This window comes from Mercurialis annua, linkage group LG3 (genome assembly GCF_937616625.2).
Source record: "Mercurialis annua linkage group LG3, ddMerAnnu1.2, whole genome shotgun sequence".
Taxonomy (NCBI): domain Eukaryota; kingdom Viridiplantae; phylum Streptophyta; class Magnoliopsida; order Malpighiales; family Euphorbiaceae; genus Mercurialis; species Mercurialis annua.
The window spans coordinates 67,096,223-67,164,464 of record NC_065572.1 but is presented as its reverse complement, the minus strand read 5'-3'; the positions used below and the strand labels follow the sequence as shown (position 1 = coordinate 67,164,464).

General features: G+C 32.0%; 4 protein-coding genes and 1 non-coding gene across 7 annotated transcripts; 2 read left to right on the top strand and 3 right to left on the bottom strand.

Annotated features, from left to right (window-relative positions):
• The first annotated feature begins 3,121 nt into the window (after positions 1-3,121).
• Positions 3,122-10,435, top strand: LOC126673184 (pentatricopeptide repeat-containing protein At1g74850, chloroplastic). The gene is made up of 4 exons (XM_050367194.2): positions 3,122-5,151; positions 8,456-8,770; positions 8,849-8,956; positions 10,059-10,435. The coding sequence occupies exons 1-4, from the start codon at positions 3,320-3,322 to the stop codon at positions 10,393-10,395; spliced, it is 2,592 nt and encodes an 863-aa protein (XP_050223151.1). The 5' UTR covers positions 3,122-3,319; the 3' UTR covers positions 10,396-10,435.
• A 15,090-nt stretch (positions 10,436-25,525) lies between these two features.
• On the top strand, positions 25,526-27,443 carry LOC126673947 (transcription factor MYB1R1-like). The gene is made up of 3 exons (XM_050368282.2): positions 25,526-25,993; positions 26,080-26,288; positions 26,740-27,443. Exons 1-3 carry the CDS (start codon positions 25,714-25,716, stop codon positions 27,184-27,186), a joined length of 936 nt encoding a protein of 311 aa, XP_050224239.1. The 5' UTR covers positions 25,526-25,713; the 3' UTR covers positions 27,187-27,443.
• A 7,287-nt stretch (positions 27,444-34,730) lies between these two features.
• Positions 34,731-34,833, bottom strand: LOC126675955 (U6 spliceosomal RNA). The gene has a single exon (XR_007640136.1). It is a non-coding gene; the product is annotated as a U6 spliceosomal RNA (small nuclear RNA).
• Positions 34,834-37,503: 2,670 nt separating this feature from the next.
• LOC126673298 (serine/threonine-protein kinase AtPK2/AtPK19-like) lies at positions 37,504-42,228 on the bottom strand. Of its 2 annotated transcripts, none has more exons than XM_050367386.1 (7): positions 41,590-42,228; positions 40,303-40,385; positions 40,091-40,211; positions 39,779-39,952; positions 39,493-39,600; positions 39,053-39,376; positions 37,504-37,805 (listed from the first exon to the last, which is right to left on the bottom strand). In XM_050367386.1, exons 1-6 carry the CDS (start codon positions 42,226-42,228, stop codon positions 39,092-39,094), a joined length of 1,410 nt encoding a protein of 469 aa, XP_050223343.1. In that variant the 3' UTR covers positions 37,504-37,805; positions 39,053-39,091. The 2 variants fall into 2 exon arrangements, with proteins under 2 accessions (XP_050223343.1, XP_050223344.1); XM_050367387.1 differs by having other exon boundaries at positions 40,303-40,393; positions 41,598-42,228.
• A 6,776-nt stretch (positions 42,229-49,004) lies between these two features.
• On the bottom strand, positions 49,005-61,155 carry LOC126673234 (transportin MOS14). 2 transcript variants are annotated; one of them, XM_050367305.2, is made up of 27 exons: positions 60,820-61,155; positions 60,038-60,115; positions 59,824-59,886; positions 59,584-59,631; positions 59,347-59,493; positions 58,263-58,394; positions 57,435-57,475; positions 56,711-56,802; positions 56,477-56,604; positions 56,093-56,168; positions 55,715-55,835; positions 55,529-55,628; positions 54,823-54,904; positions 54,356-54,438; positions 54,072-54,188; positions 53,720-53,771; positions 53,376-53,531; positions 52,285-52,408; positions 52,106-52,187; positions 51,938-52,026; positions 51,655-51,729; positions 51,504-51,558; positions 50,991-51,110; positions 50,814-50,906; positions 50,579-50,724; positions 49,747-49,924; positions 49,005-49,652 (listed from the first exon to the last, which is right to left on the bottom strand). In XM_050367305.2, the coding sequence occupies exons 1-27, from the start codon at positions 60,934-60,936 to the stop codon at positions 49,374-49,376; spliced, it is 2,874 nt and encodes a 957-aa protein (XP_050223262.1). In that variant the 5' UTR covers positions 60,937-61,155; the 3' UTR covers positions 49,005-49,373. The 2 variants fall into 2 exon arrangements, with proteins under 2 accessions (XP_050223262.1, XP_050223263.1); XM_050367306.1 differs by lacking the exons at positions 59,347-59,493; positions 59,584-59,631; positions 59,824-59,886; positions 60,038-60,115; positions 60,820-61,155 and adding an exon at positions 58,496-58,576.
• Positions 61,156-68,242: the final 7,087 nt, after the last annotated feature.

Below are 68,242 nucleotides of genomic sequence, written 5' to 3'. Positions count from 1 at the left end.
CTGCTACGACGTAAACGACATGATGAAGAGGTCCAATCATGTGAATCAATGAGGATTAAATAATAAAAAGTAAAATTAAAAGGAATATTATATATTTAATACTCCCTCCATTCTGAATTAGTTGTCGCTTTAGGGAGATTTTTTTGTTCCATAATACTTGTCACTTTAAAATACCAAGAAAGCATTTATTGCTATTTTTCCACATATATCGCTCATTAATTCATTGAAAGAATACAAAAATACAAATAAAGAGTCATACTAATTAATGGTAACAACTTTCAAGAAGGGTAATTTAGTAAAAATACTTATAATTTTAAACATATTTATTGATTTTTTAATTTGTGTGAAAATGGCTAAAACGACAACTATTTCAGAATGGAGGGGATAATTATCAAAGTACATTGAAAATCCACTTATATAAAACCATATAAAAAAACTGAACAATTAGTTTATCTTTAAAAGGAAAAATTGATTAAAAAAACAAGGAAAAAATTAAATTTGAAGATCATCATCCAAAGAGATTTTATTTTTTATTTTTTATATTTTAAATTTTTAAAATTATCAATTTATCATATTCTCTAATTCTAACTTCTATGGTACAGATTTTTAAAATTATAATTTTTTCTCTTAAAATGGTTTAAAACTCCAAAAACTCGTTAATTTTTTTAAATCAACATAGGGACCATTGTATTAGCTCAATAATAAAACAGTCACATCGTAAGATATAAAGTAAACTTATAGATTTAACAAATAAAAATTCGTGTATGCTACAATCATAGACGATTTAGTCGCATATATGCCTTACAACTCTATAGAAAGGTGAACTAAATAAATGCGTCAGAGTGCTTGATTTTTTTTAAAAATCTGCAGTTGTAAATTTGATGTATTGTAAAAATTAGTGAAACCAATATAAATCTACAATAAAACAAGATAAAATCATCACAAGAATATTGAAAAATTCAAGAGGACTTTATAAAACATAATTTATCAAAACATGGAACAATTTATCATCCATAATTATAAGATCTTGATCTACCGGAAAATACTCAAGCAAAAACCAAATACGCCAACTGCAAAAACACATCAAAATTCTAAACACATAAATCTCCATAACATAGTAAAAACAAATACAAAATATACATAAATGGGCAGATAAATGATGATTTTAGTGAAAGACTGGAAATCCTCTTATCTGCTAAATCCTCCTATTAAAGCCCGTCTCACTTAAAAAATTTATTCATCTCTCCCTCTCTCTAAAACCTAGAGAGAGCACCACAAATAATATTTTTGGTTTTTTGAAATCAAATTATCTAAAAATTTAGCTGTGCATCATTTTTTATTATTGAACTAGTTTGTGAAACATTAATTTTATTTTGAGTTTTTTATTAGTTTTCAAAAACCAATTTGTTATAAATTAGAAATTTCAGCTTTTGTAAAAATCTCCATAGTCATGTTGAGTTTTAAAACATCATTCTTATGATTTGTTTAAGTATTAATTAAATTTACAAATTGATTAAATCGAACCACTTTAAAAAAATTGTGTCAATTTTTTTTTCAAACCATAACTTTCTTTATTTTCCATCTAAATAATTTTTAATTTTTTAAACAGTCCATATTCACTCTATGTCAGGTTGCATTTGAATTTTTCTTAAAAAAATAAATACATTAAATTATTTTTAACAATGATTATAAGATCAATATTTTAAAAATTTGCCATTGAAATAAAATTATCTTCATATTATCTACGAGACTTATTTAAATATAGATTACAATCAATTTGATAAAAGAAATTCAGTATATTTTAAATTTATTTAAAAATATTTTTTTTACAATTAAAAAGTATATAGTATTAGAGATGCTCAAACATTATTTATAATAGGAGAATTTTTTAGATACACTCAATTTACCGCTTCAGTCATGGATTGCGCCAACCATCTTAAAACACATCATTGAATGTTTTATCCTCTAATGAACTCTTTAAAATGATCAAAAAAATTAAATTCAAAAATATTAACAATAAATAAATAGTCCAACAAACTCTTTAATTTATATTTATCAGCACGTTTTAAGAGTCAATTTTTTTTCATTTTCAAATCTCATTAATAACGATACTAATTCTTAAAATAAATATATTATTATAAAACAATAAGTCGTTTTCTTATCAACATAAAAAGTAGAAAACCAAGTCGCTCACTCTCTAGCTAAGTGGGGAGTTTTTTTCTGGTAGAAATTGCGTGTTTGACGGAAATGTTCATTTTCCGGTAAATGAGGGTTAATCATCATTGGTTCTAAAAAAAAATGGAGTTCAAAATCCTTTTTGTTTAAATTGAACTTATATTTAATTAAAAATTCAACTTTTTTTGTTGGAAATAATAAAAAAAATTATTAATAAAAAAAATAAAAGTACAATTTAATTCAATAATATAACATCAGTAAAATAACTGAAAAATTAAATTTAATTTTTTCGACTGCGTCGATAGAGCTCTTTCAATGAGTAATTGGCGTTCCGTCCGCTTCATTCGATAGTTATTTTAAATCACAAATCGACTTTTTGGTTTTTTAATGAATACGATTGAGAGAATATTATAAATAAAATTTCTATTGATAACTCTTTAAATCTACGCTCCATATCAAGGAAATAGTAAGACTTATAAAGGGTAAAAACAAAAATTTCATTAAGAAAGTCAAAACATCGAAGAATGAAAAATACTAACATATCTCAAATCTGTTATTATTACCGCAAAGTATATCAAATACGATATTTAAAAAGAAATTAGAGGATGGGTAGATGATTTTGAATCAAAAAATGATCAAAATCGCTTCTCTTAAGGCTAGGGTATATGAAAAAAGGAGAGAGTTTAGAGAGAAGAGTGATAGTTTTTCAAAAGTTTTTGATATCATCATCGATTAAATCAGTTAAATTTGATTTGATTGTGATTATTTTTGAAGATTTTCTTCAGTTTCAAGTTGAAATGAGTTTCTTTTTGTAATTAGCGCCATAGCACTTAATTTTCAGTTAGTTGGCACTTAATTTTCAGTTAATTTAATCGGGTCAAATCTGTAACTAACAACAAGTATCCAAAATATCTAACCCGCCCGCCTAAACCATTTTCAATTTTTATCCACAAAAACTCCACGTGTCTTCATCAAGCTACTTCTCAGTTCTCTCGCACTCTTTCTTCAACCTCTCTCAGTTTTCCTGAGAAAATTTCAATTTTCTCGAGAAAATTTCCACTTTCTATACCTTATCCACCTGCTCCCAAACAATTCCACCAGTACCTTTTAAATTTGTTCAGCTCATGCTATCCAAATTACTAAAATGACCTCACTCTCAATCCCAAACCCTTCACCTCTCTCCACAAAATTCCATAAACCCAAACTCAAATTCAACAACCCCTTCCCATTCCCTAACCGGCGACTCATCTCACTCTCCGGAGACCGGAAAGGATACTCCGGTACAGCAAAAGCACGTTCCAAAACAAAAGAAATCGTACTCGGAAACCCATCCGTCACACTCGAGAAAGGAAAATACAGTTACGACGTGGAAACCCTAATTAACAAGCTAAGCAGTCTACCTCCACGTGGCAGCATAGCACGATGTCTAGAAATCTTCAAAAACAAGCTTTCATTAAACGACTTCGCTTTAGTATTCAAAGAATTCGCTCAACGCGGTGACTGGCAAAGATCACTGCGGCTGTTCAAATATATGCAGCGCCAGATTTGGTGTAAACCTAATGAACATATCTACACTATTATGATTAGTTTGTTAGGTCGTGAACGCCTTCTTGAAAAATCCGCAGAGATTTTCGAGGAAATGCCCAATCAGGGCGTGCCACGGAGTGTTTTCTCCTACACGGCATTGATCAACTCGTACGGCCGTCATGGTAAGTATGAGGTTTCTCTTGAGCTTTTAGAGAGAATGAAGAATGAGAGAGTTAGTCCTAGTATATTAACTTATAATAGTGTGATTAATGCTTGTGCTAGAGGAGGATTGGATTGGGAAGGTTTGTTAAGTTTATTTGCTGAAATGAGACATGAAGGTATGTTACCTGATATAATTACGTATAATACTTTGCTTAATGCTTGTGCTAATAGAGGTCTAGGTGATGAAGCTGAGATGGTTTTTAGGACTATGATTGAAGGGGGTATGGTGCCTGATATAACAACTTATCGGAATTTAGTGGGAACTTTCGGGAAATTGAATAGGTTAGAGAAAGTTAGTGAATTGCTGAAGGAAATGGAGTCTAGTGGTAATTTACCTGATATATCGTCGTATAATGTGTTGTTAGAGGCGTATGCGACTCGGGGAAATATTAAGGATGCAATGGGTGTTTTTAGGCAAATGCAGGAGGCTAGATGTGTGCCTAATGCGGACACGTATAGTATGTTGTTGAATTTGTATGGGAGTCAGGGGAGATATGATGATGTTAGGGAGCTTTTTTTGGAAATGAAAGTTAGTAATACGGAGCCCGATGTTGCTACATATAATATACTCACTGAGGTTTTTGGTGAAGGTGGGTATTTTAAGGAGGTTGTTACGTTGTTTCATGATATGGTGGAGGAGAAAGTTGAGCCTAATATGGGGACTTATGAAGGGTTGATTTATGCTTGTGGTAAAGGAGGGTTGTACGAAGACGCTAAAAAGATTTTACTTCATATGAATGAGAATGGAATAGTGCCAAGTTCAAGGGTGTATACGAGTTTTATTCAAGCATATGGACAAGCTTCTTTGTATGAAGAGGCTCTTGTGATATTTAATACAATGAATGAAATGGGAAGCATGCCGACTGTTGAGACTTATAATTCTCTGATTTACATGTTTGCAAGAGGGGGACTTTATAAAGAACTGGAAGCAATTATGTGGAAAATGAATGAATCTGGGGTTCCACGAAATGAAGACACTTTTAATGGCATGATTGAAGGTTATAGGCAAGGAGGTCAGTATGAAGAAGCCATCAAGACTTATGTTGATATGGAAAAAGAGCGATTTCAGCCAGATGAGCAAACCCTAGAGGCTGTTTTGAGTGTGTACTGCACAGCAGGTCTTGTTGATGAGAGTGAGGAGCAATTTCAGGAAATCAGAGCTACAGGAATACTGCCTAGTGTTATGTGTTACTGTATGATGCTGGCTGTTTATGCAAGAAGTAACAGGTTTGAATTCTTTCACTCTTCTGAAAGTTATTTGAATTGAATTTGTAGTTGACCCTTGCTATATTCCTTGTAGACGTAGGGATATGATATTTAGAGAAAGCCACAAGCAACAAAAGACTATCTTAGTTAGGTTGCTAGAAGGTAAACTTGGCCAATCCTAACGTAAACTGTGGTTACAGATCATGCGTTGGATATCTTTAACATTATCTCCAATGCATGACCCTTTTAAAATTTTGTATAAAAAATTTACATGGTAGGTCAAATGTGTTGGATCATTTTTGTGATCCTAAAAAAGAATCAATATATTGTCCAACAATAATAACTCTCTCGTATTATCACTTAAGATTCAGTATCAGAACCCGCCTCGGGCACTATTCTTCTTGTATGCTATTACAAAGTTGAAAAAGATCAAACAACATTTTTCCACATAAGACAAATTCTACAGGGATTAAAAGCAAATTATCCACAAAAAAGTAAATCAATGCATGTTGGTTGATATTTAATCTGGCAATTAAAATCCATTTTTTAACCTTAATTTATGCTATCAATTACTACCAATATAACATTTAAAAGCTCAAAGAAGAATTGCACTTCTTCAAAAAAGTTAAATAGGCTGCTTAAACCCTCTAAATGGAATCATTGAACTTGAAGATGTCTTTTCTTTTTCTTTCAAATTGTCAGTTTCCATTTTCCCGACTATAGAACATATCCTAGTTCCCAATCAATGCTGTCGTTCTTTTCAATAGTATAAGCATTATTTGTAATAAAACACTTCCCCATTTTCTCTAAGTTTACTCGAATGTCCTGAAACAACTCATTTCCAAGATTTGTCTCCTTGGAAATCATGTATGTCCGCAGCTATCTTAAAATTGTGCCCTTTGCTATGCTTCGGTTTTCTCAAAATATATACTCCCTCCATCCCACAAAGTAGAGTTTGCACAATAATTAAGAAATAGAAGTTAAAGTAGTTATTTTTTATTAACTTCCAATAATGCCCACAATTTAATTATATAGATATTTTAAATTTTATTAATTTATATTATGGAAAAGCTAAATATTTTTTGGAATTGTAATAAAATGTTGAAAAACTAAAATTTGTTATTAATTTTTGTATTGGATAAAGTGATAATGAATGATGATTTATAGAATATAACTAAAGTTGTTGAAATTAATGAAGGATAAAATTGGTATTTCAAGTAATTAATATAGCAACTTTGCCTATATTTGAGGACGCCCAAAATAGAAACTTTGCCTATCTTTGTGGGAGTGAGGGAGTACTAATTCTGAATTCTCTTATAAGACGACTTCTGAAACAAACTCCTCTTATTAATCCAACAGTTTGTTCGGAATTAGTAGCTAGAACTGCTCTAAAGGTAAAACCAGGACTGAGGGGGGCTTGTTTTATGATAAACAAGTGACTCAAAACAATAACCTATGCAATTCTCTGATCAGTTGCATATGTTTGTCATTTTCTTCCGTTTGAACTTCTGATAATGAATCTTTAATTTATTCCGTTGTGCTCGAAGTATGATTTATGCTGTATGCATCTCCAACATTTGGTTGGTAGTGGGTTTAGTGCCTCTTGGAAAATAAAACAAAACATGTAGTTACATAGCTTTGAGCTGGCAATGACTAGTAGATACTAGCATTCTCAATATGGTGGGGCATGAGCTGATAGGTTTGGTTGAATGCAATCTGCTTATTTTATATTCACTGAAATTGTAGGTTTTGCTATAAAAAGCATGTGGAAAAAGTTTTCAAATAGGGCCCATCCGGCTATTGACAGTTGAAAAGTAGGGCACAATGGACGACTTTTTGGATATACTGGTGGTAGTGAAATTAGATTCAGGAACCTGCGTTTCAGGAAAAATAATACCTTTAAGCTACAAGGAAGAATTGAGTGTCAGCATCAAAACCGAACACTAATTTGATGTTGGAAGTTGCGCAAACAAGTTAATCATATATGGAGTTTTAGCAGTTATTCAAAAATCATTTGAAGTTGATGCGTATTTTATGGCATTTGCTATTAGGCTTTCGCCCATTTATTTTATTCTCTTATTTAGTCTTACCGCTAAATTGTTGCCAAGTTCTAGAGAGGTGAAAAGCTCTTAGGGGAACGAGCACACAATAGGTTTAAGCATTCAACCTATAAATATATGGAAATCATACAACCAGTTGTATCAGGTATGCACTTCTTGAGTGTCGTAATAGTTTGATTTTGCTGATTCGGGACCTGCATATAATCTAAGGTTAAGGCACAATTGACCTCCTAGGCTTATGCTAGATGTATGTTATTGCCACTGTAGGCATATACATGAAGGAGTAGACAGGTCCTGTTGTTAACTTTTGATTAATTGCTCTACGACTTTTCCTGCTTCGGCATACAGAATGCTGACATAGTTTATCGTGATAAGCTCATGACACATTCACAAATGTGGCAATAAAAAAAGTGGGTCCATCTGACTATTCAGATTTACCAACAATACTATTACTACGCCGTGGGAAGAAATCATATTCCTGAAAGATTTTGTCTGCCTATTTCCTAGCTCGAGGTTAATGCTATGACTTAAGCATATAGTCGATGCTAGTCATGAAACGAGACATCATATTGGGATGGGTTGAGTTAGTATTAATTTAGAACCTCATTCATTTTATCAGCAACCTGGCTTAGATAACTTTTTTTTTTCTCCCTTAAGATGGCTCAAAGAGTTTCTGTAACGGAGACAAGTCTGCACATAAATGGCTAGATATAGTTGGCTGATGGGATGCGTTTTGATCATTTATAGCTGGATATATCAAATGCTTCCCTAGCTTTTATTGCAAAGGATAGTGGTTAGGTGCTAAAGTCTTTGTACTATAGGATTTCTTATGAGACACTTCAGGAGACTGGGCATTTTTTGGCATTTTAAGAACATAGTACCATTTTAGTAAAGTGGTGCTACACCTAGCAAGTGGTGCTACACCTATCTGTAACACTATTTTGCCACTAGGTTCTGATGACCGCAGGTGTGAACTTGATGGTTCATATGTCTTTCCAGATATGTTTGTCAAAGACTTAGAGCATGGAATTGCATGGTACTTTTTCTATGATATGAACCGATTTTCTGATAATCTGCTTTTGTTCATTGGTCACCGCACAAATCCAATATTATGTGAAAGTTGGCTGTTAAAAATTAAAACATCAATGCAGATGATGTGGCATGCCAACACCAAAAATGTATTGAGTTTTGGCTGTCAGCCGGTGGAACTTCTTAAATCCAACTACTGCTTTATTCTGTTTAACATATTGAGCTCCTTTTTTCAGATGGGATGATGCCTACAGCATGCTTGATGAGATGGTCACAGTTAAGGTCTCAAATGTTCATCAAGTAATTGGACAGATGATTAGAGGAGATTATGATGATGCTTCTAATTGGCAAATGGTGGAGTATGTATTTGACAAACTCAATTCTGAAGGATGTGGTCTGGGAATGAGGTTTTATAACACACTTTTAGAAGCACTCTGGTGGCTGGGTCAGAAAGAAAGGGCAGCAAGAGTGCTTAGTGAAGCCACAAAGCGAGGACTTTTTCCTGAACTTTTTCGTAAAAGCAAACTTGTATGGTCCGTGGATGTGCACAGGTAATATAAGATACTTCCTTATCTAATTTGTTTTCTTCCATGCATCCTGTTCAATTATTTTATGGATGATATCTGTAGGATGTGGGAAGGTGGTGCATATACAGCAATATCTGTTTGGCTCGATAATATGCATGAGATGTTATTGAAGGGAGAGGATCTTCCTAATCTGGCGTCTGTTGTTGTAGTGTAAGTCATTTTCTTTTCTGTACTTTTTATGTTGTTATTTTGTGAGAGTGAATGGCAAGTGGAACACGGCTAGCACAACACCACAGTCACCGACCATCCTGAAAAATTTCCTTCAATAGTAGTGTTAAGTGATACTCTCTCCGTACCAAATTGATTGGTAGTTTAGTACAAATACAAGTATTGAGAAATTTGGTTTATTTAGGTAAATAGAGTTGATTTATAACAAAATACTGTACTTGGCGCTATTTAATTAAGTAGCGACTTTATGTCTTTTAATGACTTGTTTTTTTAATGCATAATTAATGAGGGTAAATATATGACATTTAATCATTTAAGAAATAATCGAGTGTCTACCACTATGGGACAAAGTAACTTAAAAGAGTGGCTATCAATTTGGAACAGTGAAAGTATTATATTGTAAGAATGCTGCTCCTGATTTAGTAAAATTAGCCTATCTAATTACTTATATAGAATATAATGGAATAAAGGGTCATTGTGGTCCTTGAATTTGTGAGTCGGGGTCGATTAACTTACACTTAGCTATTTTAATCAATAAGGACAATACTCTAGTTTAGGTCAATTAACCCTCAAATTGGATCATCGCGGCCCGTGAACCCGATCATTTTGTACAATTTGGGGGTTAATCGACCTAAAATTAGAGAGTATTGTCTATAATCGACTAAAATATCTAAGTGTGAGTTAATTGACTCTGACATACAAGTTCAGAAACAGCGATGACCCTTTGCTCGAATATAATGCACATGTCCCCTTATGGAACAATCTCGACATAGTGTTAAGCCTGCTTATTGATGCCTTAAACCAAACTAGTCGATGTGACCTTTCCTGACCTTTTAGCTTTCTCTTGAGCCTCACATAGTGCGTAGATTGTAGTTGGCTGTTGGTCAATTACATTGTTTATTGTGGCCTTCCTAGTGTATATACTACTCGCATGTTAATTCAAGTTTTTGAATAGGATAGCTTAAATATGTTAGTTGGATATGCATCTTAATGAGAATAAATTTTTTAGACTTGTCAATTGATTGACCTAAAGTCCCGAACTTCTGCTCTAACTAATGGTGACATTTTGTTTTGTGCCTATCAGAAGAGGGCGGATGGAGAAAAGCTCAGCTTCACAAGATCTCCCTCTCGCGAAGGCAGTCTATTCCTTTCTGCAGGATAACGTTTCAGCATCATTTTCTTTTCCTGCGTGGAATAAAGGTCGAATTACCTGCCAGCGGTTTCAGCTCAGGCGTATTCTGCCCGGCTCTGAATCAGTTTCCGATGAAGATAAAAAAGAAAAAATTATTACTTTAAGTAACTCTTCTTTGCACCCTAAGACTAGAACAAGAACAGGTGGTGTTAATAGTAGTTCACATGAAAAATCAAAATCTGAAACAAGAACAAGAACCGGTGCAGAGCTCATGACGAGCTCGGTTTGAGTTGACAATATTACTAATCAGTGCATCTATTTTAGTTAAACATGGTTTATGTCAATTGTTATCTGGCTCCAATCAAATGGGTTTTTTTACTGCAGCTATATCTACTGTTCAAGAAATGTACAGTGGTAAAATTTTCAGTCAAACGAACATTTATTCTGTCAGCTGCAGTTGAAAACAGGTAGCAGAAGAAGAATCTCTAAGAAATGGCAGGAAAAAATCTTTTGATATCTTACTAACTCTTTTGTTGACAGTGGATTCTCAAATTCCAATAGAAGCTTAAAGTTTCAGTTTTGAATCCAGTTTGGTGGCATGGCCGTACGTACTGCTGATTCTTTATTCTGATAATAAAATAGGCTTTTATTATCAACTAAGAGTTGAAATCCCCGATCAACGGAAGTTTCAGCCTAATCATGAAGCACTAACATTCCTGAAATTAGAATAGAAAGGGTATGGAAAAAGAGTCATTCTGGTATTTGAATTTATGAGACAGTTCATATAGATTTTTTATTTTATTTTACAATTTAATCCATAATTCTCCAAAATAAGTAGGAGTGTTATAATGAGTTGGCCGGTCATGTTCGTGTCTTGTTCACCTTATGTTGATACCACGCAAATATGATTCATTTGACTAATTGTGTTAAAAAAATTATTTCTAACATGATACAAATTTAAAATGGATAACATGGCATGACATAATTAACACGTTAAGATAAACAGACAACGCCAATTAACAAAACTAACACAATTAACACAATTCATTTAAACCTATGAAATAATTTGAAACATGTAAAATATGGATATGACCGCAAGTTATAATTTTTTATATAATTATATTATTTAAATATTAATATAATTAAACATAATTTATTTAATAGTTTTATTTTTATAATTTCCTAATTATTGGCTCTTTTATTCTATATTATTTTAAATAGTATAATTTATTAATGGTTTAGGCGGGTTTGCGAGTCAACCCATAAAATTCGTGTTATAAACAAGCCAACACATTTCGACATGAACCCACTAAGACTCAATATGAATTCATTAATTTCACGTGTTTGGTGAATCGTGTTAACATGCGAGTGATGACCCATTTTAATAGTCTTAAAAACAAGGTCAATTGCAACCATTTATATATTTTTAGAGCGTATAAAAAGTAATTGTAAAGAAAGGTTTATAATAGGTCTTAGAGGAGTATGGACACAATTATCAAAATAAGTTAGGTTTCATTAACTTTAAAGACTCCAAAAAGTTTTATAAAAAATAAAGATTTTACTAATGAAATATAACTCAAATATTATAAGTGCTAAACAACTATCTGTTAAATCATGATTTCGATTCTTTCCACTAGCGATTCCCCTTTCTGATTATCAAAAGAAGAAATGAAAATAAAAATAAAGATTTCAATAGAAAAAGAGAATATAGTACATATAGGTTGCTTGCCCCACTTTACATACTTTTGCTCTATTATTTAGAAAACATGATGAGATAAAAGAAAGAAAATGGAGTGGAGAAAAAGGTGTTTGTTGCAATCTTGCAAGGTGAAAGTTGGATGAGGAATCATGGCTATATCTTTATATAAATAATCCACTCAACAAATAAAGCCATCTCCATAATGTTATTACTCTTTTCTTATAATAGTTATGCTGAGTTTCTTAAAGAGAGGTGTGGATTCCATATGGATTGTGGATTGTGCCTCCGTAATAAAGGAAAGGAAATTATCATTTGTAGCATTCCAACAAGTAATGAAGGGGACATTTGTTGAAGTTTGTATGTTTTACATGAGAACTTATAGTGCAATTCCATCCAATTATGGAATATGTAAAGAATATTCTTGTGAGGATTCAAATAGTGCATCCCTTTGTTTTGTGTTATTTTTTGAGATATAATTATTTTTATTAAAACATACTCCCTCCGTCCCATTCTAATTGAACACTATTTCCTTTTTAGGTGTCCCATTCTGATTGACACTTTCTATTTATAGAGTATTTTTCACACTACTTTTCTCTTTATACCCTCTTCAATTAATGCATCTATAAAGCATATTTTTGAAAAATTGTGATGCATTTAATGTAATATAAGGATATAAAAGTAATGTTACTAAAATTTCTTAAATAATGTGCAATTGAAATTTTCTCAATTAGAATGGGACAAAGGGAGTATAAGAAGTAGTTATATATATTAATAACACATTTTTGCTGATCTACTACTATAGAACGAAATGCTTGAATAATAATATATGCGATATCTTTTGCAGATCGCGTAAAAAATTTAAAAATTAAATTACATATCAAATAATATAAGTGATTGTCACGACCCGATTCTCGGCATCGAGACCGGCGCTAAGGAATGGGAGTGGTTGCTCCGAAACCCGTAGCAAGCCTTAAAAATACATTAAAAATCACTTAAAATTTTTCGCGGAATTCAAATCATTTTCGAACATTTTAATATCGCAGTTTAAAACGTTCTATTAAAAATTACCATTTAAAACATGCACATAATTTTTCTCTTTAATTATTGCATTTTAGTTTCAAAACCATTTCTCTATGGTTTATAATGCATCTCATGTGCATACCATCTTACTATGGTAATTACTGCATTTCACTATGCAGGCCATTTCTCTAATGGACTTAACTGCATTTCACTATGCAGATGCGTTCATCGCATTTTATTCAAGTGCAGTCGCTCGGACTTTCGCACAGCATTCACACATTACATATTATCAGAGTTTAAGCATTATAATAAAATATAAAGCATAAATAAGTCCAACGACTACTAAGGTATCATTATCATAACTCTAGCTACTGCAACTCTAGACACATAAAGGAAAGTCATTCTCACTTTATTCAAGCCAGAGATTTCCGGAACAAGAAATTGGAAATCCACACGTCAAACTACTCGCCTGTAAAAATATTAAATTCAACGGGGTCAGTTATAAAAACTGGTGAATGCGTACAACATGTACTAATAAACATTAATATGAAAGCAATGCATTCCAGATTACCGATTCATATGAAACCCTAAACCATGATTCATGTTCCTATATGCTTTCAAAACAGGAAACATAAATATTCCACATCATTTCATCATATTCGGGTTAACCTTTTTATGGCCGTATTTATTCATTTCTTTTTGTACTCTAGCCCGTCAAATCTGATCATTCATCTTTTACGTATGTGAAGGTCTTTAGACTCTTTTCACCATACAACAGATTTCGGCAGTACATATATACCGTCGCCATTTCACTTTTTTAAAAGGTTCAACCTCTCAGATCTCGGCAGTTTCTCTTTACTGCCTTTGGTCGTCTATATTCCGTTGCCTCTGAAGATCTGTTCACACAGAGTCTAGGCCGTCGCCTGACTTTCCAGGCCGTCGCCAGGATTCACACAGCACATTCACATGCAACCCATTCTAAATACAATACCGGTGATCACACAGCACTATTGCCGCCCAATAGTAAGCATGTTTCAATGAATCTAAATCGGTTTCAACACTATGAATAGTTCATGCGATTTAAATTCAAAATAAAATAAAGCATTTGCAAATCATGTAAAGCAGTTCGCAATATTTTTAATACTAATATTTAGCAGTATAAGTTGTAAACACACTCACAGTACTCGCTTATTCCAAATATAAAAATACCACCCGTCGAATATTCAAAACCTTTGCTCGCCAGTTTCCGCGACAAAACTCGCTGGATCTAATTTAGAGATTAAACATTAATAAATGTAATAACTCTAAATTCTAGGATAAACTCTAGACCGACTCAACCATATAACCACATAATCACAAACCAAATTTGATTCCGACTATCTATTTCCGCGTCATCGTATTTCTATACGATACACCACATAGTTTATTTATTTCAATAAATAAACATAGAATTATAATTTCATATAATTCTAACACACATTCAATTCACATAATTTTCTAAAAATACACTTTTAGAAAATATCAACAAACATATCACAATTCAAAAATATCCAAAAATATTTTTCCGTAAAATATTTTTGACCCGGGGCTCTGCCCCCCCTTATTTTCTGCCAAAAACATTTCGGCACTAACTGCTGCCAAATGAGTTTAGGACTGAGCCAACATGCTCTATCCCCTCTACTCATACTCCGGTTACCGTATTCCGGTGGTTTTGGCCGAAAAACTCAAAAACGCTAAAAACGCTTAAAAATCCATTTTAAGCCATTTTAACACCGAAATTCATCAAAATTATTTTTGAACAGATTTTTAATCTCATCCTTTAAAAACAGCAGCCCATAATTTTTAAAATAATTACTTTCCATTATTTTAACCATTAAAACCGAAATATTAATTAATAATCAAAACCGATTATTAATCCGTCAAAACACTACACAAAAATCATTTAAACTCAACAAATAATTATCAAACACATTTCATAAATTTTTTTATAAATAGTTTCTGCCCAGAATTTAAAATGACAGTTTTACCCTTTTTAGAACAATTTTGGCCGAATAGAGTTATTAAAAATTAAACTCGATTATTAAACCGCTAAAAATTAACCATCAACCATTTAATTAACATCAACCACAAATATAACTCATTCATAAATAAAATTATTTCCAGAAATTAAAAATCAATTTATTTACTCTTTTTAAGCGATTTTTAAGCTTTAAAACTATTAAAAATCGAAACCCAACTAATTAAATTAACACCCGAAATGTTTAACATTTTTAATCCATAAAAATTTCACTTTAAAGCATATATAAATCTCAACATATAGATCAGCCCAGAAATTTAAATAAATAATTTAATTTTCACGGAAAAATTATTTAAAAACCGAAACCCATTAAACTAGTAATTAAAACCAACTAGTTATCCATCAAACATCAAATTTAAACCATCCTAAGCATGTTTCTAGAGTTCATCAACTTCAGAAAATAAAAATCAAGATTTGAACTTGAAATTATACCTCAAACGAACATGCAAATATAGATACACGATCTACGCAATATTTCCGACAATTTTCGTTAAGAAAATTTTGAGAGAAAATCAAAGAGTAAGTTTTTGTGTTTTGATCTTGAATGGTTCGGCACCCACACTCAAATGGAGAAGAAGATTAAAGACTTGGGCACCAAGTTTAGCTTAGGAAAATATCTAGATATTATTTGGTTGTTCAATTATTTACAAGTTTGCCATTATGGCATTCTTGTAAATAATTCGAACTCTATGGGCAAAATAAATTCAACTTTACCAAATATTCAAAAACATTAAATCATATCATATGGGCTGAGTTAAAATATTTTTGGGCCTTTAAAAATATTTAAAATAATTATTTTTACGGTTTTTAGTGAAAAAACACAAAATTCACTTTTAACACGTAAAATTGCCAAAAATCACATTTAAGGCAAACACATAGCAAATCACATTTTCGCACGTATAAATTCATCACATGAATTTATTCACTATTTTCGAGGTCCTAATCAATTAAAATTGGACACTAGCGAAAATACACACTAATAATTCTACGGGGTATTACATTCACCCCTCCTTATAAGAAATTCGTCCTCGAATTTCAAAACAAACTATTACCTTGAGCAAACAAGTGGGGATATCGTTTCCGCATATCCGCCTCTGTTTCCCACGTACATTCCTCAATTGTACGGCTCCTCCAGAGCACTTTTACCATAGGTATCTCCTTACTACGGAGTTTCCTAATCTGGGTATCAACAATTTCTACAGGTTCCTCCTCATAAGATAGTTCCTCGTCTATCTCAACCTCCTGAGGTTGAATAAGTCTATGAGGGTCAGGTATATACTTCCTAAGCATCGACACGTGAAACACTGGATGTACTTGCGACATCTCAGACGGTAATGCTAACTTATTAAAAATATTGCGAACTGCTTTACATGATTTGCAAATGCTTTATTTTATTTTGAATTTAAATCGCATGAACTATTCATAGTGTTGAAACCGATTTAGATTCATTGAAACATGCTTACTATTGGGCGGCAATAGTGCTGTGTGATCACCGGTATTGCATTTAGAATGGGTTGCATGTGAATGTGCTGTGTGAATCCTGGCGACGGCCTGGAAAGTCAGGCGACGGCCTAGACTCTGTGTGAACAGATCTTCAGAGGCAACGGAATATAGACGACCAAAGGCAGTAAAGAGAAACTGCCGAGATCTGAGAGGTTGAACCTTTTAAAAAAGTGAAATGGCGACGGTATATATGTACTGCCGAAATCTGTTGTATGGTGAAAAGAGTCTAAAGACCTTCACATACGTAAAAGATGAATGATCAGATTTGACGGGCTAGAGTACAAAAAGAAATGAATAAATACGGCCATAAAAAGGTTAACCCGAATATGATGAAATGATGTGGAATATTTATGTTTCCTGTTTTGAAAGCATATAGGAACATGAATCATGGTTTAGGGTTTCATATGAATCGGTAATCTGGAATGCATTGCTTTCATATTAATGTTTATTAGTACATGTTGTACGCATTCACCAGTTTTTATAACTGACCCCGTTGAATTTAATATTTTTACAGGCGAGTAGTTTGACGTGTGGATTTCCAATTTCTTGTTCCGGAAATCTCTGGCTTGAATAAAGTGAGAATGACTTTCCTTTATGTGTCTAGAGTTGCAGTAGCTAGAGTTATGATAATGATACCTTAGTAGTCGTTGGACTTATTTATGCTTTATATTTTATTATAATGCTTAAACTCTGATAATATGTAATGTGTGAATGCTGTGCGAAAGTCCGAGCGACTGCACTTGAATAAAATGCGATGAACGCATCTGCATAGTGAAATGCAGTTAAGTCCATAGAGAAATGGCCTGCATAGTGAAATGCAGTAATTACCATAGTAAGATGGTATGCATAATGAGATGCATGTTAAACCATAGAGAAATGGTTTTGAAACTAAAATGCAATAATTAAAGAGAAAATTATGTGCATGTTTTAAATGGTAATTTTTATGAGAACGTTTTCAACTGCGATTTTAAAATGTTCGAAAATGATTTGAATTCCGCGAAAATTTTTAAGTGATTTTAATGTATATTTAAGGCTTGCTACGGGTTTCGGAGCAACCACTCCCATTCCCTAGCGCCGGTCTCGATGCCGAGAATCGGGTCGTGACAGTGATGAGCAGCAATCTGCTAGGTCATGGGATCGATTTATCTCACAAGCGCTCCCCCTCCTCTAATTATGAAAAAAGAAATACAATCAGACTCTTTTTAACTTTTATAAAGGAAGACAAAACAAAATAATAAAGGAAGACAAAATACGTTTAAAGATAAAATCAGAAAATTCAATACTTAATTAAAGTATTGATAAAGAAATTATTATAAAAGATTAAATATATCTTCAATCAGATATATACCTCTTTTTGGTGTTGAAACTCCTAGATCCAATTCTCAATATCAAAATATGTATTCACAAGATTAAACTAGTTCAGTTTTTATTACTATAATGTATATAAAATCCAAATTAAAATTCAGTATTATCAATAATAAAAAACAAAACCCTAGAGGCTTAAGATAATTTTGAGAGCACAAATTCCTTTACCTAGATATCACAATTTATAAGAATTCAAAGCATTACCATATACCAAAAAAAATATACTAAATTAGGCTCAAAAATTTTTTGAACGAGTATTTTTCAGAAAAATACTATTTAGTCCAACAATTTTAATCCACTTTATTATACCGCCTTACATGTTATGTTTCTATTTGCTCAATTCCTATCCAAAAGTGTATGCTTCAATTTTTCCACTTTAATTTGATTCACTCGCTTGTTGGCACGTCAGGTGGTATAATAAGGTGAGTTAAATTTGTTGGGTTAAATAGTATTATTCTATTTTTTTTATTAAAATTTAATTCAGTAATAGATTCAAATACTTTAAACTCAAACTCGAAGCAATTAATATCAATTCGATTGTGAATATTTTGTAAAATGGCTTGACTTGGCTATCTATTTTGTGATAATACATTTCAATTTAAAACCATTACTACGTGTTTTTGAAAATAACATTTCATTGTAATTAACCAATGTGAGAATTCACCACCAATTGTTGCCTTGAGGAGTCCCCACAAGTCGTATTCGTTAGCCACTTACTACTATTTACTTTTCTTTTTTATTTTATTTCTAAAGCCAACCTAAAAGAAGTTGTATGTATGTATGTTTTTTCCACCATCCTTATGAATATGATAGGCTAAGAATCAATATCCTTATGCAGTTTCCTTTGAGACTAAGAGAACCCTTTTGTGACAAGATTCAGCTTTGATTCATTTCATAGAATACATAAAAGCAATTTGAGAATCAAAAATATTTCAAAAAAGTTGCAAAGATGGAAAACAATAGATGGTGGGAGATAAATAAAGAAAAAGCTTTAAATACAGCTCACTTAATTAGGTCATAATATTAAATATACACAAACTAAGGTGATCAGAACTAAGGCAAAGAAAAAATAATTCACTAAATATAATTTTGTGCTCTCACTTCTCTATAAAAAAACCCTCATTTTCTTCATCTTTTTGAGGGTGGGAGAAAATGATTTTTCCGATAGATATACTTTTTTAGTTCAATAAGTCTTAGTTTATAAAGTCTAATTTTTGATTTGAATTTTGCTTTTTCTTGTTGGAATACAATTTAAAGTTTTATATACCTCTTTTGATTAAGATTTCTTAGATCTCACAAGAAATTTTAGTGTTTGTTTGAGTTTTAGTGTTAAAGTCTTATAAATCTAAAAAATGAAAAGAGTATGGATCTATCTTTTTAGAGTTTCAATGAAAATGAAGATAGAATATCGAAAATAATAGGTTTCAACGGATCAAACAGATTGAATGGCAAATCGGAAAAAGAAAATTTCGAAACACCCTCTCTCAACGGAATCATTGTGTTAATGTTCGGGGATTTATGTCTATATTTTTTTTATTTTTTCGATTATTTATTGCTATCTTTATTATTACCTATTATTTTTTGTAGTTTAATCCTTGAAAGATCATATACATATCTTTTGTTATATGACTTTCATCTTTTATAAGTTAAATCTCATAATTGACTCTAAGGAAAAAAAATCAAAAAATAGAGGTAGATCGTGAAAAAAAGAAGGAATTAGAGGTAGATGAACATTTTAATTTTTTAAGGAATTCCGGCGGTCAACTGGGGTGGCCGCCGCAGCCTGTCCCATTATAAATTCGCCATATATATATATATATATATGAAATATTATAACTTGGTTGTTTTCTTTTTGGGTTAGAGAATATTTTTTACTAAAAAATAATAATTTGATTTTTATAATTTTTTCCCGTTCCATTTAAAGTGATATAACTCATTTTTATATCATTTACGAAGTTCATATAATAATTATTGTACCATTTATATGAAATTTCTTCATTTACCTTTTTCTTTCTCTTACTAAAAACTAATAACTATTATTTAAAAAAAAACTAATAACTATCACTTTATACGCAAATTATAATATCATTATTAATAAGAGTAAAATAAAAAATAAGTCTAACAATAGTAATTATTATCTTCATAATTTATGTGCAAAAAATATTTATCCCTTTTTAAATGGAATATATATAATAATTTTTATTTTTATTTTATAAAACTATCAGCGAATAATGTTAGAAAATTTGTTCTATGTCATATTATAATTGTCGATATTTTTTTGTACTCTGATGCGTATAATTGTTTGAAATTAATAAAAAGAAAATTATATAAAAAAATTAAATAGTGTAATGGTTGATTTATAGAATTTGGGATTGAGGTACAAAGTAGAAAGTGCACATTTTGATGGGAATTATTCTTTTCCGATGCATGGTGAACATTCATCACTCACCCACCAAAGAGAAAATGTCATTTAAATCAACTAAAAACACCTGTAAATATGCTTCATTGCTCCCTCAATCCTTTACCTTTGTTTTCGAATTCTATTACTGCGATTTGATTTTAAACATATAAGTTGTCGGCTACATTGAGCGGACCATGTACCACTCTCACATAAGCTAGCTTCGCAATTTAAAAATAGTCAAATTTTTTTAATAATCGAAAAGAAGAAAGCGTTTAAGGTTTGAATCTATAACTTAACAGTTTGATATTCAACGCTTATACTATATGAATTATAGTTCATTGGTAAAATAGTAATTTTTTTACAAGACATCCGTAAAAATCTGATATAACTAATTGTTTTTAATATATCTAATCTATTACCGAGGTAAAGAAAATTATTGATGATTGAAGAGTGAACTAATACAATAAAATAAAAGATAATAATATTTTAATGAATAAAATATCAATGAATTTTACCAAAAAAAATATCAATGGGCGATTTACTATTGGAAGATGACGGTCCATTATACTCTGCCTTCAATTCTGCCTATGTACACTGTATAGTCTTAATGCTAATAGTCTTCTTTTTTCATACAGTACTGAGTTGATGCAGATATCACTCTTTACCTCCATCCAATGGGTTCGATTAGTAGATTATGAGTTGGTTCATATAGAACAAGTTAGCGTTTATGTTAAGGAACTCTTTTTTTTATTATCAATATAAACGTTCAAATTAGTTTGAAATTATCCCTAGTGGACTCTAGTTCAAGTGGTTAAAGCGTTTTAGTGCATTTTTAAAATTTAGTTTTTGAGTCTTAACGGGGTCAATAGTTTAAGACAATTTAAAAAGTGAAAATCTAACTACAAATTACTAACTACTAACATAATTAAATTTTACATCTGATAAAAAAAGGAGTTAAAAATTATAGCAATTATTATTGTAAGATTTTTCGATGCTTGATATAAAATAAGACTTCTATAATATAAGAGCAATACTTTAATTGCATCTCATCTTACAAACCTAATAAAAATGAAATTACATAACTGTTAATGCTAAACAAAATAATAATTTGTTCTTTTTTAATAATTGAAAAAAGGGAGTACATGGGAGGATTTGAACGCACAATTTATCAATGCTGTTCAACGCTCACACTATTTGAACTATTAATTTGTTAGCAACCTGCAATATAAAAGACTAGACCATTATAAAAAAATTCGAATAAATAAGAATTTACAATAGATAAATGCTTATCCCACATTTACTACTAAACTAGGTTCATCAAAAATTGGGATCAATATACCAACGGGAGTTGTTTCAAATGATAAGACTCACCCACCATATCAGGTGTGCGACGCGGGTCGGATCCGGATTAGTTAGGGCGAAGCCCTGAAAACCGGATAAGCTTACCAAAAGAAAAAAGGATCAATAAAGTAAAAAATATTAAAAGCTTGACCGTATTAGAAAAAGATACTATTTGTATAAAAATACATCATAAACACATTATAAATAAACTAATCTCTATTGTAATTTTTTTAATTTAATAAATAAATATACACTTTTCCGTTCTTTTTTTTATGACGAGAGAACCCCCGGCGAAGCCCGACCACCTAGGTAAACCCTCGGGGAGGTTAGCTTCGGCATCCCACCGTCCGGACCTCCCACTTAATATGAGCTTTTAACAACTCATTTACGAATGCTTCCAATAAGTCCCATTTATGGGATATGGGATTTGAACCTTGATTCTTTTAAGTCTCTTACTTACTGTCCACACTTATAACCAATTGACCCAACCCATGGTGGGTAAATTCCGTTTTATTTTATTTGCCACTTTTTATTTTTTCACTAATATTAAATACTATAGATACTTTATCTCTCACTCTTACTTTCATAATATGTAATAATAAAATATATCATTAATTTTAAATACTAATTCATATAATAAATTCACTAATATTAAAGGTAAAAATGAAAATAATGTATTAATAATATAAAAGATAATATTTTTTTGATACTTTAAAAGATATAGCCATTTGGATGCCATGATTGCGGATTCTAACTCTGGCTAAACTTTTTTTACAAATTGAAATAGTTAAGATTGAACCGTTGGCTATTATGGTTCGGATTTATTTAGTATGTGAATTTACAGGCAGTCCCCATTCTAAAATCTTATAGTGATTCTTAGTTTCGGTTTGGAAAAATGAGTCCTCGTTATTTAAAAAGAGGTCTTTATATTCATACGTATTAATGGACGGAGGGACGGACGGTGATATTTTTAGGTAATAGCCGCAGTTCACGACATCTTGTGATAATAAGGAGCTCTATTGGAATAGCAATGGGTAAATTTGATAGACCTTGAGAAATGCATTTGGACAGACCAGCTTGTATTATCCCATTGTTTTTGCTGAACTAAAAATGAAATAATTAGCTATCCTATGTTAGAGTGCATATAATAATAAGGTGGAACCCCACAAAACCTTATCTTGGCTTATCTTCGCAGACACAACCCACCATCGAAGGTTTACATCCAAACCATTAAACTAAAATATCATTACAGAATATGCCATCCCCCATCCCATCTCCTCTTTCCTATTCTTTCTTTTTAATATTTTAATTACACTACTCATCCTTTTTATAGTCATTGCGGCATATCATTCGCGTGACTAATCAATTGTACGGTAACCATATGAATTTTTTAGTGGCTAATAAAAAAATTATCGCACATGCTTGTAAACTTGTTATAAATATGACATGACACAATTAATGCATACTAGCACTCTTAAAATAATTAATTAATTATTCTCTTAGATGTTAGCTAAAAAAGTGGCCTTTATTTTTCACTTTTAGTTTATATTTTTAAAATTGTTAAAATAAAATAAAATTATTTTACATACAGTATTCATCTGTTCGAATGGTGGGAAAGAGTTACGTGATAAAATAAAAATAAATATTTATATAAATTTACAGATAACAGTACCATATCATTAGAATTAACAGAAATAATTCTGACTTAATGACATGTATAACATGATTATACAATAATAATATGAGAAATAAAATGAACAAAGGATCATCGCACTCCTTCAAATATATCAGAATCAATTATATTATATTTGATTATAATATTTATTTTTTAAGTAAAAATAAAATTGAGTCATTTTAATTTTTAAATTTACTTATTTAATATAAATTTTATATCTAATTAATAAAATTAAAAATAAATATTAAAATGACTAATATAAATTAACTGATCAACTACACATAAAAACCACTAATATTTATGTTAAAAAATAAATAATTAAATTTCGATAAAATTTATTGGTATGGATTTGGGCCATTTTGCAGGATGATGTGAATAATTTTACACCACTGTAAAATTTAGAGAGTAAAAGAGTTGTACGGTGAGTAAAAAGGTGGAAATATTAGGTTGACTAGATTAACATCAATATTAAAAAGAAGAGCAGAGGATCGGATAAGATATATTGTTTCCTTCAAATTCCTCCACCACTTTCATGTGCACTTGTCTCTCTTTCTCTTTTATACGCTACCCCTATATCCTCGTGAACCCGACAATTTAAGTAATCCTTAATTCCATTTTTTATTGAACTAATTAACCAAATTTTCCCACAAACATTAAAATTTTACACAAGTTTTTCAGGTAATTTTATCTTCAATTATGAATCTGTTTTGTCCCATTGTTGTTATTATTTGGTTGTTATTAGCTGATAATTAATACTACTTCTTCTGTTTTTTTTAATTGTTTATTTATTTAAAATTACACGTATTAAAAAAATCGATATTTTATTTTAGATTATAAAAGTAAATATTAATATAACCACACTAGTTAATAAATACTATAAATTGAATCGTATAGTCATTTATTAGGAAATGATAAATTTAGAAATAGTAATAGTTAAAGTCATCTTAAAATTCTAAATGCATAATTAAAAATGTAGATATAATTAGAGAATTTTATAGAAAAATTATTTATATAAGAGCATAAGAATTATACAATGAGGATTAAAAATTATTTATACTAATTATGAAAAATAATAAATAGACATTTGAGTTAACATATTTACATAGTTTATTTAGAAAGTTTAATAATTTAATTATTCTAATGAGCTATATAATTCTAATGAGACAAGATTATCTAAAATGATGATCATCATTAATTATAGTATAACAAATGATAAAAAAATCACAATCAAGAGGATACGTGAAAGTGCCACACCAGAACAAAACCCAATTCAGCAATCAGCCCCAATCAATCGAGATATTGATAAATCGACAGGCAATATCAGGATAACCCAATAAAACAAAAAAACAGATTAACGAACAGGAACATGCCACGTATTGTCATCTTTTTAAAAGTTTCAATCCACATGGTGCCAACTGCCCATCTTATGCAGAGTGTGCTCACTGGACTCGGTTCACTGAACCGAACCGCATTATTAAAACTAATTTTTTAAAATATCTTTAAGCACACTATAGCTGAGACAAATATAAATAAAATAAACTAAAATATTTATGTAATTCAATTCATCAAATAACTGAGTTCTATGTACATTAATTATTAAAAAAGTATTCATAAAAATTAAACTGAATATTAGTTTTTCATTATATATAGGTAGAAACAAATTTATATTTAAGTTGTACTATAAAATAAATTTTGAATCAAACTAATTTATTTAATAATTGTTTTACTACTACCAAGATGAAAAAACGAAAAATCAAATCAAAATTAAAATATTAGTCTGACAAATTTGTTAATTTGGTTATATCCGAATAATCAGCACTCCTTATTTCATGTGTACATAAATCATTATCTTTTAAAATCAAACTACTGATCCAATTAATTAGCTATAATTTACAACCAGCTCAAATACTAATTGTTTGGTCTAATTTAAATACGATATGTAATTTTTATAGAGATACTTCAAAGAGTTAAAAGAAATGTAGATCCGCAAATTACCAAATATATTAATTATTTAAGTTGTCGATGAATTTGTGGAAAGAATTAAATTGTAAAATTTATATATACATATTATAAATGGTTAATAGTTTTTTTTGGAAAGATAATAGGTCATATTTTAATTATTAAACAAAACATTATCTCTACAGTTGAATTGATCAGTAGTTTGTTAATTTGTATGCTTAATTTAAACAAACAGATTACATCTTTAAATTTTAAAAGAACAGAATAAAACTGAAACTCAATTTTGGATGGAATTGGTTAAACCGGTCAATTCATGTTTGATTCTTAAAAAAAACACGCGTATATATATAAACCAATCCTAACTCATCACCACTTGATATTAAATTTTCATAAATTATTAAAAAAAATCTCCATTTTCTTTCCTTTACAATTGTACGGCTTAAGATTCCTCCACACAAACAAACACCTATTTCTCAATCTCAAAAACCAAGACAAACCACACCACTGCTACAGATCAAATCCATTCACGTTTCTTTGTATTTTCATTTCTCTCTGTATTTCTCAGATATGGCTGGCACGTGCACCGGCGACGGCGGCGGAGGTTGTGGTGGAGGAGCGGGAGCGGGAGCGGGAGAGATCATGCTGTTTGGCGTGAGAGTGGTGGTTGATTCGATGAGGAAAAGTGTTAGTTTGAATAACTTATCTCAATATGAACATCATATTGTAGGAAATGAGGCTGTTAACAGAGATGCTGCCGTTAAGGATGACGTGGCTAATGTTTCTGGTTATGCGTCTGCGGACGACGCCGTTCCGCACAGTTCTAGCACGCGCGGCGAACGCAAACGAGGTCAGACCTAATTTCTAATTAATTAATTTGATTTTGATTTTGATTTTGATGAAGAAATTAATGACTTGGAATTTGATGACGTGTAGGTGTGCCGTGGACGGAGGAGGAGCATAAGCTGTTTTTGTTAGGATTGCAGAAGGTTGGAAAAGGAGATTGGAGAGGCATTTCTAGAAATTTTGTCAAAACTCGAACTCCGACGCAGGTGGCTAGCCATGCTCAAAAGTATTTTCTTCGCCGGAGTAATCTTAATCGCCGCCGCCGTCGATCTAGCCTCTTTGATATCACCACCGATACGGTAAAATCAATCAATCCATCCATTATTTTATATATTACTAACATCTAAATATATTATTGTTTGTTCCATATACTTTTTGCGAATATATCTGTTTCTTTAGATTTAATGAAATTTGATGAATCCAAAAAATATAACTGAGTAATCGTACTATCTTTTTGTCTAAAAAAACTAAGAAATGGTTAAAATTTAGATCAATAAAGATTATTGAGATTTTCAATTAGTATTACCTCAAATTTTTAATGTTTGTATTGATTGAATGAAGATCATTTAATAGTTTCTTCCTAGGATTCTTCTTGGTTGTTGAGATTTTCAAGTAGAAATATTTACACATTTATTGATTTCTTGGAAACTGAAATTTCTTGACTTATAAACAGACACTTTCATTTCCAATAATCTTCCTCTTTGAAAACTATTAGTTGACTTTTTTTACTATGTTAAATTAATTAATCAGGTAACGGCATTTCCAATGGAGGAACAAGTTCATCGCCAGGACAAGAACAAGAACAACAGCAGTTCACCAGTACAATCACCCGCGCTACCTGAAACCAGCAATTTCACTTTGATGCCAGTTTCAGCGGCTTTTTCTATAAGCACCACTCCTGTTGTATTGCCTCTTCCGATTGAGTCTCCAACAGAGAATTTATCTCTGTTACATGGCAATCCAGTGGCTAATTTAATCCGACCGGTACCCATCATGCCATCAGCTCCGTTCGGATCTGGGATATCCGATCTTAACTTAAATCTGCAGTGTATTGACTCGTCAACATTGTCTCTCAAGCTGTCTTTACAATCTGATCAGAAGGAAGCACCCTCAGCAGCAGCAGGAACGTCAAGGCATTCGGCTTTTCAGGTGATGTCTAGCTTCAACAATGGAGATGGCATTATTACTGTTGCTTGAGGAAGTACTAATGAAAACCAAGTGAATAATTTAGATAATATGGGTTAGATTCAGAAGGTCTAAGGAAAAAAAAAAGTAAATTAGATGGCTGGGAAATTTAATGGTTTTCTTTTGGATGTACAGACCAAGACAAAAGAATTGTCATCACTCTTGTTGGTTTTATGTTTATCAGCTTTTAGGTTCTTTGTTCTTTTGTTTGTAGCTTGATGATATGACTCAAAGCAATAAATCCAAGTACCTTCTTTGTTCTTCACTAATTTTGCTTGATTTTTGTCTTTTAACTATGAATGGTTCATGATTACTCTCTTACTATGAGGGCAATTTGTTTTTTTTGGTGGATAGGCCAAAATTCACATGGATTGAACATGATCTCTACACAGTGCTAAGGTATGGACCACCCATTATCTTATCTGCTGATTGATTTAATCAGGGGTGGTAATTTCCGACGCTATCTGTTTACACGGATATTCAGGTTGAGTTTATATGGTTTTGGATTAGGCAACCGTTTGTTAAATGAGTTTACAATACGTTTATAATACGGTGACATGAATTGGTGACCATAATTATCATACCTGATGATTTATTTAATATGGGTTTGCGTTGGAGTAGTCATTTTGGCGTAGTAGTTTGGCATTTTGTTAGTTTTGGTTAGGTGTTAATTAATTTAGTAAAAATTAGGGGTTGCTGTCTTATTACTTCATGTTTTTCTTAATTTAGATTTTATGGTTGTCTGCTCCTTGCTAGCGGGAATTATGATGTGTGTGTCACTATTTTGATAGATTTTCTTATTGGCTTAAGTTCAAATGAAGAAAATGACTTCTTTTGAGATAATATAGCAACACTATTCAAATTTGTCTTGTGCAGCCAATTAAAGAAATATAATGGGTTCATTATTTGTGGGCAATAATAGATGATTTAATACTGTATAAGCTGATTTAGAAACAGTATTAGCTGTTGGTCCAAGCCAATGATGCAGTCATTGAGTCATCAGTCATGGCAATTTTGTATTTTTTTGGTTGGTTATACAGTTATGAGATGGGTTGTGATTTTCTTTTCTGTTTTTCAAATTTATTACTTAAGTTTTAAAAGGGTCGCAAGTAGCTTGAATAACAATGTGGTAGTATAGATGTTGATTACTGATTATAGTCGACACTCTAATAATTAATATACATGGTGAATTAAAAATTTATTAAGTATTATAATTATTAATTTATTAAATATTACATAAGACATAACATTGAAGTTGGTTTTCAATTTTTTTATTAATTATTAGAATTATTAGAATTATTAAAAATTAAAAATTAAATCCAATATTAGTACATTTTAATAATTTTGCAATTTGATATATATTTTTAATATTTTAAATGATGAATTTAAACTTATATTATATACATACTTTTCTTATAATTTCACTTTATCTTTGATATTTTTACATTCAACGTATAAATTTATACATAAATTAGGCGCAATGCATCTTTTGACATCTAAATTTATACTTATTAATTAATTTGACATTTTATCTTTTAGTTTAATCTATCTGATATCTCAACTTATAAATTTTGTCTATTTAATATTAAAATTTATCTTTTTTTTAGGCTAATCACCTGTAAAACTACCGACCTTTCATTTTTTTTTCAATAACATCCTCACCTTGTAAAAACTTCAATAGCACTCTATTTCACATTTTTACGTTTCAATAGCACCCTAAATTTAAAAAAATAGATGATTTTATCATTATAAAGATTAAATTTTATAAAATAACTAAATGAAAGGATCATTTTATACCTTTTTCTAATTAAACAAATACAAACACATCCCTTAATTTAAAAAAATCCAAATAAACCCTCTTCCCCATTAATTTAAATAAAAAAATAAAAATATTAATTTCTACCCTACATTTTTTCCGGTCTCTTCCTCACCCCGCCACCCGCCGCTTCTCCTCCATCATCCTCCATGGGAGGACGAGCTCGTCTTCCCATGGAGGACGAGCTCGTCTTCCTCAAGAACAAGGAAGAATTCTGTTCTTCCTCAAGAACGAGGAAGAACAGTGTTCTTAAAAAAAATGGCGAATCGCGGTCCGAAAGAGTCGGTAACGGATTTGAGGAAGTGGCGATTGCTCGAAATTTAATTATTTTAATTAAATAATTTTTATTATTATTATTCATCTTTAAATATGGAGAAGATAGTTTTTTTGTAGTATTTATAACATTCAATATTATTTAGAATATGTGGTAAATATAAAGAATTTATTTTGAATTTTATCCAACTGAAAATAGTTCAATTTAATACTTTAGGGTGCTATTGAAACGTAAAAATGCGAAATAGAGTGCTATTGAAGTTTTTACAAGGTGAGGGTGTTATTGAAAAAAAAAATAAAAGGTCGGTAGTTTTACAGGTGATTAGCCTTTTTTTTTTATAATTGTTTAACCCCTTATTGCGTTTGGTTACAAATCAAAAAAGACGCATGAGCATATGTTTTTTTGTTGACGTGCCATATTGTGTAGGCATATTTTTGATCCTTAAAATTATACTCTTACACTCATATGACCCTTTTACCTTCCAATTTTTAACTCTTTAATTTTGGAAATGTGTTAAAATTAGGTAGCGGCCTAATTAGCAATTTTTGCAATAAAACTGCAGCTTGTATTATCTTTTTGCTCCTTATTTTTATTTGTGGAATTCATTTTAACTAAATACTATTATATTTTTTCAGATTAACAAAATTCAAGTTCCATTGTTTTTTTTCCCTTATATATTGAATTCATTTTAACCAACTGTAAATAAAATCTGAGTTTGCAGTTCATCTTTTTGTTCAAGCAATCCGAAGGTAGATCGACTATCATCATAATCAGAACAAAATAGAGACACTGGTTGGCAAGCAATTATTTCCCCCCGACAACACATGGAATTCATGTGTCATTTAAATCAAATAAAATGTCTAATGTGACAAACTATATCCTCAAACCACACATTTTTGACAAAGATTAAAGGTCTACGATACATTTTAGATGCAACACTAACCATTTTTTTCACTATAATAAAAAAATTTAATATTGTCAATTTTAGATATTCCCTCCATCTCAAATAGAGTTTGCACATAAATTAAGAAAAGATGGTTAAAATATTTATATTTTATTAACTTCCAATAATAACCTTCATTTAACTATATAAATATATAAATTATTATTAATTTATATTATGGAAAAGATAATTATTGTGTTGGAATTGTAATTAAATTTTTTAAAAGATAAATTTGTTATTAATTTTTATATTATAGAATGTGATAATTAATGATGATTTATAGAATATAACAAAAATGGTTGAAATTGATGAAGGATAATAATGATATTGTTCAAATTAATATAATAACTTTGCCTATATTTTGGGACGTCCAAATAGCCATTTTATATATCTTTGTAAAACGGACGGAGTAATATATTTTTATAATGAGACTATGTAAGCGGAAATAAATATATATTTTTTTATATAATTTGATAGACAGTTTAAGGCACAAGAAAATATTAAAAAATACAGTCTATCTAGATAAAGTAAATTTATTTGTAAAAAATGCCACACTGTCTGTATTTAAAATAAGTTATATTCTCTGTTTCAATGGATTAGGCTTGATTTATTTGGAATTTTTCATGATGCAAGTTTTTTTCATTAGTTTGTTTTAGACAATTGCCTCTTTTCCTTGTACCTACTAGTTTTTTGTTTTAATATTTTGAGAATATTTTTTAATATAATTAATAGAAGTACATGTACATATGATAATTAATTATTTTAAGGTTAATATCATAAAAATTCACCAACTTTATATATTTTCTCATTTTAATCACACAGTTTAAATTTTCTCATTTTCATGCACGAACTACCACTTTTTCTCAAACTCATGCACGGTGCTGAGGTGTCACGGCTCCATTGGTGTAATTCGCTGAGATGAAGTCATTTTACACCAATGAATGAGTGCCGCCTCAGCACCGTGCATGAATTTGAGAAAAAGTGTTAGTTCGTGCATGAAAATGAGAAAATTTAAACTGCGTGATTAAAATGAGAAAACGTGTAAAGTTGATTTTTTTTAAATTAACCCTTATTATAATAATAAATAAAAATTTAGGGTAAACAAAATTATCTATTAATTTGGAGCCTTTTATATAATTTTGGCAAAGGTACAAAAAAACCCTTGTAGTTTTCATAAAAGTACAAATCAGCCCTTTTACTTTTTTTGGGTACAATTAAACCCTTTTTGTTTTCAAATAGAACAAATAACCCCTTTCGTCCAACACCATTAGAAACACTCGTTAATGGCTGACATATCTCCCATAATCATATAGGAAAAAAGTTCAATAATAATTTTAATGTTCAAAATATTTACCAAAAATTTAAGGGGGTAAGTGTCCTTAAAGTAAACTAAAAGGGTTTATTTGTTCGATTTTAAAACAACGATGGTTTAATTGTCCAATTTTAAAAACACGAGGGCCTAATTGTGCCCAAAAAAAAGTAAAAGGGCTGATTTGTACTTTTGAAAAAAAGTCGAGGGTTTTTTTGTACCTTCTGCCTATAATTTTCTACCTAGATCTGGTTCATGAAACATTCATGAACCTATTCACTCAGATATTAGAAAAATGAAAAGAGAAAAAATTAATATTTTTAAAAATCGAAGCGAATGGGTTGGATCAACCAGTTTGAGTGCTAATTAGAGATTTCTTTGATTTAGACTTATTTAAAAATTGAAAAACGTGGTTCAACTATTTTGAAAAAAAATTGTACATACTACTGAATCATTAAACCGACAGCAGTAAAATTGATTTGTTTTTATAATTTTAATTACTATTCAGTTTTCTTTTTTTTATCTATACTATATATAAAAGCACGGATGGGGGGGGGGGGGGCAGGCAAATTTACTGAATAGGCAGTTAAATTATCTCCAAATTAGTAGGAATACCTATCTTTTAGTTTGATTGAACTACAAAATTAAATTACTGTATTTGGTCAATATATTATTATTTAAATTTCTATCTTATTATTTTTAAAGATATTATTAATAAAATTAAGTTAATTATTTAATTATGGTTATTATAAAACCAAAAGAAGAATAAATTTAGTATGAAAAAAATTTAATAACCGAACATATTATATTTATTTTTACAAAAATACTTAACTAATTTAATATTAATTATAAATAAAAAAATTAATATAATTATAATAAAATTACTAATATGTACATTGACGAGTTACGTTACGAGCCACGTGCATAACACGTAATGCGAAACTAGTACTACAAATGCTATGTGTAATGTCTAGTGATATTACTATATTTATTTCTAGGCAGAACTCATTTTCACGTCTTTTTAATTTTAAATTTTTCTTTTAATTGATCCTTTTAACAAAAATTGTCCACTTCTTCTTTTTACAATCAAATTTCGCAATAGTTTCATTTTTAATTTGACTAAATAAGAAAAAAGTAAATTTAAAAAATGATTAAATAAATAGTAAATTTTATATAAAACGGTGACAAATATATAAATACAAGGACTAACTAAAAAATAAAGTAGAACAAGAACTAACAAAATAAAAAGTGGAAAGCACAGGGAGTTAGGATGAATTTTGCCTTGTTGCTATTCAAGTAATTGAATCGTAAATCAGTGACAACGTCGGTTCAGTCACCGATTTGAATTTTAAAACACTTCTTAATTTATCATTGTTGATGTTGTTATAATATCATCCATCAAGGTGGATGTGATTCTTGATTTCAAAGTAATTAATGAATTTTATTTTTAAAAAAAGGTAATGGATGGATAAAAAAGAATTTTTCTCATGGGATCTTCAAAAATGAGAAGGGTACCTGCTTTATCATCGCGTTTTTCTTTCAATATTGTTCACTTCGTCCCGAAAAATTATACAATACAATCATTGCATCGTGTCATTCGTGAAACAGATCAATAATACGTTAGTTATGTAAAATATTTAATGACAAAAGAAAAGTTATAATTAAAAAAATTATCTAGTGTAATTTATAAATGCTCATTGGCTTGTGATAAAAATAACATGCCGCAATAATTGTATTAAATAAACACTCGTCTCATTCCAACTATTTTTTAATTTTTCTAGTTCCATACAACCAAAATTCACAAAATATGCATACCTCTCAATATAAAACAATATCATTTTTAGTTTTAAATTTTATTTTTTCATTAAATGATATCATCTTAATTTTCATTAAACTTTAATTGATTGGGGGACTTGGCATGCGGATATTTTTTCCGTCGATCTAAAAACTTTTCGACTAATCGCTCTGGGACACTCGTCACTTAGTCATTTTTTTTAGAAATTTTCACTAACTGCTCCAAGGAAGGGGCCAAACGTGTCGTGGGCCCTCACACACTCGCTCGAGCTGTAGCTCTTACATAATTCGTGCACAAATATTTAGATAAATCTAATATAATATTATAAAAAATTAATTCCATATAAAATCACCACCTTTACATGTTTTTACATTTTAATCACGTCCTTTAAAAAGTGTCAAATAAAATTACCACCTTTTATTTTTTTGCAAATCTAGCATCAATGAGTAATATTCGATATCTTTTTCCTCCCAAATAAATGTTTTAATCTGACTAATGCCGTATTAACATACAAAATACATTCCACTTACTCTTTTCTTGTTGACTCCGGTTGTCGAGTCAACAAAAATACACCGAATTTTCACATTCGTGATAGATTTGAAAAAAAATGAAAGGTGGTGATTTTATTTTAAACTTTTTAAAATACGTGATTAAAATAAAAAAACATGTAAAGATAATAATTTTATATGGAATTAGCCGTATTATAAAAAATAAAAAAAATTGACCACATAGAATTTTATTATAATCATTAAAAGTTTGAAGATCACAAAATAAAATATATACGAAATATAATCATCAATTTTTTTGGAGCGCCATAAAAATATACTTAATTATTGGAGTAATTTTAAGCAAAAAATTGTATATGAAATTACAAAATGTGAGAGACTTTATAACTTTACTTACGGACTCTAAGGGGTGACGACATGCGAAGAACGACAAAATAAATAGAAAACGCAAAGTAGGAGAATGAAATACGTAAAGTAAAAGGATATTATAACGAATTTTGCCATTTTTTTTATTGATCACCAATAACGAAGAGAGAGTATGTGGGTTTAATTTTAACTTTGAACCGCTGGGTTTGATGTGGGTTTTAAAAACACTAACATAATTGAACACTAATCATCAAATTGCTAAGGCAAGAAAAAGACACACTATCTGTTTGATGTAATGCCCGAGAGATAAAAAAAACAGAAGGTTGCACCCGAAAATTCAAAGCTAATGCTAGCTAACCGGTAGATTCAGCAGCACCAAATTGAATTTGATTGACGAGAAGGGAAATCGAGAAGAATTCTTCATTGCCAAAATCATCATGCAAAGCTAAAGAATTATAAATAACGGCTGGAAATCACCTCAAACGATATGCACACTATATGTTTGATGTTATGCTTGAGTGAAAAACAGAAAGAAATCAGAAAGAAAAAAAATTTGGACCATTTCTCGATTTATGCGTGTCATCCTTGCGCAGGGGCCATGCTAATCTTCTCTGTATCGTTCCAATTTTATCGGATGTCCCCGAAGGGACAAGTTATTCATATTACGCTTTGTAATATAAAGAGGAAGCAAGGCATCTAAAATAGCGATGTGGGTTTGAGTGTATATCATATCCATGTACGGCATGTCGTTAGTATTAGATAGAAAAGTTTGCTAGGGGCCACTGCAATAACTGTAGCTCATCTATGAAGCCCAAATATATTGTTTCCTTCAAAGAAAAACAATCATCACATATCTTAATTTACGAATTCACTATAACATCATAAAATTGGCAAATTAAAGCATGAAAAATATACATGAATCTCCACTGATGATCAACTTTTAGGATGACTCTTTATCTAATGTCAATGATGACCTAAACAAAACTCATTTCATGTTCATGGTAGCTTGCCACTAAAACTGTTTTACCCAAACACAAATTATGTAAATTATAGATGACTATAAAACTTTTAAAACATTAAAATTAGACGAGTAATAGTAATTTTTTTTAATAATAATTAGCATTAATATTTACTATGAACCACTTGGTTTGATCTGGGTTCTAAAAACACATGGCGGAACCATTCTATGGCTAGAGTGGGTTCCAACCGTGTCTGATTCTGAATTTTTTAAAAAAATATAAATAATTTTTCTGAAAAAATAGAGATAGATTTATAAAAAAAAAATTAAATTAAAAAAAAAGTTAAACTCGAACTATCGAAAAATTAGAGGTGAAATAGAAAGTAAGTTCAGGCTTAAAATAAATATTTGTTTGGCCACTGCATGAAACACTAGCATAATGGAATAATAATCATGAGATTGCTAAAGCAAGAAAAATTACACACGGTTACCTTAGAAGTTATTTATTCTAATTGTAACAGCTAAACAGATACAGTAGTACCAGCTGAGTTACTTCACCGCCGGTGATGGAGAAAATGATTTGCACGGCGATGTGCCGGTAAATCGAACCTATTCTTCTCATGAAACTTCCTGATATAATCAGAAGCCATTCCATCTATAACACTGTTGTCTTCACGTATCACGTACGAAGAATTACCATTGCCTTGATCAGGCTCCATCACAAACGAAAACGGCTGTTTTCCGACTCGCAGCGCCTGTGACTTTCGGCTACCGGAAAGTTGCGGCGTCAATATTGGCTGGTTGGCTTCCGCGACAGGCGCTGGTTTTCTGGTGAGAACTGACGGTTCAGTTACTCCTAGACTCATCTTGGCAATGGAAAAAGAAGATAACTTAACGATGTTTATAACCACCTTCATCGACTTCTCACAGAGAGAGTCGCCGGCGCCGTTCTTGCCACTCATGCCTGCACTGAGTATCTGCTAAGCTTGTGGAGATTCCTTTCTCAATGCTTTAGACAAGCTAGCTTGCTCCTTATTTAAAGGATGATATACAGTAAATAGTATCAAACATTTTCATTATACTTTAGTTTGGTTCAAAAACTTTAGGCTTAATTCCTTAAAAAACCCCCACCTTATACTTTTTCTTCGTTTATACCCTGACCTTGTAAAAACACCATTTGTACCCAATTTTGGATTTTTATGTTTCATCTCTACCCAAAAGCATTAAATTGTACTTTTTTCATTTGGAAAATAGTTTAAAACATACTTTTTTCTATTTTAAAATATACAAATAAATCCTTAAACTTAAAAAATAATCAAATACATCCAAATAATTAATTAATTTTTTTAATTTGATAAAATAATAAAAAATTAAAAAAAAATATTATTTTTTTTAATTTTTTTTTGTCGGAAATATTTTTATAAAAACTAAAAAAAAAATCGAAATATTTTTTAAAAAATTAAAAAAAATTATTATTATTTTTAATTTTTTTAAAAAGATGGTATTTTTGTACTATTAATAACATTAATATCTAATTCGTATATAAGTTAAAAATGAAGGATTGTTTTAAACTTTTTTTCAAATGAAAAGAGTACAATTTAATGCTTTTGGGTAGAGATGAAACATAAAAACTCAAAATTGGGTACAAATGGTGTTTTTACAAGGTCAGGGTATAAACGAAAAAAAAATGCAAGGTGGGGGTTTTTTAAGAAATTAAGCCAAAACTTTAATTCATATCAAATTAGTATCAAAAGATTATACATATTCTGAGTTTCATATCAGTAACATTATGAGCTATCCGATGCTGTGTCTTATATGAAAGCATATTTTTATAATATTCTGATATAGTAGAATTTAATTTTTGATATAAGATAAAAGTTTTTTTATTTCTTTTTGGTGTGCTTTAAGTGATGATATTTCATTTGATGGCTATAAATGGACAAACTAATATCACTTTGTCAAATAAAAAAAATTATAAAGATCACCTAAAATTAAAGATCAATACCAAATTGGATTATAGGAAAGAGTTTTAGTACAATTCAAGTTTTTAATCCCACCACAAACTAATGTATGACAAATGGTTTGGTTGCATCAAGCGAAATATTCAATAAAAATTCAGTTCAGACTATGTTATCTACGGAATAAACCTGACACATTATAACACGTCACTAAAATAAAGACAAAAATATAATTTTAGCTATTAAAACTCTCACATATTTAGTGACAAGTTATAATGTTATTGAGGGATGACAAGATGGACTTAATATATCTAAAAGAGTTTCTAAATATTGAAGTAATAAAGGTCAAATGGATGACATCAACTTAATCATAATGGATTACTAGGATTTGCAAAGAGGAAATATAAAGAATATAATATATGTATTAAAATAATGAATGTGCGAAAACAAATCCAAAATATGTTTGAAATGATAAGTAATAGATACACTAAATCAAATGATATAAGATCGATGAGGTTTCAAATAAACAGAATATTTGGTAAGTAGTATCAAACGTGTTTCAATTCTTCAAGCCAAGTAAGGAACAAGATTCTTCTTCTACTCAATGCGATTCCCACTTCCTGAAAGATTCTCTGTGGTATTGATCACCATTGCTTTTGTGTCACCTCTTCATGAGCAAGTTTTGGATAGAATCTACAGTCTCTCTCTAGCAAGTTGCAATAAATAGATCATAAGAATCTAATCATCATATATATCTCTATTAAAGGAAAAAAGAACATTTACTTCTTTAGAGTATACATACAAGAAGAGCATAGAATCATAATGTATAAACAAAATGATAGAGAAATGATGGGCAAACAACCAAAATGCTGTTTTCTTGCAATTACAACATCATGATTAACTAACACCGGTGTAGCACAGAAACAAAAACTTGAGACTGGAAACACGAAAACAAATCAAATGTTTATCAACCCAATTGAGGTTCAATATGCACTCATCATTCTGCAGCATAATAGAACACTTTCGACACTCATCGACTGTAGAACTGAGACTACGAGAACTCAATACCCCATTATTTAACATGGGGTCAAATATTCATACTTACATCAACGTCAACTTTCTCAACAAATATGCATGAACACGTATTCCTATAGTTAGAGCAAATAAACCAGCATAAGCTTCTTCTCTTTTATGAACGGAGCACAACATTTTAAGTTGCGTTGTTGTATGGGCTCAAATAAATCTTGACACTGAACAAAAAATGTCAGGGTATGCTCACAGCAAAGTTTCAAAACAAATGCGGAACCGCTCTTATCTGGTAAAAACAGCTTCTTATTCAATCAATTTGTTACATAACAAAAAGGTTGTTCTTTTCTATAAAGAGTTTTGTGTAAAAAGTGTTTCACATGAATGAATTGGTGCCGTCAATTTTATCAAATACTCTATCTATAGACATACTCAAGGTCATTGAATGAATAGAAATAAATGATTCTACAACAGAGAATGCTTCATTTGCTCTTTAAAATGGCTTCTCTTTTTCCATTTCAATCCTCAAAGGACAGATGTCGTGATTTCCTAGCAGTTAGGGTTGATTTTGAAATACTATACTATATTCTCAATTTGTGTAATGACAATATGCAACATTGCAATGAGGAAAAATTAAGAAAGAAAATGCATCTCCTGCCAATAATCGATTTAGTATCCAGAGTAAATTGAAAGCTAATGTTACTCTTTTGGCATTTTGCATGATATTTATTTTCGAATTGGTTAGCACATAGTCAAATCTATCGATCTAAATGTACATTTACATTAATATGATACACTAGTTGCATAAATGAGTGATGAAAATTAACAAGCTTCAGCCATTATCTTCTTAGCTGACAGCATATCATCCGAGTGCTAAAGATAAACTTAATCCAATCATAAAGCCAAGTTTATGAAAGGCAAACTTACAAAAATTTGAAAGGCTGCCTTGCTTGTAATACCCTCACATCAGATAGATGAAAGCCAAGGGTTGGGCGCAACATATGTATAGCCTTGGAAATGCCCACCAGCTGTTGGTGTGGAAGCTGGAGAGTCATCAGCAGGCATTGATGTCCAACACTTGTCAAAATTTTCTGTACAATCTCTTCCGCTTACATCTGGTTTAAACTTTGGCTCCAATTCCCGTGCCTCTAATTTCTTCCAGTTGACTGATCGAAACCATTTATGACGTTTTACTTCATCCCCTCCATCAGGACCACTTCCTAACCTTTTTGATGGTTCCTTTTGCAGCAACTGCAAAAATTATTTCAATAAAAGAATCAGTAATTTCGAACCATTTGATATTGGAGCGAAAGTAGGACAACTGAAGTAGAAGGGAATAAAAAAACTACATGGAAAAATAAACTTACTCCTTTCAGCAAAGAGTGAGCTTCAGAGCTGAGGTATGGTGGAAGCTTGAATTTCTCTTTAATAATTCTCTCCTGAAGTTTCTTTCTGTCTTTATGTGTATATGGTGGCTGTATGTAGACATTTACAAGTATTAAGATCAATTGCAGAACCAATAAAACGGCACTTTTCTTTGCCGCTTATTGCAAAAATGGAAGGGACTTGGCCATGAACTATTTGAAGTGAAAAAGAAAATATCATTAAAGAGACTACTACAATCAACACACAACAGTAAACCGAATGAATTACCTGCCCAGTTATCATTTCAAACAAGAGTATTCCAACACTCCACCAATCTGCATCCTTGTTATGGCCTTTAGACAGTAAAATTTCGGGAGCCATATACTCAGTTGTGCCGCACATTGAATTAGATCTACCATATTCATCAATTTCCTTTGCCAGTCCAAAATCAGTTAGCATAACCTGCATGGATAAGCATAACCTTAGTAGCTAAAAACAACTAATCACATATAAATATCTACAAGCAAAATGACCGACATAATGAGATAATAAATTCCGCAAAAATGGTCATAAACTATGGTGAATGGAGATGATCATTACATGCCCGTCAGACATCAAGAGAATGTTTTCAGGTTTAAGATCCCGGTGCACAATCCCGTACTTGTGAAGATGTGAAACTGCAGACACTATCTCAGCAGTATAAACCCTTGCCTGATCCTCACTATCCAATGCATAGAGAAATCCAAAACTAAGAACCATATATGATATAGCCATCATTATAAGAAGCCTTAAAAGGGTCAGATATAATGTACCTGAAGATCCCCTGACGATAAAGATGAAAAAATAGATGTCCTCCATTTATAAAATCCAGGATCAAGTAAAGCTTAGACTTGGTCTGAAAAGGTCAAGAAGAGAAGCAAATTAACATTAATTCTAGAGGTGGCCACGGTTCATAACCCGACGGTTCCGGTTCGGAACCGCCGGGTCACGGTTCAAGAAAAAATGGAACCGGCCCGGAACCGCCTAAGAGACGGTTCCATGACGGTTCGGAACCGGACGGTTCCGGTTCCGGTTCCGGTTTAGGACGGTTTAAAAAAAAATTAAAATTAAAATTAAAATTTAATTACTAAAAATGTATTTTAACAATAAAATAACTCACACGGAGATAGTATTACAAGAAAATAAAGATTTTTTTTTAAAATTATAATATTAACCAAAAATTTAACTAAAACAAATATAACATATATTTTATTATAAAAGTAAATATATTATATAATAAAGATATAATATATATTTTAAATATATAATTTATATTTTTTATTAACGGGTTCGACCCTTAAACCGCCGGTTCCGACCCGGAATCGCCGGTTCACGGTTCAACAAATTTGGAACCGGCCCGGAACCGCACTTTGTACGGTTCCGGGCCGGTTTTAGTCCGGTTCCGGATTTGACCGGTTCCGGGCCGGGTTTGACCGGGCCGGTTCCGGGCCGGTTCACGGGCTGACCCGGCCCATGGCCACCTCTAATTAATTCAATACAATAGCAAATCAAACTCTCCTAGAATTGGAAGTCCTTCATTATCTATAAGTAACCAAGTAACAATCTTTCTATAATAGTTAGATATAATATCCTGAACAATACACAGACTTGAAAGTCTTAAAATGCAAGAATTGAATTGAACTAAATTCTATTTAGTCAATTTTCATGTTTGAAAACCTCACAATTACTTTGAACTCAAATCTTTCAACTTAATACCACAAAAACAGACATTTACAAAAAAGTGAGGATTCAGTCAAAATGTGGAGAAATCCTTAGGTAAACTTTGAATCAACCACGTCATCCGTGGACTAAGCCAATTACATTATAACACCTTGGTACCATGAAAATCTGAACACATTTATTACAATATTGCCAACGAGGTGTTATAATTTGATTGGCTTAGTCAATCAGATGACATGGTTGACTCAGTCATTACATAATTTTGCAAGAATTCAACTCAACTCAACTAAATTGAACTCTTGCACATAATTCTTATGATTCCAAACAATCACTACCCACAACAATAAACATAAAAAAGACACAAAATTTAAGAACAAAACCTGGAAAGAGTAACGAAGCTGAACAATAAAAGGATGAACAACTTTAGTAAGAATATCCCTCTCAGCTTTCATATAATCAACATGATTCTTCTTTATTATAGTTTCCTTCCTCATAACCTTCATTGCAAATATCCCATCACCATCCTCCCCGCCAAAATTACCCCTCTTCTTCCTAACTTGAAACACTTTACCAAAAGCCCCCTGCCCCACAACTCTCAATATCTCAAAATCCCCAGGCCCAATTTTACCATTTTGTCCTTTCTTCACCTCATCATCATTAGTACTCACAAACCCTTCTTCTTCTTCCTCTTCTTCAACTGGTTCTACGACGCCGTTTTCGGCGAACTCTTCTTCTCGGAGATGGAGAGGGAGGGAGGTGGAGAGAGTGCAGCGAGGTGACGGTCCGACGAAGGAGTGGGAGCGGTGGTGTATGACGAGTGGGTCTCCGAGAAAAGCGGAGGAGGTTGATGCTGACGTGGACGGAGATTGTGTATTTGGGCCGAATACATCGGAGAAATCGAAGTCGGGAGCGGCGGCGGCGGAATTGTCGGGATTTGGGGGTATGATTGTGAGTTTTTTGAGATTTGTTGAGAGTAAGACTGAGTGGTGAAGCTTCTTTTTTTGTGAATTTGTCACCATTTTTAGGGCGGTGGATCAAGGCGGCTGCCGGAGCTGAGAGGTTACATTTTTGAGACGGATGGGAAGAAGGGGAAGAAGAAGATGGTGATGCTTGAGAATTTATTCTGAAACTGAAAATAATTGATGCATTATTGATAGAAGGAGATTAAAGTCACGCGACGTCACTTCTCGTGGCCACACTCGCCGGTATCTTTTTGAGAAAAGATACAAAAGGACTTAAATAGCAATTTGCCCATTCAACTTGCAAATAATGGGCTATTAACACATAAATGAACTTTATTGGCAAATCAGTACACGAACTTAGTGATTATGGGCAATTAGCCATTTGAAAAATTTACTTACAAATTAGGAGGCAACTAGCAAATTTAAGGAACAATTAACTTACAAATTGAAGGAGCAAATTGTCAAAATGGACAAATTACCCATAATCACTAAGTTCGTGTATTGATTTGCAAACAAAATTAATTTATATGTTAATTGCTCATTGCTTGTAAGTTGAGGGGGCATATTGCCACTTAAGTTGATACAAAAGTATCATTAATGTTATGAGAAAATCTCACATGTGAGCTTAATGATTGTTAGAACCAAAACTAGCCCTTATGTTCTTAAAAACTTAATTATAAGCCTTTCACTTAATTGGTATTAATTAAAATAGAAAAAAATTACAAAAAAATGCTACAAACGGGTAATGTTTAGAAAAATGCTAAATATTTAGATTCCTTTTATTCACTTTTCTTTACATTTTGTATTTTTCTATTCAAAAAACGACACGTGTCGCATGTGTCAAATACATATAAGAAACAGCTCCAATACATTTATTTAAAAATATATATTAATTTATTAGACGTGTTTGACATGTTTCTTAGTTGTATTTATTAGATATATTTGATATATAATTTATACATGATAAATATATTTTTGGTACACATCATCTCATCGGTGGTAGTACTCCAATAGACATTTTCAATACATATCCGCTATATCTCCAATACATTTCAGATACATTAACAATACATAATCAAAAACAGCTCAAATAAATTTATTTTCACATATATAATGTGTCTGAGATGTCTCTTAGATGTATTTGTTAGATACATTTTTGATATATAAATTTTACATGATAGATTTTTTTTTTGACAATCAAACTACAGCTTCTCATTAAGCAAAAAAAAAACAGTTACATGAGTAAGAACTCAGGATAGTACGAAAACCAATCCCGATAACCTGACAGGAAACAGGCATTACAGGTCAATAAATGAGCCGCCTGATTCGCAGATCGCCTTACAAAAGTAAAAAATACATTAGGTAACTGTTTAGCAAGTGAAACACAATCCTCTACAAGAAAATCTCCTGAAATCCTACTTGGGTTTCGAATATCCATAATCACATTCATCACATCCGACTCAATCGTAACGTTCTCCCAACCTTTAAGCCAACTCAGGGATTCCTGAATCCCGATCAACTCAGCTGTCCTGGGATCAAAATTACCGACTAAAAAATTGTCTAGCACGGATAATGACCCCCTGTCATCACGAACCACCACTTCAACAGCCATGCTACCATTGCTCGAGCAAATAGCAGCATCTGTATTGGCTTTCAGTCTCCCCTCTGCCGAGCTTTTCCAGATTAAAAAGCCATCATCCTCCTCACACAGACTGCCTACACCATCCCCGTCTTCCTTGCGCGCTTTTCTCCAAGATAGGACCTGTTGGCTAGCCATGTTAACTGAATCAACAGCTTTTAACCCCGACTTACCACAAACCATGTTGTTTCTATTAAGCCAAACACGCTAGCAAATCAACGCAAAAATCTCATGATCTTCCTTTCTCAGATTATTCAACCAATTTTTACACCAATTCTTCACATTCAGACATGTCTCAACGAGCCCATGCAGTTGCACTAAGCTTCTACACTCTACAACAAACTGACATTCAAATAAAAGATGTTCAGCTGTCTCATTCAACTCTCAATAGACCTGGAAAAAATTTATTAACGAATACATGCTTCGTTGCAAGAGCGTCCACTGTCAGTAAGAAACCAGAAACTACTCGCCATAGGAAGCTGCGAACATGGAGCGAGACCTGTAAGTTCCACAGATTATTCCAGTTAAAATCATTTGTAATACACGAAATATTTTTAAAATAATTAAGTCATGCCACTTGTCGCCAATTCCGATAAGTTAAATTAAGATGGATTTAATTTAATTATATCGGGAATTTATAATAATTTTTATTGAGCATATTAGCAAGATTTGAGAGAAAATCTTAGAAAAATAAATATAAAATAAATTATAAATTATAAATCTCGAGGTAATAATTATTTCGTCAAAGTTCGCGAAATATTTTATAGTATTTGTGATAAAAGTTTCGAGTCAATCAGAGACCGTTTAAAATTTGCACGCAGATAAATTTTGGACTAAATTGCAATTTTTGAAAAGTTGCAAGGATCAAAGTGTATTTTAGTCATATATATATATATATAAGAAAGGATTTAAGAAATGAATGATCCAGAAGCCTTCATCATCAGTTTCTTTCATTTCATTTCGACGATCAATTACGTTTCCTTCGCACGATCTCGTTTCTCGTCCGTTTCCGACATTCTATAGCTCGAATCGATCGTATTTCGACGAGGAATCACGGTAAGCTTGACGTTTCGCCTTTTTAATGGACGAATTTGATGATATATCGAGTTAAAGTTTTAGACTACGGAACAGTTTTACCGTTTTAACGATTTTAGGATCGATTTTAGCGTTTTGAGTTTAGATTTCGTGTTATCGAGGTGTTTGAGTGTTGTTTGAGTGTTTGGGATGCGGAATTAGGACAAAAGCACGTCAAAAATCGAATCGGGGTTGAAAACTCGTACTGTGCGTAGCACAGTTCAACTGTGCGAACGCACAGCACACTGTGCGCTCGCACAGGTGTTGTGCGAACGCACAGTGAGACGTGCGCTCGCACATCAGTTCGCTCGGTTGTTTTATTTTCGGATTTCATTCCGTTTTCGGGTAAAGTTATCAGAATCAATTAGTTATCGAATAAATTGAGTTGTTTGACCTAATGAGGTTAAACGAGAATCGATTTAAAAAAAATTGGCAAACCGAAACGAGTTAGAAACCATTTATCAAAATATACACGTCAGAAGCACGATAGTCGATAAGTTTTTAATGTCGTGTCTCGAGTCTAGAGTCAATCCTAGAGTAGGATTCTGATTTGAATTGTTCATTTTTAAATCGTTTTAAATCCAGCGAGGCAAGAAGCAGCTGGACAAGGAGCTCGAGAAGCTTGATGTTTCTGAGCACCGAAGTATTTTTGGATAGCGTTTTCTGTGATTTTATATTTATTTACTTATAAAGTATTTAAATGAGCATTGTTTCCAAGCAAATGTTTTATATTGCTTTACATTTAATTTGAATGTTTTCTATGCGAATTCTTTATATGAAATGCATACACGTTGGTTTAAAACCAGTATTGATTCGGTGGAACGTGCTACCTATTGGGCATTAATAGGACTGCGTGATCACCAGTTTCGATTTATTACAACTGTGAATTTAAATATGCATACGAATATGGAAGTTGGATATATGAATAGTAGATACAAGATTGAACTCGGTTGAATTATCTCGAGACTCGTATCTAGATAGGGACAACTTATTTCAAATCAACTTTTCTTAATAAACTAAAGCATTCACATATAACATCTTATAATAGCATAATTCCACAATATTTCCTCATTTACCGTCGATCTTTATCTTCCTTTTCACTCTTTTAAGTGGGATAAAAACGATTTACACATATTGAAGAAACAAACCTATCACATCACAATTAATAAGGTTACTTAAAAGAAAAATTAATCTAAATAGTTTATTTCTTTTTCTATCTGTTAAGGAAGCCAACATTCTTTCAAATAAAACTCGTCAATGGCAATCCACTAGGGTGGTCATGGTGGTTCAAATCATCATCTCATGGGTCTTTGAAAGAAATGTGGGGCCGTCGCCGTACTTCGTCCCACCCTACCTCCGCCTCTAGGCCAACACTGATAATTTGATTGAGTTGGTAGATTGTAGCCTCAAGGGTAAGTATCAACATGAATGAATGATTGTTGCATTTAAGATTGTCCAGCTATGTATGAAATACGACCCGTGGTTTTGCCCAAGCATCTCCACACTGACTAATCAATTAAAAATTTGGACTTATACTTTTGAGTTTTAATAGAGATAAAACGCTTAACAATAAACTAAAAATTACATTAGCTTACCAAACACATATATTATAAAAATTTAATTAACACATCTAACTCATGAAAATGGAGAAGTTTCAAAAATCGACATATGTCACTCCTATCTAAAGGCACACCAGTGGAAAGTTGGTTAAATATCCAATTGCACTCATTGCTTTCTTCAGTTACCTTCATTCTTTCTTCAGTATCCAGTCTTGTTTATGATTCTAACTGTTGTATTCTTTCTTCAATATTCAGTCTTGTTTCCGATTCTAACTGCTGTTCTTCAATGTCCAGTCTTGTTTCCGATTCTAACTGTTGTATTCTTTCTTCAGTATCCAGTCTTGTTTCAGATTCTAACTGTTGTTTGCAGTGTAGCAACAAGTTATCAACACACCCAAATATTTCATGAAATTTCATTGCTTGCCGAGATGTCTTTTTCTTGAGAGCTCCATTCTCATCGTCGACAATAAAATCTGCCATTTCATCGTCGTCTGGCTGGTCTTCCTCTTCATCGGTATTTTCATAAAAAAATGTGAAATTTATTTAAACCAGGCTGAGGGGAAATGGTTGTTAAAGAAGAAACTAACCCTATAAATGAAAGAGATGAGCTTTTAGCGACGGATAAAGAAAAAGGAGTTCAAGTAGTTGGTGATGAGAATTTTGCTGGTAGAAGTTAGATTTGAGCGACAATAGTAGTAATGAGTTTATGCCCAGAGAAGAGAATATTGAAGAGAATTTGTTTATTCCAATTGATCATCCATGACAAATTTCATATATTCATAATGTTTTTCCATTTTCAGTATGGCAACCAGCTGCTTAATGTTAGTTCTAGTAATAATTATTTTCCAGGTTTAAGCTCCAAATTTTTGTAGTTCAAACATAATTTTTGTAGTTTAATATATGTGCAGTTTTTTATACACTGATGCATGCCTCTCATCTTTATTAGATCGAAGTTTCGCTAATTCAAAGGGGATTAAGTGTTTCCCCAAATTTCAAATATCTCATCACGCGGACATTAGTTTGGACCATAGACCAACTTTAATTGATACTCATCGGATCTCAAATAATTCCTCAAGTGTTTACACAGTTAAAATGATTTGGCCCCATAACGAATCACATGTTTACACAGTTACATCCGGTTATTATATAGTCTTGAATCAAGGAAGAGGAAAGTCATATCATAGAGTTAGTGTTAAAAAAAAAAGGATTGGCGGCATCTGTGGAATCTTAATATCCCGAACAAAATTAAAGTTTTCATTTGGGGGTGGGGGGGTGGGGGGCGTTGGTTGATAGTCTCCCTATTTCATCTAATTTAAATTTGAGATTGAATAGTAACCACAGGTGCCCTCACCAGTGGCGGATCCAGGAATTTTTTTATGGTGGGGTCCATATATATATACTGTTTTTTAGCGAAGTAAAAAATGGTCACTAAAACCGGTCGTAAATAATCAATAAGAAAGGGAAATTTCCATCGTCGGCGATTGCAATAGGCTCCGTCGTAAAATATTTTTTGATAGTGTATCAACGTGATTCAGTAAAAAATATTTATAAATAGATTAAATTTAAATAATTTAGTTGAAGAATTTTTTTTAATTTAATAATTATTAATAAAAAATGCATATCTCAACAATCTTTTTAATTAGTTTTTTTTTCAAATTAATTAGATTAGTTCAAATTTTAATTTATAAGTTTTAAATTTAAAGTTTAATAGTGGTCAATAATTTCATATCACAACAGTCTATATATTGTCCATAATCCATTTATTTTTATTGTCACATTTAAACGACTCGTTTGCATTTGCTTGGTCAAAAATCTGTAAAGACCTAATGCAATTGGATCCGAGAAAAAAGTGTCTTCTTTCATTTTGCTTTCTTTATGGTTTATCTGGAAGGCTAGAAATTCAGGAAATATTCAAGGTTTGGTCAGAAATTCAAACTCTTCAAGTAGCTAAAGATTATGAATATGAATTTCAATTAACGTAAAATGCAAAGGAGGGTGCATATCAGATCACTTGTTCTCATAAAGGAGTACATATCAGGGGAACTTCTTACCAATGTCGTAACCCACAAGAAAAGAGATTTGGATCAATAACAGGTAATCCATTCCGCAATAGGGGTTTACTTAGGCAAGTTCTCAGCCATTTTCCAACTTATTTGGAATCCGGGAATTTTAGAATTTCTAACTCTCAGATAGGTCCTCAAATGTAGCTTGCGGATGAAATGGACGAACATCACTTTTAAAAGAGATGTCATCCAAGTATCCCAATCGATTAATTATGGGATCTACCAAAAAACGTTGTGCTGGGTATTTATCAAGATATTTGGTGGCTACAAACACTCTTTCAACAATGCAATTTTAGGTATATTAACAGAGAAAATAAGTGTTATAGATGAATGGATAAGAATGATGGAAATAGATTCTAATATTCAATTGTCGATTCATTGTTCATCCTTCAGCATACTCCACTACAACCGCACCATAGACAATGATTTGATTAAAAGCTAGCTAGAACCAAACACATAAATTTCAATAGCACCAAATCATAAAATGCAAGAGGATAATATGCGAAAACTCCGTGTAATAACCGAAAGTACATCTCCAATGTATTTAATTCCTTTGCTTTTCTTTCACTATTGCACACTAACATTACATCTTTTTATACCGAAAACTTTTTCCCCCAAAAATTGAAGCCATTGCGGTTCAAACCACTCTCAGCAACCCAATATCTCATAAATCTGAAAAGTTACAACACCCATTCTCTCCCAACCAATATTAGGTGAAAATGATTCTCCTAAAAAAATTGGAGAAATGATTGAATAAATACACAAATATGATCAATGAATGGAACTTTTTAATATACCTCATGTGACTCGTGATTAGCAGAAAAAATACTAAGCAAGAATGCACTTTTCTTTTATTTTACTCCCCCTTTATGATACAGTGACCAAATTCAATTCGAGTGGCCTTAACGCCCCCTGCACGATCTCTTGGACTGTTCTGTTTCGCCGGCAAACATCTGAAAGCTCCTCAACAGGAGCCATCAGGACATTGACATCCACCCCGGATGCTGCGTCCGACAGTGCTTTTATAAATCTAGCACGCTCTACTTCGGAGATGACAGTCTGCGGAATTAGTGAAATACTCTCCATCGCCCATTCCACTGTCTTATTTAGATATGCGCGAGTTAATGCTAATAAAGCATATGCTACCTGTAGTATTGCAAAGAACAAAACAAGCTTATGAAATTTCAAAATCTTAGTTTGCTATCATAGCTTGGCATGTGAAACTAAGTTTTAAACCTACCGTCTCTAATCGAGAACTAGGAAGTGCCCCGGTCAATGATGCGACCAAAATTCTTGTTATGCTGGGACCTCGAGGAATAATCACACTATCTCTGACAGATATGAAATGTTCCCCAACGCTAGACTTTGCCAGATCAAAAATGTCAGACAAGAACGTCAGTATCGAATTGGAAGCCTCCCTGCGAACATTGGAAACCAAAGTCGGTAACTGAAAAGATGAAAGTAGTACAGGACTGGGCTAGCGTGGAGACTTGATGCAAGACGTGAATATCAAGAATTTGATTTACCAATAATTTAACAATTTAAGTATTCTTGTCCTGCATCAGAACTGAAATTACAATTGTACCATAACAGTGTTTTAATGCAGCACCAATAAAACTTAAAAATACATAAATATGTTATGTTTTCTAGTTTCAAAACAAAAATGTTATTTCTTAGAGAGGGAAACAAATATTAACTTTATACGCCTTACATATATTTTTGCTCTCCAATTGGGTTTTATTTTAAATTTCAACCTATCTGATACTTTATGTGATATAGACTTTAGAATGATTAGATATTACATATACTCCCATGTCAAAACAAAAAATAACTCGAAAAAAAAATGTAATATAAAGAAAACATATAGTTAGTTAGCTACTTAACATATCCTAACTCTTTCAAATTATAGTACTAAGAATCTATTCTATATTCTGCAACTCAGCCCATGCTTTAAGTTACTTTCCTTAAACAACAAGTGTAAGAACATTAGCTTCATATAGACAAGATCGTATGTACCCATAATCCATGGATGACAATGCATGTGCACAAACTAAACAAGAAGAATACTATACCTATGCTGTACTGTGACACCAATCATGGCACAATCGACCAAAAATGGAAATACAGTAGATGTAATAAATAGTTGAGGGCAATAACGAATGCATCTTGATGCCAACAGAAAACAATCATCCGCAATGTCTGGTCTGGCAGTGAAATCCTGCAGGACACACGTAAGTGTGAATCGATGTCAAGAAAGAATAAAGACCCAAACAGGAAACGGTAACACATAGCTTGTAAGGGTATGACCTTGATATTAGTAAGAAGACATATTGTTCGCTTGAAGAGGGCTTCAATCAAATTTGTCAGGTAACTTGCACAAGATGGGTCAGAACCAAATATCTGCATCCCCAAAATAAATTACAGCTCAATGTTAATATAAAAAAAAAAGTTAAATAGAAGTCAAATTTGAAAAGAGAGAAATACCTTGATAACTTCACTAGAGAGATAAAGGAAGCAAGGTTGATGATGTTGCTGATAAAGCGCTTGGATCTCTTCTAGCATTGCTCCAATCGTGACTCCCATGAACCTTCCAGATGTTCTCACCTACAGAAAAAACAGTACATTTACATCTTCAAGACTTCATCTAATAATGACTATTTAGAAATAACAGATAAGAAAATAATTACACCATTCTTCAATCTCTAGCAAATTAGAATATAGTGACATACAGGCTGTTTCATAAAAAGCCCCTCAGCCATGAAAAGTTCCTAGTGCTATCTTACAGCTAAAAACTATTCAAGATGGTCGGAGAACAGCTCGAGTATCGGTCAACTACAAGAAGCTATCTCTGAGATGGTGAAAAACCTTGGAAGTACTAATACTAGGATTGTGCACCCATAAGTTCAGTGAAATTTTGCTTCGTCAAGGGTAATTATTTGTGTAGCTCTCTGAAGTCAGCTATTTAAAATCGCAAAAGGTAAAGCTCTGCAGACTCACGGCATATTTACAAGCTCGACAAAGAGACTCCATTGTTCGCATGTCCCATGCACGACTGCAGAGGAAAAGACAAAAGGACACTGATTAGAGGTGTACAAAACCCAACACTATCAGATGGGGTAGTTTGTGTTCTGCAGTATGCATAACTTACAGGTCAAAAATTGCTTTAAAAAGAGGCCAAAGCCTTTGAATTGCATCTGCCACAGCTTCAGGGTGATTTACATACCTGAAATTGAGTTTAAGTTGCTACTTCAGAAAATCAATTGGGAATTTGTAAACCAACTAATGTTTATTAAATAAACCTTAGTTGATATGCAAACATCCTCGGATAATTAATATCCAAGAGTAAGAAGAATAAAAAAATGGCAAGCCAAATAACTTAAGAACAGCAACGTATCAATATGTTAAAAACAAAAAAAGGATGTCCGGAAAACCTAAAGATGTATGCAAGTCGATCAATGTGAACCGTTAATTCCCTAGCAGGTCTCTTCTCCAATATTTCTGGACCTTGATTTAAAACTCCCTGATCGATCACATAAACACGAAGCTAGAATCATAACAATCAAACAACGGCTAGCAAATCCACAAGCTATAAACCTCACCTGTAGAGAAGTAACAATTGGCAAGCATAATTGCCCCAAAGCCTGCTTAGCTTGGTCAGGAGGAAGTTCTGTAATGACCATACTGCAAAATAAGTTTACAACAGGAATCCAAACTAAGTTATGTTTAAAAAAATCAGTATAGCACGATAATTTTCAAAGCAGCATGGTTATTTTTATACCTTAAGGCTTCGACTACGTGCAAAGAATCTTCAGCGGAGATTCTAAAATTACCTTCTCCTATCAATGCCCTATGGTATATAGAGAAGAGATCATCAAGATATCCACAGAGCTTTCTCCGGCAATCTACAACCAGCAAAAAGCATTTAAATCCATTATGAAGAAGGTTTTTGACAAAAAAATTAAAATTTTCATGACATATACAAATGATTAAGGGGAGAATTCAAAATAGAAAGGTGGCATCAGACATTCAGTCGGAAATTTGCAAGCGTTAAAAAAGGAACTAGCGAGAGATGTATATATCATTTAAAGGCGAGGTGGAAAAGAACCCGGTTTTAAAATTACACACAAATAATCAAATGGATGAAGAATTAGAATCATAAACTTAAGACAAATGATGTTTCCGCCAACCTATTTATCATAATCTCAGTGGTTTCTAGATTTTTCAACTGCTGATTCTGAATATATATATTATATTATTGAGCTTGTCATACCAATGCTGTTAGTTGGAAAGTTAGCGATTATTTATTGCATATGCACAACAAATTCATTCTCCTTGCATATTCTTTAACAACCAGACAATGGATGGATCAATAATTATAAAAATCTGAATGTGGTTGCACCTGAAGCAACCGACTATGGATATAATGTGAAAAATTACGTCAAACCAGTCTTAAATTGCAACACAACAGAACAGGTTTATACTTCCTTTCAAAGATAAGAAAAAGGTTTATACTTTCAATTTCCATGAAGACTACTTAGAGTTGATAGGGTCTATAAATAACCTTCAATATCTTAAAAAAAACGGATATCTCAAATGCTCAAATCAATTCTCCATTCTTGAGAAGCTTATAAGAAAGTAAAAAACCTCAAACCAACATTTGGACTTTGTTCATAAAGCTTGAGGAGTTTCAAATTAAGTGCCAACAACAAATTTTGCATATTAGACATGAAGATATGAAGGTTAAAGATAGAAAGTAGTAAAATACAAATTGAGAGCGAGTTGCATTAACCTTAAAAAATTGGCAATAGGATGTACATCCAGGAATTTATGTTTCTAAGTGGCAATTATGACAGCCAAAAGATTACATACCATCACAGATGTGTCGGAATGCCACAGCTGCAGCAGCTGCAGAATCTTCAGATGTCCCCATGCCATGCATGAGTATTCTCATGACTGAAGATAATAAAGGCAATCCATCTGATGCAGCATTAAGCCATTTTGAATATGCTCCAATTGTTAAGCACACTGAAATGTTGCCATAAATTATCAAGTCAGATTCCACACCGTCAGGCACTTTACTAATTGTTGCGGGGCTCAGAAAGACGTGCAGAAATAATTGTAAATCTTTGCTTCCTGGTGTTGTTCATCGTACCGCCTTTTACAGAGAACAAATTAATAGTATTTACAAATATCAACTGTGAAAGTTATATCACCTGTCTGAAGCAGCTGGGCCTGATGTGGCAGTTCTAGCAGCGAAGACATAACCTGTGAAAGTCAAAAACCAACAATGATTTAGTTCAAAGGGTTGTGAACTTAAAAAATTTCATTTCCCGAGATCTTTCAAATTTCAATCAATAAAAAGAATGAATGGGGAATCAATTTTGTCCATTAAGTCAAAGGAGCAAAGCGCAGTTAATGCCGGTTTCTGTCTCCCTCTCTGACACACTCGATACAAACAGTACAGATGCAGGTCCCAGAATTCAAAGAATTATATGATTAGATACAATGGGAAAACAGCATGCAACAGCACTAATGGTCAAAGAGGAACTTGAGAAGCATTTGTACCTCGGGCATTACTTCAGCTTCAGCCACTGAAACGTAAGTTGATATAGCTCTGATGCAAAACAAAGCAGCTTCTGCAGGACGCCATTCACTTTGTCCATTTGCCCAGCAAGCTTGAGCCTTTGAATGTTAGAAAAGCAATTTCTCATAAATAATGTTCCCAGTGAAAAAAAATTTATAAGATAGCTCTAGAGAAGACTAAACCAATCGTATAAGCATCAAACTCGAGACCAAAGCCCATATAAAGGCAACTAATCTTAGTAAATATTGGACTCTATAATACGCACCTCGGCAAGTTTCATGTATAAAATTCTCAGAGTTGCATCACCATCTAATACTGATGCTGCATCAATTAACACATCCGCAACAGCTAGAAATATCACAGATTCTATTAGTATTGGAGACATGCTAGAAAGATGGGCAGAAAAACTATCTTTGCAGTTGAAAGATAGACATATTACATAGATAGTAATTGTATAATCACACATTAGCCTTTATTTTGGAAAGGGTAGAAATGAAGGAATGAAGGTAATAAGAGGAAAATATAGGGTTCACTATAATCAATTTTTGAGCCACATGGCTCATTTTCTACCCTCTCCCATTTACCACCCTTTTGAAACCTAATTAAGCTTAAGAGCCTTGAAAAAATGATAACATATGCAGTAAATCGGGCAAAGTAATTAATGAAAAGGAAAGCACGTGCACAACAGCTTAGATATGTGCCTGCCTCGACTAAATTGAGAGGTCAACTCACCATATCTCGTGTGTTTAAAATCCTTGAGGTCTTCAATTGAAAGATTTTGATAATCCTGGGGATATTGCACTCGAAAGCTAACCTGTGACCAAGGACCATCAGTCTTTGTACTTCTTTTCAAGAAAAAAACAATAAAAGCTTGAGACAGCAGAAATGCACGAGATATTGTTTCACATTTCTTAAAACAGCAAAGCAAGCAGAAGATCTCAAAAAAGAATGGAAATAGAGGAAGAGAGCCCTTTCGCGGTACTATGTCATGCAATCCTAAGGTCTCAAAGTACATGAACATAGCAGCCAAACCACCACTATTCAACATATGTGATTGCCGCGGAATAAAATGAATAAATGCAAAGAATGTGATGAAAGGCAAACAGAAATCATTACAATCACCCATAAACACAAGCATCACCATCCTAAGCTGTTTCATTGCTGATATTGCGAATCTGAATTTCAATTTACAAAACTTGGGCTCTATCCTAATTTAGTTGGGTCTGGACAAGTGTCACCTATCTTTACAGATAGATCTTGGGACACAGACATGCATCACCATTCAAAGCTGATTCAAAGCTGATTCAAAGTTGCTATTGCGATTCTGGGTCCCCACTCACAAAATCAGCCTCTATCCTAATCTGGTTAGGTTCGACTACATGTACAGCTTCTATTCTACTTGTCATAGGCAGTCTTATTCAAAATAGAACACACTCACCAGGGATACAAGTGACTCATACGCTGACCGAAAAACTAACAACCTTCTACTTCTCTCAGCTTCAATGGACACTTCATCACCAAATGAAGTATATGAATCCCTGGCAGATTATATTTACATGTTTAAGTTTTCTTCCACACAAGGACCAGTAAAGCCAGCAGAGAGTCAGATGGAATATGGATTCACCTCTTAGTCAAGATAACTTGAAGACTGTGCCAAAAATTGAATGTCATGGAAGCAATGTCATATTCTGGGTGTGAAGCAACTTCCAGTAATGCATTTACAATCACCATTGCTTCACTGGAACCTGGAAGAAATAAAAGAAAAAAGACTCAGAAGGAGATACAATAATCAATTTCGATTGTTATTTCCGAAAAAGAAACAAAGAAATAATGTGATAATTCAGAAGAAAGCGATGAAGAATAAGAGTTCTGAAGTTAAAAATTTAATTTTATAGTCTAATATTAAGTGCTTTCCTCTAAGGCACATGAAAAAAGGGAAAAGGGGTAGAGAAGAATCAGAATAACTTAAGCAATAAACATCCATAATGGAAATTATGTGTACCAGTTGCAATCAACTCCACATATGAATCACCCATGTCAGCAACTAATCGAGCAATGGCCTTCACATCTTCTTCATCCTAAAAAAAACAAACAGTAATTTAAGATCCTGAATTTAAAACAAAGTGCCAACATAAAAGAAAAATACATCAAAAAAAAGAGAAGTGTTACTGATTCATTCGAAGCATACAAAACTCATACAACAAAGAAAAGGACAAGCAAGTCTTAAACACATGAGATAGCTAGGACACCTTGCACCACTTGAAAAGATCAGTTTTATAGTTCTTTGTTAGGACACAATAAAGATAATGAATGCAAAAGACTAAACACCACTTTATTGGAACACCATATCAGAATATGCTTTAACATTTCTATCAAAATCAATAACCTTTGAAGGATCCCGCAGTTGTTCCTTTAAAATCATAACTTGAGGCACGAGCACTTGAATTAAAGGCATTTGTACAGAAATACCACCAGAATTCCCTGATGTTGTATAGTGTATCAATTCTGATATGACTGCAAGGATCAGGTAAAATTTTAATGAGTTACGTTAGCTGAATTCAGTACTTGAAGCACCAAATATTCAGCTTTCAAACAGCTTAGTTCGTTTAATCAGCAATACCATTCACAGCTGCCTCTGAAAGTAGCTCTGTTTTCAGGCTTGAGAGAGCTGTAAGCACCAAAGGGTGAGAAGCAAGCACAGATCCAGGAATCCTGAAACCAACAGAAATTGACATTAACACCACAGAATTCTGGTCTATTCTTTATTTGTCTCAGGAAGAACACATGCATAAAGGCTAACCAAGCTTCAATACTATCAGGTTCAATAGCCATTGCTGGATATCAGCAGCTAAAAACTTTAAAAAGCAGCTTAACCCACTAATATCATAGGAACTCTTCATGTAAAAGCCAAAATCAACTCTATTCTACATATTGTAGTATCAAGCCGTGAATTTTCACTATCCAGAACCAATCAGTGTTAAAAAAACAGATGCCACAAAGAGAGAGAGAGAGAGAGAGAGAGAGCGTGCATTTCAAAATTAACCGGTTCGAATTATAGCTACTTCCTTGCTTATAAGCTAAAGTCGGTTCATGGTGTATAACCAGAATTTTCTCTTGTTTATTTTAACGAGTAAAAACACTTTCAAGTCAGACAATTCAGATTATCAAAAATTCCATAAAACTGTTAAAACAATATTTTAGAAGATTCTGACATTGATTTCCCAGCCATACACCTATTTGACTATTTCTACTAAATTTAGTGCTACCGAACAGAATTCACCCTCCCTAATATTTCTTTGCCATATATATTTGTAGAACATAGAGTGACAGAGAGAGTCGCGTACCCATGCCTAAGCCGAAGCCAAGAAGCAAATGCCTCAAGAACCTGAAGAGAAGAAACTCCAAATTAGCACATCCACATTTATCCGGGGGGGGAATTGCCAAAGTTTTCTTGTGACAAAAAGAGAGGGAATACAAAGAATGATTAGGCTTACCAACAACTTCTAAACAGCATTCATAAAATCAATATTTATTCTAAAAACACCATTAACAACTTCAATCAAAAGTTTTTATACGAGCAGGCTTAAATAGAAAATATATCCAAGCCCGTGAATTATGCACATGAAAACTTTGTAAAGAGTTTCCAAATAATTTAAAGAAAAAAATCCTACTAAGAATTTGTTCCTAGAAAAAGCAGAAGACCAAGTAACGATCTTGGACAAACCACCGCATACTTTCAATGGAGCATATTTATTATAACGTACATGTGCATTTTTCCGTCAGAAATTCAATTTCTTAGAAGAATAGTGAGAAATGGAGATTTTAGCGATAAAAAGCAAAAAATTTATATATTACATGTTGTGATGAGACAAAGTTCAAACAAAATTTCCGTGAAAATGGTTCACTAGCTTCAGCTTTCCTGATTATACCTACAGATTGTTTGGTAGCAGTCGGCCACATCAAACTCGAAAACACCAAATTGATAAGTTGTGCAACTGATGCTAATCTGTAACAGAAAAGCATCAGTTTCCCAACTTGCTTTCATGCCAACATGAATGCCATCTAACACTTTGCAATTTGCACACAGGCCTTTACGAAGAACAACAAGTAACAAAATTTGCATAATAGCACTCATAAAAGCATACGAGACTAAAGCATAATTTAGTACGCACCTGCTCCTTAAGTTCATTAATTTTCAAGCAAACTGTCAAAACATTAAGAGCAACCTCAATTTGAGAAGTCAACTCTTTTTCAAATTGGCGACGCCTTTCTGGACGAGCAGCAATCTTATAGTTGAACACTTCCTAAAAATGAAGACAAAAACAATTATAGAGAAACATAGCTGATGTACAAAAAACACCACAACCCTTTTTCTCACAAATGGGGCTTGAAGGGAAATACATACATGTACACCCATGAAATTCCCTTGCTTTACTCCAACTTGCTAATTTTTCAGTGGATATTAACTTGTTATGTTATGCTGTTGGAGGGAGAAGCAAGCCCCCTTTTCTCATCAGTATGTAATATTAAATATGTTAGAAAGTCAGCATGTCTCTTAGTAATGGCCATAATGGAGAAGCTTTTATTGAAATCCACGCAACCATAGATTTTCTCAGTTCTCTATCTTGTAAATTATCTCCTGCATAACATGGAGGCCCCAAGCCCTTGGTGCTCATTAAGGTTATTTCCATGCTAACTCACATGTGCTGATGTGCACTGTTTTGAATATTATGCCAAGAAGATAATAAAATAGCAAACTCATATTCGAAGGCTGGAAAACTTCTCAAAATTAGACAACATCAATTTGACTACATGTCCACAATGATAATACTAAACCCAGTAATCCTCACCTGAAAATTTCCAATCAGTCATTAGTACTGTGCTTATGATTGCAGTGTCAAATATTATTTTCTAGAGTGGAAACTTGCCTCTCTCCAATGCCTTTTCTCTAGTTTAACCACAACCCAGGTTATTCTTATGTTATCCTACGACTCTTGTTTTAAATTGGGTGTCAAAAATGCTATTATTTACTCGTTTATTCAACAAATAATTGCAAGAAAGCAAAGACAGTATCCATTAATTAGAACTACCATTGTATTCACCAACACTCCGCTAGTTTAATTTTTAATCAAACACCGTCTTGAAGACAAGCAGTATTTTGTAACAAAACTTAGACAGGTTTACTGAACATTATCGAGATTATTCACAATTCAGAAACAACATACGTCAAATGATGCACGGGTATAATGTATATACCTCTGGCAAAACTGTTAATAGCTCCAAGAATCCTGGTATATAATCTGGATAGGAATTCATCTCATCCTTTAGCCAATTCACTATACCACCATCTCCCCAATCCTCTGCAGGAACTTGTACAGCCAGGGCAGCAACAGCAATGCTAATCTACAAGCCAATCAACTGGATGGCATATCATCTTGGAATGAAGATGTTACAAGACAGTTGTGAACTTATATAAGAACTTCCATAGCATACCTGAGTCCTGACTTTAGGCGGGCCCCTATGAAATTTTTTCAGTAAGGTCTGCAATCAAATTCCATGGCCCACATAAGCAAACATTTAAGCATTGTGTCAATGACCATGCACATTTATGCAAAACAAATTGGAATTTTCCTAATGAGTTTCACAAATACATTGATAATTACTCAAAGCATACTCATAGAAGAAAAAACATCAACTTGCATTTAGATAGATGCATTCATGAACACCACTTACAGTTAAGGAAGTTCGTAATGGTCCAAAGGCTTCAGAAGGCAGTTCTTCAAAATCTCTTTGTACCTTAGATAAGAAGCAACACAGATGAAACCTTCAATCCTCTAAACATAAAATCAGACACTTCCACACAGGTGCTATTGGCATGTTAAAGAAACCAATCAACAACATATTAAAAAACAGAAAGATACACATATATATGGAGCTTAAAATTTACCTTGCTTCGGAGGGTTTGAGAACAAAAGATTAAGGTTTCGAGATTGCTAGTGGGATCGTGAAGCATATTATCAGCAACCTAAATTAAACACAAACCATTATAACGTAAATATAGATAATGTAAATAACAATAAACTTCTTCCTAACCTTTTGATCATCAAGCAGCGGAACTAAAACCGAAGTGAACATATATTTTGTGAATAACTGAAGTTAATGTTTAGATAACGGTACCATCTGACGGCCAAGAAAAATAGAGAAACATATACTCCGAATATTCAAACAAAAAGCGTCTATGAGAAAAAGAGAATGACATTGGAGTTTCGTCAACATTCAAGCATAAAGAATACCCAATTCTGGCAATCATGCACTCGATGGTTCCGATAAAAATATAACAATATGTTGTTCGCAAACTATCTGCATAAAACCTAACAAAACCAAGTACTTCACTAAACCACAGACCTAAGCTCCAAACAGAAGTAAAATCAATTTTATCAGTTTCGAACTTAATGTAGAGCTAAATTACTAACAATTTCTGTCAAGTGCCTGATTACACGAGTTTGATGATTTACATTCCACTATATATGTAACTGGAAAATTAAAATTAAAATTAAAATTAAAACCACTAATTAATTGCATCAAAGGAAAAAAAAGAGAATTACAACTAAATTCTACACTAACACTGGAAATTTCTCACAGTAAAACAAAAGCATTACAAAAGCGAAGTACAAATCCAAATCTATAAACACAAAAAATCTAAACTATGAAATAAACAAATTAATTCACCTGCCAGGCATCGATTGAGCGTTGAATTTCCTGTAAAAACCGATCAGCTTGCGATCGAAACGCTTCATCTGGATGATGATACAGTGCGTTTAGGGCATCTTTCACTTGCTGATCCATTATTCCTCCACCTTCAACTGGACAAAACCTAGATTACAACGCACCAAAATTGATTGACTATTTGATTGATAGATAGAGATAGCGATGTGTTTGGTAATCCTAAAATAAAAAATTTGAATTTTTTTAATTTTCAGGTGAGACTCAGACCTTTTTTGAAATTTTATTTTTTTGGTTTTATTTTATTTTCTGGTTTTTGATAAAATGAGGGGTGTTTTTGGCGCCCCTCTATTTGCAGTGAAGACAGGGTTTTTGCCCTTTATTTTATGATGGGATGAGTTTTGAGCCGTCCGATTAGTATTATTTTGAATTTTAGTCAATGTACAGTCAACAATTTGGACATCGTACACGTGGCGTATGATTAAGTTTTGATTGTATTTTTTTAGGTTTGGGACCCATTGTACAGATTGTTTGTGTGGAAAACTTGGTTGGATAGACACTTCTGATCTACACCGAAAATTTATTTAGTAATTTAATTTATATTCAATAATAATATAATTTAGAATTAGAAATTTGTATGGGTTTAGTTTAGTGGTTTGAATTTCAACTAGAGGAAATTACACGGAGCACCATTAAACACCAAAATAATCTCACAATTACGGACACGCATATCTCGCCACAAATATACGACAGTCTTCCTTTTCCTTTCCATTTCACGTTTTTGTTTGATGTTTCTACTGCTTAATATATTGAAATTTACGACTTCTTCTTAGTTAGGTAAGGTGTTGTTCTTACCATCTTGACAATTTGTTCGAACAGATACTCTTATGGATTTGTTGTACCCAATTTTTTTGGTTTCAAATGTTTATCATCCACAACAATCATTTCCATCCCCTTCGTCGCTATTTTCACCGTCCTCATCACCATCTTCGTCTTTGCCGCCATCCTCAATGTCATCGCTAAATTAGGTATATGTTTGTCTTTTTAATTGACTGTATATTTGTTGATTTGAATTGTTTTGCAAGATGATTGGCATTCATTAATATCAGCTATTTAGCTTATGCATATCTATTGTTAGATAAAATGCCATAAAGAGACACTTATTCTTGGAGTGTAATAATTGGTGGATTTGTTAAAGTTGGTGGATATATATTCTAAGTGGGGAAATATTATTCATGAATAGGAATATAAGTTGCGATGATGCCTGAACCTTGGTATGTGTATATAATTTTTTTTCTTCTTATGTTTATCAGTTGTTATGTATATAGCTTTACAAGAAGGAGACATATGAGGCTATTATAATTACTGAGACTCTTCCTATGGTGACTGTTGGAGTTGTTGGATATGTGAGAACACCAATAGGTCTCAATTCTTTGAACACGATCTGGGCACAACATTGAGGAGCTAAAAAGGAAAGTTCTACGAGAATTGGTGCAAGTTCAAGAAGAAGGCTTTTGGACTGTTAACTATTTTAGTTTTATAAATTCTACAGTTATTTAGTGAACTGTTAGTGAACTTACAGTAAACTACAAATTAGATTTAGGTTAGTTTTAACTGAGATTTATCTTAATGTACTTTGTGTTGTTAAATTTATGTGTAGAATAGAAACCTACAAATGGTGCACATTGTTTTAAGTAAACCGATAGTAGATCGTAAGTAAATACAATGAAGTTTGTAATCTTGTGATTCTAATATATATCAAATTTAAATTTATGTTGCATTCTTTGTTGGATATCCGAATGACTCTGGCAAGTTTTCTAATGCATAGTGGCCATGTTTCTTGAAGCTAGCTTTTAATTTTAAGTATGACTATGGTTGTTGGATTGGGTTGGTAGAGTTTATTTTGTCTTCCTTCGATATGATATATCATATTGGTGATTTATGTTCATTGGATTATCTAATTGGTGAAATTTTCCCATAGTCAAGAAAACACATTGGCCGTTGAATTATGTTGGTAGAACTCATTTATCTTCATCATGCACAGGTTTATTGGAAAAAAAAAAGAGTCTCCGTCTGAAAGAGAAAAATTGAAATTGTTATGTTATGTGATCTTGTTTTGTAATTTATGATTGTAATGATTTTGTTGTTGGTTTACCAATGGTTTACTAACAGTTAACCAATAATTTTAATTTTAATAATACCGTTAGTAAACCTTAAGTTAACCGTTGGTAAATTTATAATTATTTTTGATGATGCTCTTGTTTTTTATGTAATTTTTTTTTCACTTGTGTATCTGTAATGGTTTTGTGGTTGGTTAACTAATGGTTTACTAATCTAGGAACATGAAAATGGTTGAAAATATTGGGAGTGATGAAGAGGTTGAAGTTAAGAAGACAAATGCAGAAGCGAGAAAGGAAAAAATGAAGAAAAATATTTAAACTTGTGATTGTCTAGTATATGGATTTTCAGTATTAGTTGTTTGTTTGGATTATTTTGTTATATAGGATTGTTTTATAAACCTATGAATATTGGCTATTATTTTTGTTTAGTTTTATAAATTTAGTATCTATTTAGTACGTTGTTAGTTAACTAGTAGTATACTGTACTTTAGTATATATTTTACTTTATTACAAATTATAGGTAAATATTTAGTAATCTAATAGTAAATTTATGATACATAATTTGATAAACTTTTATATAGTATACTAATAATTATAGTAATTGTCTAATGATTATTATTACTTTTGTGTTATCTGATGGTAACCATTCAGTAACTATTTAGTAAATCTTTGGTTACCATTTATAAATTTATTTTATTTTTTAAAGTTTCTTGATTTTTAATAATAATAATATTGGTAAACTTTTAAGTAAACTATTAAAATATTTAAATTTTGGGTAAAATAAATTTTATTGGTCAAATTTGAATATATAATGTGTTTTTATTAGTAACCTATTGGTATATCATTAGTAACTATTTAGAATGTCATTAGTAAGCTTACATTGAGAGTATGTATTACCTAATGTTAATCTATTAGTAATTTATTGTGAAATTATAGAAAATAAAGTGATATACTATTAGTAAAGTTTTAGTAATCTATTAACAAAATCACACTGAGAGTATGAATATATATTATTTGTTGATTTATCATGGTAACAATTTAGTAACCTATTAACAAACTTTACCGTGTTAGTATTTGTAACCTATTAACAAACTTTGCCGTGTTAGTATTTGTAACCTATTAACAAACAGTTACCAAAGGTACACCATTGGTAATCCTTTATCCTTGTTTTTGAATAATATATCAATGAAATTTGTTAAAATCTAAAAGAAATGAATTTTTAAATTGTTCATGAAAAATAATATTCTATTTATATTTATTTTGGTTGATTTCGACACGTCTTCTTGTTATGTCTGCCCACATCTTCCGCACTTATTTGTACTTTGTGTCTTCCATAATGCATGTATTCTTCTTTTCCTTGGTCTCCTTGGCGTATCTTTACTGTTAGTGGAAGAACTTCAATTCTCTCAACTTTAGCACGTATATCCCAATTGTTTTGACTGAGCATTGGATTCACAACTAACTGTATATCAAATATATCAAGAAAAAAGAACAAGTAAATATATATTTAAAATGAATCAGCAAAAAAAGTTAACTAACTATATACTAAATAGTTACTAAGAGTTTACCTCAACATGCAGTCTACAAATATAATCACTTATCAAATCTTTCAATTCACCTAATTTAGTCTTCACATCAGAAAAATGAGTCTCTAAGAGTATAGATAAATTAATTTTAAATGCTGAATATGTAACACAATGTTAATTTTTTTTGCAAAATATAGAACTATTAGTAAACTACTAATACAATGATCATTGGAAAATATTGTGCCTTCAAAAAGAAATAATTGTTTTCATATCAGCTTCTAAATTCTCAAAAGTTAGAAATTAACTCATACACATATATTAACCATATTCAAACTGACAGAGAACTTCTAGTAAACTAACAATACGTACTTGATCAGAAACCTAATTGAAGCATCTTAAAAATCAATCAAAACCTAAATTGAAGTAAATTTGAACAAATTTCAGCTAAATTAACACATTTGAGCTAAATTAATACAGTTATTTAGATAAATTTAAAATCATGACTACAATTGAAAGTAAACACAATTGCGATTGATTACACTCACCAGAATCGTTTGAAAAACCCATGTCGTCGTGATTCTTCATTTTTTCTTTGAGTTTCGGATTGATTATCCTCTTTTTGCTGAAATTTGATTGACTTTCATGAACTGCGATTGATCGATGCTCTGTTATTTGATTGATTGTGTTAGAATTGTGATTAATCGAAGTTTTGGGAGAAATCGTTCTCTGAATTTGAGAGAAATTTTGAGAGAAATCGTCGACTGTGTTTGATGGAATTCCTGATTATACTTTTGAACTGAGTTTGTTTCCTATTTAAGGGAATCGTATTTGTCTAAACTAGGAAATATACTTTTGCAAAGAAACTCGGTCAATCCGTATATTTTAGTTAATTTTAGTCAACATGTACTTGTGAGATTATTTTGCTGTTTTGTATACATTTGTCTAAAAATCCCTTTCAACTATTCGAGAGTTATACTCGTGGGTTTAAATTTCGGCCCTATTTCTAATAAATAGAATGGTTGAAATTAAGTTGCGGATCATTATAGCCCGAAATTATTTGGTAGGATCTGAAGGCGGTACATATTTTAAAACTCGACGATAACATGCACCATCAAAGAACATTTGCCAATCATGAGGAGTTTTATATTCTTCTTCGTCTACCGCAAATTGAATGCTTCGTCCGGAAAATTTGTCCCAAAATGAAGCTTATAGTCAGGCACGAGATGATCCGCAGGTGGTCTGTTGTTGCCTGTCTCTTGCCTTACTCATTTAGGGTTTCTGGGTGACGTACACAATATTGAACTCTGAGAATACCCTGAGTTTCTTTTGTTTTCTCATCACCAAGAAATAAACATAATCGCAACTAATAAACTAACGAGTTATAGTGCAATTTTCTACTAAGGTCGTGGGATCAATTATTCTTCCTAATGATTAAGAAGCAATTAAAATATTATACATTTAAACCTACCAACCCAAAACTAGAGTTAAGAAAATGCAATTATTAGGGTATATTTTTCTCTAATGTTGGAATGTTGGTGGTCCTTAATGTAAAATATAATAATAACCCTTGTACTGAATATAATAAATGTTTCTAATATCATTATGATATAAATTTTATAAATGTTTTAAGTATCATTATAATATCGTGATCATATTGTATAATCCACTGATAAATTTAATTTAAATAAAAAAAATTGGAGTTAGTTTACTATTAATATACCTAAAGCTATTTGATTGAGCTTTCTAGTTGAATTTAGTATTCAAATATACAAATTTAAGAACTCGCAAATTTAATCAAATTTAGAATAGTTTATTAGTAGATTAAATCAAAAAAAGCAAACATTTACGAGTTTTGTCGGTTATATTTCAACTTTTAAAAATCAACTCATTTAGCTAATTTTAGCATATTCGATATTTTTATAGCCATTTTTTAAAATCAAACAAAATTTTTGCCAACATGTTTGCCTCGTCATTGTCAACTCAACGAATTGCTTACATGCCAACATACTTAGACCTCACTTAATTCATAAATATATACTTTACAGAAAGTACACTTTCGAATAGTTAATTGCTAAAAAAATTAGTGTGCATTCAATGAATATTTTTTTTACTTGGTTTACTTGTTAACTTCTCGAAAAGTTGTATTTCAATTTTTGTTAATTAAAATTTAATGACAATATTATTCTCAATAACTAACTAGACTAATTAAACGTATGGAGATAATTATAACTAAGAAAGTTATGTTTACCTAAATTTGGTAGAAGTCATTTTCCTAATCGAAGGAAAGTTAAAGTGCTAACTTCCCGGAAAGTAAACCACATAATTTGAACCTAACAAAAATACCTTACTACTTTCCGGAAGTAAACTTTCCCTTGTCCACTTACCTCAAACCAAGCGAGACCTTAATTCAATCAACCCACATGATAATCCAACACAAATTAAACCCAATACTTAAATTAAATCAATTAATTACACTATTATAATGTCCAAATATATTTAAAAATAATTAATATTTCATAATTTCCTAATTTAATTTTCTAAGGAATTTAATTTAACATAAATCTAATAATTTATTTTAAATATATTTAGTGTATATATATATAATACGTTTAAATTTTATTAAAAAATTAAATAAATCAAAAATTATATATTTAAAAATGAAAAACAAATTTATAAAATTTACTTGGATACTTATTCCGAAAAAATATTCATCCCGAAATTTTAAACTCATCTACTATCCATTTTCGTAGCCGCCTTCTACGCTCCGACCACCACCTTCTCTCACTCTGACGTCCTCTTCCACTATTGGTCATTTTCCTCATACAAACTCAGATCTGGATTCGTCCGAGGAAGACGAGTGGAGTTCCTCTTCTCTCTGACGAACCCAGATGGATTCGTATGAGAGAAGACGAACCATCGCTCGTCCTGTCTCTTAGAAGACGAACCGTCGTTTGTTTGGAGAAGAGGAATGGCGTTTGTCTTTTTTTTTTCCCGGAGAAGATGAATGTTGTTTTGTTGAGAAGTCATTAATTTTTTGTAATTTTGATAATCTATCAATAAATATTAACCTTTGATAAAAAAAACACATTACTATTATCTTAAAAATAATATATGTTACTTACCAAAATATCATTTTTTTCATGTGTGCAAATGCTAAAATATACAGTACTATTCACAAAAATTTATATAATTTCTAAATTCAAAATTCTTTAATTTATGCAATTGTTTCTTTAATTTTACTTTAAGTGAAGGTTCAAAAACCCCCCATGTACTTGGCACAAAGGATCAAATAAGACAAATCTCACGAAAGTGGATCAAACAATCCCAGAAATATACAAAAACGTATCAAATACTCTCTTTCCCACTCTCACCCTAGAGAGTGAACACACTCTCCGGTTTTAAATGAATTTAGGTGGTTTGAGAGGGTTAAAAGATTAAAATAGTCTTTAATATCTATATCGAATTAACATTTAATTTATTTTTATAACTATTACATTTTAATAATTAAATAATTAGATTAATTTTAAAATAAAAACTGAAGGATCTTTTTATTCTTTTTTCAACTATCAACTTCTTCTTCTCCAATCAGCTACCTACTCCGCCGCCGCCGCCGCAACTCTACCGTTGACGAGCCGCACCTTGCTCGTCTGAGATGAGCCGCACCTTGCTCGTCTGAGACGAGCAGATCTCTGCTCGTCTCAGACAAGCAAGGATCTGCTCGTCTCCGCCGCCGCCGCTATGTCGCCGGAGATTGATTGTGGAAGAAGATGGATTAAGAGAGTA

What these genes read in the sequence shown, in the direction of transcription:
- LOC126673184 (XM_050367194.2), top strand. Translation starts at nt 3,320, where the DNA reads ATGACCTCACTCTCAATCCCAAACCCTTCACCTCTCTCCACAAAATTC. An exon ending in GTTTATGCAAGAAGTAACAG is followed by an intron (nt 5,152 to 8,455) that starts GTTTGAATTCTT and finishes TCCTTTTTTCAG; the next exon opens with ATGGGATGATGCCTACAGCA. An exon ending in CTGGCGTCTGTTGTTGTAGT is followed by an intron (nt 8,957 to 10,058) that starts GTAAGTCATTTT and finishes TGTGCCTATCAG; the next exon opens with AAGAGGGCGGATGGAGAAAA.
- LOC126673947 (XM_050368282.2), top strand. Translation starts at nt 25,714, where the DNA reads ATGGCTGGCACGTGCACCGGCGACGGCGGCGGAGGTTGTGGTGGAGGA. An exon ending in GCGCGGCGAACGCAAACGAG is followed by an intron (nt 25,994 to 26,079) that starts GTCAGACCTAAT and finishes GATGACGTGTAG; the next exon opens with GTGTGCCGTGGACGGAGGAG. An exon ending in TTGATATCACCACCGATACG is followed by an intron (nt 26,289 to 26,739) that starts GTAAAATCAATC and finishes TTAATTAATCAG; the next exon opens with GTAACGGCATTTCCAATGGA.
- LOC126673298 (XM_050367386.1), bottom strand. Translation starts at nt 42,228, where the DNA reads ATGGTGACAAATTCACAAAAAAAGAAGCTTCACCACTCAGTCTTACTC. An exon ending in TATCGTCAGGGGATCTTCAG is followed by an intron (nt 40,212 to 40,302) that starts GTACATTATATC and finishes TGCATTGGATAG; the next exon opens with TGAGGATCAGGCAAGGGTTT. An exon ending in CTCACTCTTTGCTGAAAGGA is followed by an intron (nt 39,377 to 39,492) that starts GTAAGTTTATTT and finishes TAATTTTTGCAG; the next exon opens with TTGCTGCAAAAGGAACCATC.
- LOC126673234 (XM_050367305.2), bottom strand. Translation starts at nt 60,936, where the DNA reads ATGGATCAGCAAGTGAAAGATGCCCTAAACGCACTGTATCATCATCCA. An exon ending in CACGTAGTCGAAGCCTTAAG is followed by an intron (nt 52,188 to 52,284) that starts GTATAAAAATAA and finishes CTTATTTTGCAG; the next exon opens with TATGGTCATTACAGAACTTC. An exon ending in GGTGTCACAGTACAGCATAG is followed by an intron (nt 49,925 to 50,578) that starts GTATAGTATTCT and finishes CAATGTTCGCAG; the next exon opens with GGAGGCTTCCAATTCGATAC.